Source organism: Coffea eugenioides, chromosome 5 (genome assembly GCF_003713205.1).
Source record: "Coffea eugenioides isolate CCC68of chromosome 5, Ceug_1.0, whole genome shotgun sequence".
NCBI lineage: Eukaryota > Viridiplantae > Streptophyta > Magnoliopsida > Gentianales > Rubiaceae > Coffea > Coffea eugenioides.
This window is the reverse complement of record NC_040039.1, coordinates 9,119,548-9,191,636: the sequence shown is the minus strand read 5'-3', so window position 1 is coordinate 9,191,636 and position 72,089 is coordinate 9,119,548. Positions and strand designations below refer to the sequence as shown.

The following is a 72,089-nucleotide window of genomic DNA, read 5'->3' as shown; positions in this document are numbered from 1 at the left end:
GTTCTTGGCTAATTTATTTAGGCAGTGTGAATATTTTCTAACATATACTATGTGAATTGGTCGACTATTAACCTTAGTTTTCCATATTTGGGAAATAAAGCAGGTTCTCTAAAATTTTTCTTTATTTATTTACTGTTTATTTTGGATACTATTTGAATGCTATTTGACTGTACTTCGCTAGAATCGTTGCCTAATAACCGGGAATCTTCATCAAAAGTGTCAATTTTTGCATCAAAAAGTGGCGATATCTATGAGTATGTGGTCCTAAATCAATGAAAAGTTGAGTAACCGGATTCCTTCATTTGGTAGATGTCGGAATTTGCCTCAAAAGGCTTGAATGGCTATGGACTAAGCCCTATTCCCTAAAAAAAAGAAAAAAAAAAAGAGTTGTGAAAGAAAAAAAATGGAATTGTACCCTACTGATCCATGGGTTTTATGTTGAGATTTTGGTTAATAGTTGACCCCGTTCACTGATAAATACTGCTTTAATATTCTAACTTCTTAGACAAGTTAACCGTGAATTGGACGAGTATTTGATTTTAGAAACTAACCGGAGAATATGCCTTTAGAACGTAGATACTAAGGCTTGACAAGAGTTAAGTGCATCTTGGCAATAGATGGTTTGAGTTGTTTGATTTTATTTGTTGAATTGTTGTTCTCATGCTTAAGAATAAGCATAGTCTAGGTGTGGGGGAAATTAATAAGGTGCAAAATTGTTATTTAATTTATGATTATTTTTTCCTTGATTTTAGCCAAATATTGTTTTAATTGATGGATTTTACTTATATTTGGTTAATGGTGCTAATTGTAGGAAGAAGAACAAAATGTGATAAAAAGGGGCAATTTTCCAGTTAATTTGATGGTGGCACGTTCGGGGCCTGTTTTCAAGTTTGATTCAAACTCTGGGCAGCTTTAGAGGAAGATTTGGATGACGTGAATTTTTATTATTAGTTTTATGGTTGAATCAGGAAACTTGGAATATTTTCTTTTGTGGTTTATTTTTCCTTTTAGGAGACTAGTTTTTATTTAGTAGTAGACTTCAATTAGGAAATAAGGAGAAAAAGAAGGACGGACCCTCGTGATTAGAAGTTTTGGTAGCAACAATTTCGCACGAGGGACTCATTAAAGTATCAGATGGCCGTCACTTGTTAAGGATTCTTCTTACTTTTAGTTAGTTTGACAGAAAAAAAAACTATATGCAATCAGATTCAATGGAGTCTTGCTGATTTTCTTCAATGATACGTAGCTAAAACCCTTTTTCTAGTCAAGGGTCAACTTGAAGCCACGGTTCCAAACATCTGTGAGATTGAATTAATTTTATTTATTTTTTGTTCATTGGTATTTGTACATTTTTTACTTTAATTTCTCATGATTATTTTGTTGTTTTGAATGTCAAGAGCTCGATATTCAAATTAACTTAATAATTTACTGTTAGTTTAATTGATTAAATCCGTAATTATTTGGTCGATTAGCATTGGTGACAACTAGCGTGATTGGTCCCATGTTAGGAAACGTATGATCTATTTTAAACAAACTCTCGTAGCATGTTTGTTGGTTAGGGTTGGATTTTCTAATTCTTAATGCGATTGTGGAATTAAATCCTACGGTCATACTTAGGATTGTTTCTTGATTATGGAAATAATCAATGGTCATACCTTGGCTATCGAAAAAATAAAGAAGAGTTGGTTGTCAGAGCTTGTTGATGATTATAACCAATCTATCAGTGAATATTTGAATTATTTTTGCATCAGTGATCAATTGTATGAATCGTGGCTGAGAAGTTGTACCTTTGGCTAGAGTTGCGTCTCCTGTTAATTTAATTGTCGCTTATTCTGTTGTTAATTTAATTTTTAGTTATTTCTGCAATTTGCTGATTTTTTATTTAGTACTCAAGATTCAGTGATTAATTAAGTACTTTTAAATTCACAAAAATCCCCTCTCATAATTTTAATCTAGAAAGGAATATATTTCTCCCAATCCTTGTGGATATGACTCTACTCACCACTATCTACAAAATTCTTGTTTTTCTTGAGTAGGCATTTATTATTGTATAGATTCGACACCTGTCAATCGAATAAATAGTGATAACCCTTACAACTACCCAAGAACTTCCTCTCCATTTAATAATCCACTACAAAGTAATGTTATGTAGTTAGAAGTTTTTTTATAGATCACTATCTTATCTCTCCCTTAATATCTCATTATCCCAAATAGCTTCCCTTACATTTATTATTTGTCTTTTGCTTTTTCGCTGTTTGAATAATTAATATCAATTTATGATTAGGAAAAACTAATGGGTATTACATTCTACCTCCACTTAAATAAAATTTCATGATCGAAACTCATGTACCTTGATAAAAAAGGCATGAATACTTATTTCACATGTCTTCCTCTAACTCCCATGTTGCTTCTTGTGGTGTATGATTCATCCACTGTGTAAAGCCCAAAGACAACCTAAAAGGAGGGTGAATTAGATTGATCACACAAACTAAGCAAATAAAACAAGTTTTCATCCAATAAAAGCACTCCAACTAATTGCACAAATTCACAATTATAAAACAAATGTAGAGCAATAAAGATTGCATAATTAAATAACAAAAATGAAAAGAAGAGATAGAAATTCAAACCAAAACCTCCAAGCTCCTTCCAAACTTGAAGTCAACTCCAATCAAATAGCCTTTTCAATTGATGCTGTTGCAAACCACCTTATATATAAGAAGGATCACTCTTTGTTCACCCTAAACACTCTTTAGTTGAGCCAAAGAGTTTTACAACTCTCTTAATTAACCCTTACTTTGCTACAATTGAATGCCAACTAATCAACCAACTAAGAGCTATTATACAAGTGAGGCTCACCTTCACAAGGTTTTAGTCCTCTTCTTGAGAAACCTCACAAATCCAACTTTCTTCATACCTGTACAACAGTCAAAATATTTTTCTATCCATAAATCACTCTAGAAAGTTTGTATTTTGTATAGGCAAAAGTCATATTTCTTCTCATACTTGGAGGTATGTATAAGTGGTGAAATTTGGTCCAAAAGCTTTACCAACGATCAAAAAACTAGTTGTTAAAGAACTAGCCATTGGAGTTGTCGGACATCCAATCCTATATGTCAGATGTCCGACCTATCAAATGTCCAGTTTAATTGCTCTATGTTCGATAGTAAACAGAATGTTCAAATTCCAATCCCCGTTCAAATTCCAATCCTTTTTGCATCGAACCACTGATAGGAGGGATCAGTGTTTGATTGAAGTATCTGATATGTATTCGCTTATTGTTGGACGTCTGATACTGTATTATTCATCCGATCCTTGCATACGATAAGCAATATTACTTTTTAATCCTTCTTGATTTGTTTTCCTCCTTTTTCATTTTGTAAGATACCTATTCTAAATCATCTCTCATTATTTTGTTTCATTATCATCAAAACCAAGGATTGATCAACCTAAGTCTTCGCACTATACCTTGACATAAGGTATCATTTTTCTTCTTAAAACATCATCCTTGCGATCTACGATTCTCAGTGGAACCTTCTCCACTGACAAATTCTCCTTTACTTCAATGGGTTGATCCTTTAGAATATAACTTGGATTCGACATGCATTTCCTCAATCGTGAGACATGGAAGGCGTTATGTACTTTTGACAATGCAGGTGGAAGGGCCAATCGATACGCTAGAGTTCCAACTCTTTTGATATACTTTCTCTCCTAGTTGAAATCTAATGGCCTACTTTTTAAATCTGCCCAACTCTTGTTTCAGTCTTGAACTACCTTCAACCTTTCTTGAATAACCTAGACCTTCTCAAGGATTTTCTCCACTAGATCCGGACCGGTGATAAGCTTATCACCTACTTCATCCCAATACAACAGGGATCTACACTTCCATATGTACAATGCCTCAAACGAGGCCATACCGATTCTACTATGATAACTATTGTTATATGAGAATTCCATCAACTTCACCAGCTTGTCCCAACTATTAGAAAAATCCAAAGCACAAGCTCGTAACATATCCTCTTATGTTTGAATGGTTCTCTCAAACTGCCCATCTATTTGGAGATGGAAAGCGGTGCTTAATCTCATATCAATTTCCATGCCCTATTGGTGAGTTGACCAAAATCTTGAGGTAAATCTTGAATCTCTATCCAATACTATACTTACCAGAATACCATGAAAACAAAAAAATTCCCTCTACATACAACTCCACTAACTTTTCCGTTGCCAATCCATTTGGCATTGGTAGAAAATGGGTAGATTTTGTTAATCGATCAACTATAACCAAGGTAGAATGATTAATTCGAATTGTTCAAGGTAAACTTATCACAAAATCCATGGTCACATGCTCCCACTTCCATTATGGAATTTCTGGAGGTTGTAACAAGTCGGTAGGTCTTTGATGCTTGGTTTTCACTTGCTGACACACCAAACATCTAGCCATATACTCAGCTATTTCTCGTTTCATCCCATTCTATCAATAGTCTCTCTTTAAGTTCCGGTAGAACTTAGTCTCACCAAGATAAATAGAGAACCTTGAATTGTGTGTCTCCTTCAATATTTCTCATTCTAGTTCTTCATCTCTTGGTACACACAACCTACTATTGTTCCACAAACTATGATCATCCTTCAATTCAAACCCGTCAAAGGATTAAACCTATGTTTTCATATTTGAACCGGGCATCGACACAGCCGAGCTCAGAGGTCAGGGGTCAATGGATTCAATCAGGCTCAATCGAGGGTCAAATCGGATAACATCATATATATATATGTATATATATAGTGTGTACCCATTCATTTTTTCTGCAAATCAAATCTACAAAATATAACCAAAAATCCAGAGATCCAAATTCATGTTCAATTGACTAAAAAATTGTTTATTCATCATAATCTTATTAGTACTTTGACAACATGATGTATTGCCTTTTAAGAGATAGTTGATCTGTAAGTCAAGTTGCTTGGATTAGGAATGCATTCTTCTTAGCCAGCTATTATATATTATCCATTTTAAATTATAAATCCAGAGAATAAGCAATGCTCCAATGCCATTATTTAACTCCTCCTACACAGCATATATCTATAGTGCTAATCCGTACATTACAACGATCTAAAACAAGATCATTAGTACCAAGTTCTAGACAAAAACAATCTCTTCCTAACCAATCTACGGACATTAAATACACCCAGTAAACCATTGGAGGAAGATGCTCAGCTTTTCAAATATCCAAATATATGAAAAACTCCAAAAGAATCCAAGCAACAAAAATAGACAAAGGGACGTTAAATCAACAAAAATTATACAGGTCAGGAAATTTCAATACTTTTCTCCCTCTAACTATGGTATTCTGCCAAGAATTACTGAAATTACTTAGTATTTTGTTTCTAACTACATTTTTTTGAATCTTATAGAAGCTAAGGAGTTGACAAACAAGGACTTGATTGGGAATTGAACATCACAAACATATTAAAAAATGAAGAGAAGTACCAGATTGAGATTTTGCGACCTCGCGTTGCTTGAGCCTTGATGTCCAAAGAATTTGGTGACGCCGCGATAGTGGAGATTAGAGGTAGAAGCACGAAAAATAGAGGAGCAGCGGTGATGGTGATTAGGGATTTGGTTTGCTTAGGATTAACTATTAAAAACAAAAGACGAAAATCTGGAGCTAGTGTTTCTGTGGGTTTGCAGTTTGTCTAATTTTTTGGTATCTTTCCCCTTCTTTAGTTTTACTCGGTCAAGATTAAGTCAAAGTTTTTCTAAAAAAATTTAGGTAGAAAAGAAAAAAATCAGGTTTAATTCAGTTCTCTAGGTTCACAGGTCAAACTCGAGTCTTGACCAGATTTGATTGAGTTTTTAACCTCTGGGGATTTGTGCTGACTTGGACCGGATGCCTAGCCGGTTTCTAGTTCGACCAATCGGTCCGGTCCGAGTCTGAAAACACTAGATTGAACTCTAATCTTTTCTTTAATTTTAGCAACTTTGGTATCCAAATTTTGTGCTTCCTCAATCCTATCTATTAAGGTTGATGTAAGCACTAAGGCAGCGAACACGTCAGCAGTGGACTTTACCATTTCTAATTCAAAATTTTCTATTTGTTCCTCCACCGAGAGCTCCCTGAAAGTATTAGACTTCTTACTAAGAGAATCTGCCACCTTATTTACTTTACCTAATTGGTAACTAATCATTAGATTATAATCTTTAATCAACTCCAATCACCTCTTTGTTTTATATTCAACTCTTTCTGTGTAAACAGATATTTGAGACTTTAATGATTGATGTAAACTTCACATTGTACGACATATTAAAAATGCCTTCATACTATCATGGCAAAAATTTTTGCAACTAACTCCAAGTCATGCATTGGATAATTCTGTTCATAGATTTCAATTGACAGGAAGTGATAAGAGTATATTTTACGTGTTTTTCGTGTGTTTTATTAGTTAGTTTTGGTGTGCTTTATTTAGTTTTATAACTAATTAACTAGGGTTTTGGTAAAAATATACATTTTTAAGTTTAAGTGGCAAAAATTGCATTTCTATGGATTTTAATGGTGAAAACTTCATGTTCATATGCTATCACTTCCTATTTTGCATTGAAACATACCTTAGATCGCTTTTTGAGGCATCATTATAAATTACAAATCTTTTAGTCCCTAATAGTAAGATAAGCACTGGGGCTGATACTAACTTCTCCTTTAACTTCTAAAAACCGACCTCGCATTTACTTGTATACTCAAATTTTGCCCTCTTTTTAGTCAACTTAGTAAAGGATGTAGTAATGGTAGAGAATCCTTCTACAAACTTTAGATAATAGCCAGGTAACCCTAAGAAACTTCTTACCTCCATTATATTAATGGGTCGTGACTAATTTACAGTTACCTCTATTTTCTTTGGATCAATGTACATACCTTTAGCTAGTATAACATGTTCTAAGAAAGCCACACTCTTCAACCAAAATTCACACATACAAAACATTGTATATAATTTTCCTTTCTTAGGATCTTTAAAAGTTCTCTAAGGTGCATGGCGTGGGTTTCTTCATTCAGGGAATACGCCAAAACATCATCAATGAATACTACCATAAAGCGGTCTAATTGTGGTTTGAACACCCTATTTATTAAATCCATAAAGGCCTCAAGGGCATTGGTTACCTCAAAGGGCATGACCAAAAACTCATAATGCCCATATCTTATGCTTAACAGCTTTAATCTTTAATTGATAGTATCCAAACCTCAAATTTATCTTAGATAATACCTTTGTTCCTGGATAAAAAAGGTAATCAATCTAGGAATGAGGTGTTTATTTTTTTATAGTAAATCGATTCAATTCTTTATAATCAATGCATAAGCTCAAACTACCATCCTTCTTAACAAAAAGCACTGCTGTGCCCCATGGAGAAACACCAGATCTAATGAATTTCTTATCTAATAATTCCTACAATTTCTCCTTGAGTTTTTTTAACTCAACAGGAGCTATTCTATTGGGAGCCTTAGATATCGGGCTACTTCTGGATCAATATTAATTTCAAACTCTGTCTCCCTGTCTAGAGGTAAGTCGGAAAGATCATCTGGAAACACATCAGGGAAGTCTTTCACTACAAGAATCTTTTTAATTGCTTTTTCTCTTTCTCGGCATCTACCACATAAGTTAAATATGCCTCGCATCCTTTTCTTAGTGCCCTATAACCCTACATCGCAAATATAAGTACCATCCTATGCATCTTTCTTATACTAGTGTTCCCTTGATATGAGAAACTTCCTTGGTGAGGGTTCACAAAAAGCACATTCTTCCCTCTACAATCAAAATGTGCATAGTACCTAGATAGCTAATCCATTCCTAGGATGACATCAAAATTACTCACATTTATTTGCACTAGGCTTGCTTCTAATTTCCCATCATTCAATTCCACAATATAGTTAGATATTTAATATGAGGTACTAATATCTTGTCACTTAGAGCAGCCACTTAGTAGGTGTTGTCCATCCATTCAGGGTGCATACATAGATGTTTAGCAAATTTTCTTGCAATAAATGAATGACTAGCACCACAATCAAATAACACATACGCTGACATAGAATTTACCAGAAGTGTATTTGTGACTACGTCGCTAGACGTCTTTACCTTAAAATTAGTCATGGCATGCACCCTCGCATTCACCTTAGCTTTGTTACTAACTAGATTGCTACCCTTATCTTCTCCTACCTTCTTGTATGGGTAATCTATAGCCTTATGTCCCTGCTGTCCAATTCAAAACACACCTCGATTCTAAGTTGACATTCTCCTAAATGCATCTTACCACAAGTCTTACACTGAGGAAAGATCTTTCTCGTAGTTGTTTTTGGAGATGGTCCATGACTCTTCTTCACTAAGCGGGATCATCTACCTGACTTTAGCATTACCGACACAATAAGTTTGCTTTTAGGTCTTGGCCTCTTATTCTTAGCCTCCTCTTCTAGTTATTACTCGCAACTTCCTCCTTCATGGCTGGTAGTTGAATCCATTAGCCATCATATGTAAACCGATCATCTCCTTCTTCCCATTTTTAGAAAATTTCTCTTCCATATGAAACCCTAAATTTCAAAACCTTAATCCCTAAATTCATCACCAACATCATCATCATCCTCGCAACTTCCTCCTTCATTGCTAGTGGTTGAAATCACTAGCCATTCTCCAAATTTTTTCCCCTGCACTTCTAGTCACATGATATATAACTTATGAAAGGTTAATTTCATTCCTTTTATCACTTCATTCCATCCAAGTCTTAATCATCCACATAATTTATCCAAAGATAACCTTGTTTTCCTAATCAGACATGAATCTCTCTAATCTTCATGCTAAAATAAATATATATTTTTATATACATGTATGTTAAAACCATCAAAATAATACTTGAAATTAACAAAACTTAAAAGAAGAGATTAAATATATGTTGGAAAACTTATTGGTTTAAGTATTTGAAGTTGACTTTCCCAATTAAATGCCCGCTTGATGAACACCAATGTCATTTTCTTCTTCTCTGATAACTTCAGGGAGTTTTTTTTTTCTAATGGGATAAGGAAAAGAAGAAGTAAAATAGCGTTCCCTCTTAATTGATCAAATAAATAGTGATAACACTTGTAACTACCTAACAACTTCCTCTCCAACTACTAACCCACTACAAAGTATGTGAACTAGTTGGAAGTTTTTTAGTGGATCACCATCTTATCTCTCCCTTAATATCTCATTACCCCAAATAACTTCCCTTATATTTACTATTTATCTTTTATTTATTTTTACTGTTATAAGGATTATTACCAATTAATGATTATGAAAAATTAATGGGTATTACAGGTATAGTCATATTTATAGGTTACACTCTAAAGTTTATTTTTTCTCACTAAATTTCCTAAGAGACAAAACTACCCCTCTATTATACACTTTATTTTTCTCGTTGTTCTTTCTTTTCTCAATTGATCTTAAATTGCAATTAAATTTTGATCACTATAATTCATGGTGGTTAAGTACCAGAAGAGAGAAATAGGTCTATTAGGAAATGTATTAAATTTTGATTACTTTTAAAAAAATGGTAAAGAGAATAATCTAATAAGCAAAAATCTATTAGATTGAAAAGAACTAAAAGGTGTTCAAATAATTATCATGTAAATATGATCATAAAAAATGAGTCAAATATTTTGAATTGTCTAATTATAAACATATAGGAATAAAAATATTCTTTTAATTTCTTAAATTCAAAAAATGGATGAAATTAGTTAGAATATAAATGATTGGTAATTTATTAATCATAGAGCAAAATATATTTTGTAATTAGTGGACTAATAATCAATTTTAAGGATGCATTTTATATAATTAGTAAATTACTAATTCACTATATTCTAATTGATTTTATCCATTTTCCAATCTAAGAAATTAAAGAAAAAATTGTATTCTATATCCTTATAATTTGACAATTGAAATAAATTATTCATTTTTTACGATCACTCCCATATGCAGATTATTCGGACATCTTTTTTTTCCTATAATAGATTTTTGTATATTAGATTATTTTCTTTAACATTTGTCAATAATCAATTATTAATGTATTTCCTAATAAACTACTTCTCTTGTTTGGTACTTTATCACTATGAAGTAGAGTAATCAAAATTTGATCACTATTTAAGATTAATTGAGAAAGAAAGAAGAAAAATGTTAAACACAAGCTTAGCATAACACACTTGTAATTTCGTCTCTTGTGGGGTTAAGTGAGAAACAATAAAGTTAGGCGGGATAAATTACAAATCTGACAATACCTGAGAAGCATTTTTTGTGATTAACCCTAAAAGAAATAGAAAATAATACAACTAGATAATTTGCCCAACCTTGTTTCTTCTGCTTCTAACGCATCAAATAAAGTGGATCCATTGTTGTGCACTATTTTCAAAAATTATTTTTCGATTTGATTGATTTTTGTGTCATACCTTGGGAGTTTCTGAACATACAATGCTATTAGGATTAGGTGTAATTTAAGGTATTTTAGATGCATGACATATAATCTAAATTTGAATTTAAAATCCAAATTTTGCATTTATGTCATGCATCAAACTGTGATAATATATACACTATTAGTGTATTTAAGATTAATTCAAAAAAAATTATTTTCTATATACTAATAGTGTATATACTTTCACTATTAGATGTATGACACATAATTTAAATTTGAATTTGAAACCAAAATTTTGTATATATATTATACATTCAATCATGATAGTGTATATAGTGCCAGTGTATATAAAATTAAATAAAAAAGGATTAATCGTCTATTTATTGATAGTATATACACTTTTACTATTAAATTCATAATACATAATCTAAATTTGAATTTAAAAATCAAAATTTGTACATGTGTTATATATCTAACTGTGATAATAAATGTATATAAGACCAACTCATTAAAAAAAAAAAACTAACGGGAGTGTTGCAACACACATAGTAAGCGGCATTCAATACCCCTGCTAGATCTTGCAACCAGTAAATACATTAATACATTTCAAATTGGTTATGCAAGTCTCATGCATAAACTTTTATTGAAATCATTTCTCACGAATACTTAAAACTAATTAGTTATTAGTTGACAAATTAGTGGCATAAAACACATGAACATTACATGATAGTCGTCATCATACCTGGATAAACATGTAGCACAAAAGAGACATTTAATCTTGATTTACGACTCATAAAACAAGCCCATGATTCAGATGGGTTCGAGTACTCAATCTACAGATCAAATCCCATTTAAGAGAACAGTCAGCGCATCATAATTAACACTTGACTTACTTGAAACATGGGGTTAGCTTAGAGAACAATCCCCGTCTACTAGCAAAGCATTTGTCGTCGTAATAAAGTCAAAAAACCATGCCGCTCATTCATTATACCATAATTTTGCAAACATAGAACACAAGCAAACATACCTCTTATTCAAATAAAAATATAGTTGTAAATAAATGGATTTTCATAAATTTATTTTCAAAAGTTTATAGAGAGCAGCAATTACCACTTACCTTAGTCTTGCTTGAATGAATAAAGCCAAGTTATGAACTTACGTCTCATTTGGTGTGTAGGAGTGTCATAAAAAGAAAAGGTCTTTTCAATTTGTCCATTCTATTCCAACATTTGGTATTGATCATTTAAATGGGAAAGCTCTTCTCCCATTAATGTTCATTTCAACTTTTTCTTGGAATTCCATTCCTCAAAAAAAAAACCTTGGGAAAGCTCTTTTTACCTTCATTCTAGAATGACAAATTAGCAGGATGTTGAGTTTATCCTTATATGACCATATCTTAATGTATTTATAAACTTAATTGATATTTGAATTAATTTTCATAACAAATAATTTTCTTGTGTTTAAAATAATTTTTTTCTTTTTTACCTGGACAAAAATGGTTTAAGATACTTAATTCTTTAACTTTGAAACAATTGTGCAAGAATTTTCTTATTAAAAAGTAAATTATAATTATTTGAGTTTATGTAATCAATTCACATTGCTAATTATGTTTGTTAGAAGATGCAAACCTCTAACATAAAAATCTAAATGTTAAAGCAAATCAAGTATTACAATTCTTAAAGTAAAAATTGTCAAAATTTCATGTAAATAGACATATACCAATGTAGAACAAATAAAACAAAAGGTGCTAAAATATATTATTTCCTATAACTAATCGAGGGAAAGAAGTCAAATTTGTATTTACTATGTTCCATTCCAACATCTTACCAACTGAATAAATATTCTATTCTGACTTGTCTACCAAACTGTGAAGTAATAAAAAATTTTCCCTTTCATTCTAGCTGGAGATATATTGAGTGATAAAGACTTTCCATTATGGGCATTCCTATGTATCAAACGAGAGGATAGGATAGCTCCAAACCTAGAGTAAACACTAGTAACTTGTTGATAGACATGATTTATTTGACATATCACAAAACTCGTCCTACATAACCCTACCAAACATGTCTAGATATTTTGTACAATCTTGTGACGCGCTTTTCAAATGGAAAATTTCTTATTCTGAATGGATTCTCAAATTGAAAAGTTACTAAGAAACTTTCGCATTAGGTAGGTTTTCGAAATATGGTGAGATGTCCTCCTTGTTGGGCACTTGCTTTCGGGCTTAATAAAAGATTAGTTTTGTTGTAAATGGGCTAATTTTACTTCACAAAGCTGTCGCATTTCTTGTACATGGGCTCAATCGCATACTTTGGGCTTCAATAAAACCTTTACAAAAGGTTTTGCTTTGTAATGTTCTGTTTAAATCTTAAACAGGTTCATCCATTTAATATGCAGAAAGAAATTCGGCTTTTTCAGAAATGTAGTATAAAACGCCAACGACTTCGTTATCAAACCATGGTCGTCCTTCATGTGCATTTTGTCTGAGAATTTGTTTTGTGTAACAATTCTTTTGTGTCCTGGAACTCAAATGAGAATATGAAAAGCACTTCTTTTGCTGCATCCTGGAAGCAAAAAGAGAGAAGCATGGCTATATCAAAAGCAGAAAAAAAGAACCATGCAACCACTCTATGACCGTACGTCATATGCCGAGTCCCACTTTTCAGACATTTCTGCTCTCTCCTCTCCATTAATTGCCAAATTTTCTTAAACTCACTCCCTTCTCCTCTAATTTTCTTTTTAAAAATCACATCAGATCAGAGATTCCGAAAGAATTGGATATGGGATAAATTTCTTTTGCTGGTATGGATAAGACGTGCAAGTACTGCTAGGGGGAAAAAATTATACTCTCTTCGTTTTGTTGAAAGTGTCATACTTTTCATTTTGCGATGTTCCAAAATATTTGCTATGTTAAAAATGTCAAAATATTTTTTAGTTTCTTTTTTCAATATAACCCTTCTTTCTAATCATATAAATATTACTATTTATATTTAAATTTTGAATTTTAGAGATAAAATTGAAAAGAGAAGTACAAACATTACAATCAAACTACTATTGTTAAAAAGCTGAATTTCTAAAACATGACTAAGTAATTGGGATGAAGGGAGCACGCAGTTGATACTAGTAAGGCAAATTTTCTTAAACTCTCTCACTTCTCCTCTAATTTTCTTTTTAAAAGCACATCAGATCAGAGATTCTGAAAGGATTGGATATGGGAGAGATTTCTTTTGCTGGGATGGATAAGACGTGCAAGTATTCACCCTTGTTTGGATCCTTGTTTTTTGGGCTGTTTTTGAAAAACTGTTTTTCACATTCCAAATGCTACAGTAAATGTATATTTCCAAAACAACTCCAAAAACACGATATCCAAACATTATATCAAAAACAACTACATATGTATATTTCAATTATGTATATTATATATATATATATTATATTAATATAAATTGAAATATACAAATTGAAAATTTTATATATTATATATTATATAAATATTTATATACAATAATATTATACATAATATATTATAATATACATAATATGTAATATTGTATACATAAATGTGTAAATATTTATACATAATATATTATGTACATTATATTATAATATACACATTATTAATGTATAATATTATTATGTACATTAATGTGTATAATAATGTCTAATAATGTTAGGTATAATATATAATATACATAATATGTAATAATGTAATAATGTATATTATGTATAATATATTATATTATGTATATTATATTATATATATACAATATTATGTATATTATACAAATTGAAAATTATATATTATATATTATATGAATATTTATATAATGAAATATACAATAAATATTACAAATTGAAATATTATATAAACACCATATTTATAATATTATAATATTTATAATTAATATTAATGTATATTATATATATATTAAATATTTATATATTTATTTTTACATATTATAAATATTTTATTTTACTTAAAAAATATTTTTACATATTTATAATATATTTATATGAATATTATATATTATATAAATTATATATAATATAATATATATTATACATTTATATAAATGTACATTTATACATAATATATATTAATGTATATTTATAATATACATTTATATTATGTATTATACATAATATAATACATTTGAATTAATATACATAATATTAATTTTACATTTATACATAATATTAATATATATTAATAAAATTATAATTTATACATTTATATAATATTCATTTGTAATTTATACATTTATAATAATATACACTTTTACATTTATAAATATATTTATAATATGTATTATATGTAATATAATACATTTATATATTTTTATATAAATACATAAATATATTTATTTATAAATATTTATAAATGTATATTTATATAAAAATATATAATTTAGAATTTATACATTTATGTAATATTCATTTATAATTTATAATTTATAAATTTACAATAATATACACTTATACATTTATAAATTTATTTATATTATGTATTATATATAATATAATAAATTTATAATATATTTTTATATTTTTATATAAATATATTTATTTATAAATATTTATAAATGTATTGTAAATCCATAAATGTATATTTATATAAAAATATAAAATTTATAATTTATAATTTATACATTTATAATAATATACACTTATACATTTATAAATATATTTATAATACATTTATATAATTTTTAGCGAATATATAAATATATTTATTTATAAATATTTATAAATGTATTATAAATGCATAAATGTATGTAAAAATAAAATTATAAAAATACCCAAAAATATGTTTTAAAAATACCTCTAAAAATAATCCAAAAAACATCTACAGTAAAAGTTTTTCATATAGTTTTTGAAAAATAACCTAAAAAACAATTAATCCAAACGGACTTGTATTTCAAAAACGAAATGCTACAGTGCTGTTTTTGAAAAACAACCCCAAAAACAGCTAATCCAAACGGAGCCATTGGGGAAAAAAGTTCTATGCAGTTAATACTAGCAGGGCTATCATGGAGGTCACTAATGAATTATGGAGTAGGAACTGGACATTCATCTTTCTGGTGGCTAATATCAAATCCTAGTAGTCGAGCCTCCATTAGATTAATCACTTACCTTAATTACTTCAATATCTGAAAACTCTCAAGCAGTCAAATCAAATGAAGTCAACTTGAACAAGCCAAACTAATCTAGCAAAATGGTTTTTTGGGTGTCAGCTTGGTCCGCTTAATTAATGCAAAGTTGACAATTTGAATAACCACCCTATTTGCAAATTAGCACTCTCTCCATCCTATTAAAAGTGTCATATTTTCTATTTTGAAATGTTTCAAAACATTTGTGCAGTTGAAAATGTCAAAACACCTTTTAGTTTCTCTTTTCAATATAATCCTTCTTTTTAATCATATGCATATTATTATTTAAATTTTAATTTTGAATTTGTGAGAATAAAATTGAAAAGAAAAACACAAACATCATAATTAAACTACTATTTTTTAAAAGTTAAATTCCGGAAACATATTAAATAATTGGGATGAAGAGAATATTCATCAAGTTCGTATCCGAGTGGAGCTCCATAGAAAGTTCTTTTGGGGGTGACATCACGAGGGTTACGTATAGATCTAGATCTGTTTATTTTTTAAAAAATTAAAATTAAATTGAGACGATATATAAAGAGAAGCATACAATGATTATGTTCATGTGATGGATAAACAAAAAAGAGCATATGTTAACAAGAAAAAACTGACGTGATGGATAAACAATAAAGAGCATATGTTAACAAGAAAAAACTGACGTGACATAAATTCATCTCCTGTGCATAGGCTGCTGAGCCCGTGCAAAGATAATACAAGTGTCTGCCTTTAAGCAAATTTTAAACACTGACATGGCATGAGTGTCTTCATTGTCTGGTTGAGTGAAGTATCTAACATAGCTTGTCCCAAAACTTCAAGGAAAATGACTTGGGAAATTATCTGGTTATCCTTATATGGACCCAGCACTGCAAATATGTTTTGGCCGTATTTCCATATCATTATTTGTGATTGATTGACGTCCCACGTGATTCATAATGAAACTTGTTCATCAATTAAATCCAAAAAAAAAAAAAAGCAAAGCTTAAAAATTCATCACAGCAATTTCTCTCTTTATAAGTAGCCTGTGGCTGCAAGACTTTGGGGTATGATTCGACTCTGAAGGCTATTGGAGATGGCTTCAACTTTAGCATTCATTGCACTCTTCTCACTGGCCCTGGTGAGAAGCTTAACTAATCAACCTTCTTCTCTTCCTTGATCCTCATAAAAACTTCAACCACTTCTACATTCTTGTGGATTGTAGATCGTTCCTCCTTGTTTGGATTTATATTTTATTCTCATTAGCCAGAACAAATCCAACGTTATATAGGGTGCAGACTGGTTTTTGAAAGGCCCTCCCAAGTTTGCTGGAATTTCTTTTTGATGAAATTCATTTTGTGAATAACCAATGCATTAAAAGGCATTTCCGGCCGAGTCCTGGATGAGGCTAGCTCCAAAAACCCATTCAATGGGCGTATGCATCGTAGAGTGGGTCGAATGAGGGGTGTTTAGGAGTTTTGGGCGTTTTATTTCTCTCTCTCTCTCTTTTTTTTTTTTTTTTAAAGTTTCAACTTTGATTTTGGTATTATTTATTCCTATCTTTGTTTCATGTCCTTACTCTTGTATATTGCCTAGTAACCCTGAAGAAAGATTCAAATTATTTTCTGTTTTAGGGAATTATTTGGGGAAAATAAAAAGTAGAAGCATTTATGACTTTGTTTCCTATTTTTTTTTTCCTTTCTATTGATGCTAAGATATAATTATTTTCAACTAAAATGACTTTAGATAGCTAATCTATAAGTTGTAGTTGTGCTTGTTGTCTTATAATTTTACTTGTTAGACTATATTTTTTATAGTATTAAATGTTAATAAATCACAATACCTCGAGGGTTTCGCCCCATTTAGATGAACATAAAACGCCTTACCTTACAGCTCTTGCTTTTTAAAACATTGGTGAATATCCCAATACCGTTTCGAGTCAATCCTAGATGGAGTACTCAGATTGTGAAGCCAGTTGATTAAAAGATTGGGCAAATCATACTTTACCTCGTTATGATGTATCTAATTTTCACATAATTTTCCTCTAATTTTAAAAACTATATTTAGATTAAAGTATTAAAGTAACAAAAATGATCATCTATAACGGATCCTATGAAAATATCAAAATTATCGTTATTAAAGACTAAAATGGCTTAAGTAATCAAAATATATAAATATAATATGCACGACACTTTAATTTCGTATAGTTTTATATTTTATCATATAACCCTTTTATGATTTAGTGTTTTATCATATAATCTTCTTATGATTTTCAATATATATACATAACTCCCTATAGTTAATAAATAAATTTTAACTTTATATAGGGGTATTTTTAATATTTTAACTGATTCTGTTATGAATTGCAAATTCCGTCACTTTGATACTTTAATCCAAATCATGGGGGGTTATATATAGTTTTAAAAATTATAGGGTTTTATGTAATAAAATACTAAATCACAGGGGGTAAAGTATAATTTGCCTTAAAAGATTAGATCAATTGAAACTAAAAAGTGATTAAGATACAAGAATCGAGATATGAGCTAATAATATCTAAATTTACTCGTAACTTTTGAACATTCTTGCAGTTTGCCGGCTTCACAGAAGCAAGAAAAGACCCTGGAGAGTACTGGCAAGGGGTTGCCGCTAGAAATGAACAGGCTTTGCTCGAAGCAATTGAGCAGCTTATCCATGTAGCTTCGGCCCTCTCCAACAAGAAGAAAATCACTAGTGATTGCGACACAATGAAGAAACATTCTGTAGCAGCAACAAACAAGAAGTCCTTCGTTAAAGACTTTGAACCAAGGCCCAACGTATCCGCCTACGGAGATGATGCTAAACTGAAGGAGGAAAAATCTTTCATGAAAGACTTTGAGCCAAGGCCTAATGTTTCTGCCTATGGGGATAACACTGACAAATCTTTCGTGAAGGATTTCGAGCCAAGACCTAATGTTTCTGCCTATGGGGATAATACTGACAAAGCTTTCGCGAAAGACTTTGAGCCAAGGCCTAATGTTTCTGTCTACGACAACTAAGTCAGAAGAACCAACTCCTTTGAAGAAGCGGCTATGATGTGCTAATACAACTGTGACTGGTGTTTTTTTTTTTTTTTTAAATCGAAAGTGACTGGTGTTGATAGTGAATAAATGTTGTCGGTTTTGTTGGCAAAATAAATAGCCGAGAAATTTCTATTTAGTACTAGGGGAATTGTCCCTCCAAAATGCCCTTACTCATGTCCCTCTTACTACAAATTTCATGTTATACGGTCTAAAGACGGCATTATCAATAAGCTCACATATCATTCCTAATCACATAACAAAGACATAATTAACATAAGTATAGCTTAATAACAGAATTGTCATTTATGTGACTATCAAGTAAATCTAGAAGCAACTATGTACCTTCTAATGCAGTCTTGTCCTAAACAAAGATAAGGTAGCATGCTGATTGCTTAATTCATATTTCTTGATAGTTATATAATATCATATATTAGGATCCATTAAGTTCTAATGACAGAATGAATCTTAATGGATCCTAAAATGTGATGCCAAAAGGACAGTAGTCTAGAAATTCAGTAGTGCATATCAGAGCTTCACGCTTTTTCTTCAGAGGGCTTATCTCAGTAGATTTAGGAGAGGCTGGATTCCTGTTTTCAGTGGAATCCTCCTCAATAGTCAATGGAGAGATTGGATGACCTGTTTTCTCAGCAAATGGTGCAATAGTTTTAGGGTCTGCAATTTCAAAAGCCAAGCTCCTATTCGCTGCAGCTTCTGATGAGGATTTTTTTTGTATAGTATCGAAGGACTTAGCAATTGTTTCATGGACATTTTTTGTTGTTAGGTTGAAGGACTCATCTTTGCTGGTAGGACTCAGAATCTCAAACCAAAATCCATGAGCCAAAGCACTTGTAAACAAATTACTTGGATAATGTTTCTAGCTTAAACAAAGACAACTACAGTGTCTATATTGCCTATAAATTTGTGAGCAAAAAAACCCCCAAAGAAGTAAAAGAACATGATTTCTATTGTATCTTAATAAAAGAATGATTTCTCATTTTGGAAGACAATGGAGTGCTCCATTAGTGCAACTGAATTGTTACGTTGGCAAATTACAAGCTTGAAGTTCTTATAAAAAGTGACAGAAATATTATCTCTCTCGTTATACCACCGCAAAATAAAAATTAGAGGAAAGACATAAGCAAGAATTGCACCCTTTGGCAGTTGAGAGAATGAGTTCAAGTTAAAAATTAACCTTTTAGAAAAAATTGTAGTTTGATCCTTCAAACCTTCTAATCCAAGATGAAGATGAAAATAATGCACATAAAATAGAAAAAAATCAGCAAGTTTATAATAGAAGACCCAAAAACAAACAAATTATACCCAGAACAAGCACATGGCAAATACTAACAGGAGTGGAGCAAACAAACTGTAAATGTGATAACACAAAATAAGCAAGACCAATAGTAAAATTACTAATTTTTACTATGAAAGGGAAGTGGGAGAATATACGATGGAGAAAAGGGAAAGGGGAATGCATACCAAAGTGGGCAAAGATGATACACCTTAATGAAGAACTAAATTTCAAAACTATATCTAAGGAAAGAAAGGTGTAACAAAGAATTAGAATTGAACCAAACCTACCTATCATGACCTGTAAAAAAAATAAGGCAACGATAATCAAAACAATTAGAAAGATAGACTCAAGGGCAACAAAAAATAATGGTGCTTTAAAGGAAGATCAATCTATGAGAACCAATCAGCTAAAAAAGTTTTCAATAATTGAAAGCATAGGCTTCTATCACTTCAGCAGGAAAATGGTGGAAGAATCTAAATTGGATTTTCATTGAGGCCATCTCTATTCAATCCGAGTGAGTCTCATCATTTTCAACTACAAATGACTGTCCAACCCCAATGAAGTGCTTAACCATTCCTAGTTAATGCTTTAATGACATGTTAAATAGTCAAGACAGCTTGAGAACATATGAATGTAAAATCTATTAGCAATCCAAAAATTACATAGGCATAGAATTAGAGAACTCTTACACTAAAGTCAATCATAAATGACATGCATAACATAATATATCTGTAAGTAAATGCCCGAAGTATCAAATTTTGTCAAACAATAGCAAGATTATCTATTTGAAATTTACTGAAAAGAAGTGACTAAAAATCAAAATCTTAAGCAAACATGAATTGTGTTTGATCGTAGTTCTTGTTTTAAGCCATCTTCATGATGGCATCTGACACTAACTGTAGGTTGGAAAATAAGTAATTGGATAATCAAACTCATAAATGGTAATGATTTTCAAAGTGTATCAAGAATAAAAAGTGTGTTCCTAAGTAGTTGAATAGGAAAAGCAAATTTACCAGGCGCATTGCATATCTAAGTGACCTAACATTGATTTTGTGTTGTATTATCAAACCAGCAAAACTATTTTGGTTGAAGAAGGAGAAATTAAATTAAAAACCAAACACCGAAAACAGTGCTCATCAACTCAATAGACGAACTTCATTAACATAGACCACAACTAAATTCATATTTTAGTATAGACAATCAAAATCCATAAGAACAAAAGCATGTAGAGCATCAAATAACAATTGATAAGTACTTCAAGCAAATGAAGTCACGGAGTTGGTATAAATAAAAGCTTGAAACCTAAAGGAAGAATAATCAAACAGGAAAAGGCATTAACTTGAATATTAAAAATCTAGAATGTTAAGCCAAATGCCATAATTCAAAAGTCAAAATATATAGTAAGTCATTAACTGTTTTCTCGGCAACTAAATTAAACATGAATAAAAGAGGATACCTTAATCAGGAAACTAGGTGCCAAAATTTGTGACCTACAACTTACATAATCACCAATAAACTACTCTATTAGTTTTATTACCTGGAATACTTATAGGAGGGTAGCACTTTCAAACTTTTTTAGGGATAGCAAGAACAAATTCAGGCCCAAAAAAAGCAAATTAGGTTTGATAATTGCTTAGAGAAAAGAAGTTAAGTCTAAACTTCAAGCCCTCTGTATCTTGAAGTTTCTCGAAGATGGGCAAATATTATATTTCGTATATTGCTATAGCCTTAAAGCATACCTTAGTAGAAAAAATAATAGTAACAATATAAAATTGAATAAAATAAAATGTTTGTTTAGGTGTTAAACAAAAAATTAAAGTCATGCATTAAAAGTTAGATGGATAGATATTCTATTTCTTACTCTGTTTAAACTGAGTGAGGAACCTTCATCTTGTGTCCTGGAAAATCATATATTGTCGCCATATATCATACAAATAACGAACCAAAAAAAATTTACAGCTATAACTAATCAAAATTTAAAAAAAAAATGCTGCAAACAAAAGTCACAAAGTAAAATAGTTATCCAACCCCACATGGAGGTAATTATTTTGGTGAGATTAATTGACATAAGATGGTAAATTAGATAGTAAATTAAGAGATATTTCTATGCCTATGGGTATGAATTATTTCTTTAATTTATTGTTTTAGATTACTAGTCTTATGATTGAGGAAAGTAAATTCTATGCATATTTGAATTGATATAAGGTTGATTCAAAATCAAGGTACAAACTTTATAGCATTTTTATGATTGTTAATTTAGTGTTTCATTCCAATGATTTTATGATTCTTATTAGCTTGATTTTTATATTCATTCTCCTTCTATTTTGGGTGCAAGTTTTGAATTAGATTTTATGAGAATAACCAAACCATTCTCATAATTTGGATATATTTGCTAATATAGAGGTTGAGTATAGGAATTAGGAGTAATCTAATGTTTTGCTCATCTCGTCTCATATTCACATAAAATAGGGTTCAAACTCTAATTATTTATAGTTAAATCTTGCATGAAAGCAATAAAGAAATTGTTGCTAGTTTTAACCAGCACCATCAGAAGGCTTTCTTTTGTGACACTTAACTATTGAAATGTATTTTAACTCATTTTGGAAAAGATAAGAATTTTGCTATATCATGAATTAAAGTCCTATTAAATTGAGATTGAATTATTTCTGTAACATTTCATTCTTGATTCTTTCATAAAGAATTTCTTAGCCATTCAAACCTTTATAATACACATAAAGATATATGGTTAATCACTTGTTTTAACCCTGTGTATTAAGAAATGATAAAGAGGATAAGAAATAAGAGAAACTTAACCTTCATAAAAGAAGAAATGCAAAGAAAGGTAATTTTGTTCTTATTAAGTCAAAACAACAATAAAGATTAATGTTAATTGTAAGAGAATGATATTTGATACTTTACCTTGAGAGAAAGTACCTCAAAAGAAAATCTCAATTGTTGAGTGTTATAAATTGTGATATATTTGGCAAATTGGCTAAAATCTAACAATTCATGTTATCAGTATAATAAGTTTTTGATTATATGGAAAGTGAACAAAAATTTCTTTGTAAAAACTAAAAATGTTCACATTAAGATAAGTGATGTATTATACCTCATTTCAAGAAAATTTGTTTTTCTAAAGCATTATTTTCTTATTACTTTAAAATTTCTATTTTCAAATTAATTACTATTGGGTATGATTATAAACCTGATTATCCAGTAGTAGATTTTGAAAATAGTAAAGTTATTAATTCTAAAATTTCCAGTACCATCCTTTGAATTGAGCAATATACTACATTTGATCATAATAGTTATCTTGGCACCAAATATGTTTATCACTAAGAGAAACTCCTTAAATTTTGGCATAGGAGATTGAGATATATCTCTATAAGAAAAATAAAAAATAGATAAATCATAAATCTTTAAAGATTTTAAATTTATTAACTATGATATTTTAACTAGACTGTATAAGTAAAGCATACTACTCAACCATTATAGATGATATAAGAGTTTTATTATAATACTAAAATTTTGTGAATTATTTTCTATCCTTGTATGATTGGTGAGAGATATTTATCTCATTGTTAGGTAACTATTCATCAAATATAAAGCTTCTTTTGCATTTTATAAAAGATCAATGTTTGATACCTTTGCAAGTGTTCAAACGAGAAAGAAAATTTGAAATTTGAGGGACAGAAAATAAAATGAAGGCACACTAAAAAAGAGGCTATCCTACACGTGCTCATCTTATAAATTTCCTTAATGAGGAAGCATTGCTAATAAGCAAAAGCAATGCTTAATTAGTTAAATCCAAATGATGTACCTCAAGGAAATAATGAGATATTTGTGGATATAACATATTGGCAATCTTTATATCTTGTGAGTAATGCTTTGGAACTGAAGTATATACTTAAACAATTTCCTCCAATGTTGTTAAAACACCACTTTGATTATAGTATGGATGGAAACCAAATTTAAGATATTATGTTCAGTTTTGTGAGGGTAATCAACTGACACATAAAGAAGCTGGACTAAAGAAACCAGGCTATCTTGCTAACTCCAAGAATTTTATATTCTTACATACTTCAAGAATTATTAGAACTGGAGATTTAAATTTCTTACGAACATGAAATAAGTGGGAGTGTTTAGACTCTAGAATGGAGTTTGAAAGAGTAGGGATTCATATTTGACTCCTTTGAATATGGAAAATTGATAGCTTTTCTTCAAAAAATTATTTATATTATTTTAGATAAGAAATCAATTGAAAAACTCCTTACCAAATAAACACATGAAAGCAAATCCACATTGAACCCACTAGTCAAGTTATCTTTGATACAATGGGAGGAAAAATGTTCTCTATAGGAAATTGAAGTTCTCTAGTTATTGTGTTGTATACCTACAAGAGTTTAAGAATGAACTGTCTACTGTTTTCATAAGTACAAAAGGAGAAATCTCCATAGTCAAGAATAATGTCACAAACTACCACAAAATTTCTACTAAATTTTGAGAGATTTTATCACTAGTAACTCACTATTAAAGCTACATTAGATAAATATGAAAATGAATGTTTTTAACATGACTCTTGATAATTAGGCATACACATGTGTTACCATAGTACACTTATAGAGACTGCAATTTAAATCACATTGCTGCTCCTCAATAGTATATTAATTTATTCTTCATTTGATTTTAAAAGAATTTTTCTAGTAAATTAATATACATCAAGGGTAGTGGGAGTAATAATATGAGAGTTTTTCACAATCATGATATTTGGGAAACGCTTCTATCATTGGTATCCACAAAATAGAATGTAAAGACAGTTAATTTATCTTAAGACATTCTGTTAGGTCCGAAGACAACCTAAGAGGGGGGGTGAATTAGGTTGATTAAAAAAACTAACCAGGTTATGGGCACTTTTTGTTCAATACGAAATTTACCCATTTTTTTTTTAAATGATCACAGAATCAATCAATCAATAAAGGAGTAATATCACTTGAGAGAAGTAGAAGAAATATGCAATTTAAGGATCACATGATGATAAATAAATAAAAAGAGAAGAATTGCAAACCAATTGACTACCAAGCTCCTCTTAAGCTCAAAGATCAATTCACAAAACAAGTTTCTTCAAATTGATGAAATACAATCAATCTTGTGTACAAAGGAAGACTCACTTCCTCCTTGTCCCAAACTTCATTCGGTCAAACAAGAAAATTTTACAATCCCTTAGGATAACCCTAACAAACCTACACTATTGAAGTATTCTCTTACAAATGAAAAGTTTACAAATGTTCCTTGGAGAGTATTTTCTTGTGACGCCCCCACTTCTCCCAAGGGCGAACCCAAGGGTATCCGCGGAACGCCTGCCTAGCTCTCGCCAGGACTCGAGACAAATCAATTCAAACTTAACAATATATAACAATTTATACCAGTCTAATAAGGAAAATTCGCTTCCAAAATCGAATATCCAAGTCTTGTACCACGTGTTCAAAATACATCCGTTATCCAATTCTTACGTCAGGATCCAAAAGATACATCAATTTCCAAATATATACAATAGCCAAAATGTCTAGCCAATTACAATTGAACCCTAATACAAAAGTACATCCAAAGGGTTCCAACGAGTTTCACTCCATCCATTCCTGTTAAGGAAAACAAATCTACGGGGTGAGCGAAACGCTCGTGAGGCCAAGAAAACACACATGCAAGCACGTTGTCCAAATAACAATCCCAATATTCAAGTAATTTACAGTTCGAGCGAGAAAAAAAAATAAACAGAAACAATTCAAGGATATAGGAGCTCTCAGGAGCTATTTTCCTCTTGCTTCGCCACGGCTCGATCCGATACCCCCTCGTGATGACACTCCGTTATCCTGGTGGGTATTTTATCCGTAGAAACTTCACTTATTACTTCCTCCGACCAACATTCCACCCTCTCGGATCCGAAACCAAACACGCACGAAAAAAAAAAGGCGATACTCGTCGAGTATGCCACACGAGATCTCAGGAGATCAAGTTTTGATTTTTGAACACGCACGAAAAGGGCGATACTCCACGAGTATGCCGAACAAGATCTCAAAAGATCAAGTTGTGTTTTGTTACTCTCTTGGTTTATCAAGCTTCTCGACCAAGCCCATGCCGGCTCGAGTTGCAAGATTGGTTAAGAGAATTGGGCGTCCCCATAAGTCGAGGAGGTTCACTCCACCCGACAACAAGACACGCACGACATACACGACATGCATGGCAACACGACACGCACACGAAAACGGGTATATTTTAATCGACGAGATTCACTCAATCGACTTTGAAAACCAAGTTAATACAAGTAAAGTGCAAGTAAAGGAGAGCGAGTGCGATAAAGTACACACTCGTCTCATCAAGTGATATTCACGTATATAAGCAGGTAAATCAAGTAAACACGACAAGTCATGCACTTGACACTCACCAATTCAAAAGTAATTGAGCGAGAAAATCCTTAGTTGTCCCCTCCGGGATTCTTTTCAAGACTCGCTTGAGCACCTGAAGCAATTAACAAGTATTTTTCACTCACAATCACGTATTAATCAAGAAAGGAGTTACGCTCATTTGGACTAGTCAATACCTCAAACCAAAAACCTTAGCCACTCAAAATAAAGGTTCAAAAGTGAGGTTTTATTAGCACAAGAAAAACTGATTTCCCTCATGAAATCAAGTTTAAGCGATCAATTATCATCAAGAAGGAGTAACAAGTTTTCAAATTTTCATTTTCTAAGAAATCAGCAAATTTCAGCTTTGCGCGTCAAATTTAGAAAAATCAGATCTTGCACTCAGTAGGTCCAAAATTATAAAACTTGGTACCGTTGGAAACCTCTTAGAAAGTACTACAAGTTCTTAGAAGACACTTTTCCATGAATCTAAGTGGAAGGTATTCAAAAATGGGCATGAAATTGCTGTTCCAGAACATTCAGAATTAAGCCGGGGTTGGTTTTTCGCTAACTTTGGAAATTCGGAAAAATTCACTCGTTGCAAACTAGCCCTTGAAATTTATAACTCAATTAGAGGTGTAAGTAAGGTTTAGGGCAGAACAAACGGATTGAAAATTGGAGTTTCGAGCACCGAGATACGGTAGCTCAAAGTTAGGAAAATTCAAGTCTGGTGAACAATTTCCAGATTTGAGTTTTCAAAATTGGAACCTTAGCTAAGAGTCAAAACGAACTTGGATTGGTATAAAATAATATGTTACTCCTATATGAAAGGCATCTCTCTATCAAATTTAAGGGAAAAATACCTTCGGAAAGATAGTTAATTAATCATCCAATGTTCAGGAAAATTTCTAAAGCAACCTGTCTTTTGACTTCATTTCCCAATTCAAATCGTTTAATCAAGAAAGCTATCCAACCATGGTTCATTTGTGAAATAAAGGTCTAAGATACATCCATGATACCGTTGGTAAGTGTTTAGCATCAAGAACTTCAATTAATAAAATCATTCCCAAGTTTTGCCCCAAATCAGTCCAAATACTACGTTTTTCCAAAACAGGGCAGTCCTCTTGTTTTAGTCACAACTCAATCAATTTAACTCGGAATGAGGCATGGTTTATGGCGTTAGAAAATACATTCACGGGAATAAAAGTTCACAGAAGGAAATGTTCTGAAATTCGGCAAGCAACCAGCTCAAAATTGAGCCTCAAGTTGCTGCCTCAACAAGCCATTCCAGCAAATCCGAGAGACAGGACAGCTAACTTAAAACGTTTGGTTCGGATCACTCACAAAGAATCAGAACGTGCATTTTATCTCAAATTAAAGCTAGGAATGTCTAGTTTCAAACGCCACTGACGGAACTTGATTTCGACACCCGAGGACAGAGTTATGGCCAAAATACTACCACTGGTCAGATCATACGCGAATCAGTTTTTCCAGATTGCTAGTTTCGAACAAAAATTTCATTTGCCCAACCAAACCTCATTATTTTTCAATGAAATTTTCCACACCTCTAATAAATCATATAGGCATCCAATTCAAGCCATTAGTTCATTAAAAACTGGCCTTAAAATGGCCGAATAAAACAGGGGTAGAATCGGAAGTTTTTGCTTCTTACACCCAATGAAGTTCCTACTAATTACCCACCACTAATGCATCATTATAATCACTAAACCAACAATATAATCACCATCAATCATCAAATCAACAACAACAACCCAAGTGTGGGAATTCCAAGAGTCCACAATCACATTTTTACACCATAATCAAGTAACTAAGTGCATGCATGAGTTAAATCTTGCCATATAATCTCTAAAAGATAAGAATCCATGGGTTGATCATTACCTACTCCTTTGGTTTGCAAGATCAGAATTTTCGGCCCTCTTAAAGTTCCAAGAAACCGTGAAAGCTCCCCTCTTCCTTAGCTAGATATAATCTCCAAGGGGTTTGCTAAGTGGTCTCCAAGTTTGGTGTGATTTGGATGAATTTTGGTGCATGAATTGAAGATGAAAAATGAAGAACAATGGAGAGCTCTTCTCCTTTCTTGTTGCACGGCCAAGTGAAGTGAGGAGAGAGAAGGTGTTGGTTCAATTGTGGCTTCCTAAGTAAGATTCATTGTGTGGTGCAAAACCCATCTCAAAGTCAACTTGAAATAGTGCAATTAGGATGCGTTTGGACTCGATTTTTCTCGCGCGTTTGGTTCGCTAGTGCACTAAACCTCCAATGCATATATATTCATGTAAATATTATTCACTCTTAATTGTCCCGAAATAAGGGTCTAAAGTCCCTCAAATGAAGTCGCGCGTGTGAAAACGCGTACCGTCAATTTTACCGCTATAACGCGAAACTTTCGAAAATTCTTATAACGATTACACTACTAACTATCACTTGAATATTTATTCATAAGATTACCTATTTTAGGACCATAGTACAAGTCTCCAATATTCCAAGCTTATTGTGCTACTACGCGGATAAAATCTCCAAGTACTATTCACTATTTTTACGAAACGCGCTCTAGGGAATTAATTTTCGAAACGAATCATTTTAAAAATATAACGAAGTTATATTACCATGTATTTAGGTCTAATAAGACTAGAAAATATTCCTTGGAAATAAAATCCAATTAAATAATTTATTAAGCCATAAATTAGGCATAAAATAATAGTTTTTACGAGTCCTCACATCCTCTCCCCCTTAAGAGAATTTCGTCCTCGAAATTCACACTTAGGATAACAGTCATACCCCTTAATAGTCACACTTATCAGGTCAAACAATAACTTACCTTCTGCAACCCATTTCACAATTTCTACTCACCCAATTAGTAGTCAAACTTTGATTCTATCTCATGAATCTAGGATTTTGTAAAAGTGTGCGTCGTACTATAGTCACTTAGAACCTTAATTAAACAATAGAAAGCAAAAATCATACCTTCAATGACCTTAACGGGATTGGAAACCTGTTGATAGCCTAATGCATAAACCCTAGCTGGTGCTTTAGATCGACTTCCTCCAGCACTAGACTGCTTTGCAGTTGACTTTTCAAGCCTTTGAGTACTACCTCCTTCATTCGGTATACTTGGACAGTTCGCGATCTGATGCTCAGTGCTGCCACAATACAAACACTTTCCCGTTTTCTTCCAGCACTCATTCTCTGTATGGTTAGGCTTGCGACAATAACCACAAATAACTTGAGGAGCCACAGGCTGACCACTTGGAGGAGTCTCCCTCGGTTGATCCCTTCCATTGTGGCCTCCTCTTGATTGAGTCTTTTTTTGTGTACCAGATGTCTCTATTCCTCCCGTTCCTTTTTCCTTTTTAAAAGGTGGGGCACCCTTATCTGCTTGTCCAAGAGGATGACTAGAAGTGCCCCTTTTCTTGGCATGAAAATCCTTAACTTGCAGCCTTGCACTTTCGACTCTCTGCGCCTTCTCTAGGGCTTCAGTGAAAGTAGAGATTTGGGCCGCTGCTAACCCCTCTTGAATCTCCACGTTAAGTCCTTGTACAAATCGCCTTATCCTTCTCCTCTCAGTGGCTACCAATTCTGGGGCGTATCTAGAAAGTCTAGTAAATTTTCCTTCATACTCAGCCACACTAGACGCCCCCTGCTTCACTTTTATGAATTCGTCCTCCCGTTTCTCTTGAACTAAGGGCGGGAGAAACTTCTCATTAAATTCTCCTAAAAGATTTTCCCAAGTCCAAGGGGTTTGTGCTCTTTCCCATTTTCCCCTTATCATATCCCACCAAGCACGTGCTGCACCCTCAAACTGAAAGACAGCAAAAGTTACTCGTCTCTCCTCCGCATAATCTAGGGCTGCGAAAATATTAGTCATTCTTTCTAGCCAATTCTCCGCTACCTCAGGATCAGGCTCACCAATGAACTTAGGCGGGTTGAACTTTAAGAATCTCTCTAAGGCTCTATCTTCCCCTCTATCCTGGCCCCCAGGTTGGTTAACTGGCACTGGTTCCTGTCTCTCAGCTAATCGTTCTAGGATGTCAGTCATCCTATTAATGGCAGTAGCCATTTGGTTAACCTCCATATTTTCTTGTCCTTGGGTCGGTCTAGTGGCCGATCCTTGTTCATCCCCTTGAGGTTGGGTTTGTCCAGTCCCTCGCCCACGGCCTCGACCACGGCCTCGACCCCTTCTTAGCCCTTCTATAACCTAAGTATGCCTAGTGCAAGAAATAAATCAATTACGCGAGAAAATACTTGAAACAAGAACCAATTGCGAAAACATTGAAAATAATAATAATTTACATTCATTAACATGTCAAAATCCATACAATTAGCAAGTCAGGGGAAAATCACAAAAATATAGTACACAGGTGCCACAAAAGTACTTTTACTCACAGAAGACTAAAGTCAAACAAGTGCCCCAAAAGTAGGCCATACAGTCATGCAAAATACAATGGCCTCAACACTTAGCATCACCCCTAACAATTCTAACTATATCAGTCAAAAGGGTCTAGTTTTTTTTTTCTCGTTCATTTCCCATAATGGAGATCTCAAGTCCAATACAAGAATCCTCCGGGCTCTGACCTTTGCCATCAGAATTTATCTCAAATCCACTTATGATTTTTATTCACACTATAATATACGAGACTATATCTCTTTCGAAGTCACAAGTATTCTCTCAGAAAAAGTATTTAGTACTCAAGTACAAGAATCCAGAACTAAGAGAATTTACAACTCAGGCCGTACGCTCCCAAGTGCAAATTAACAAAGTTTAAGATCCCTACCTGACGTACATATCTATCTACCTCAAATAGCATGATAAAGGTTTTACACTTACCACTTTCATAGTTCACAACTTACGCACAAGAAGAGTACTTAGTCTTTTATACATATTCACATAATTGGGACCATATCACGTCTTGGCCCAAACTCACTCCGTGCAGAGGCCACGCGAAGTTACTCTTTTTTTTTTTCCTACAAGTAGTCACTTAACTTTCAAACCAGTCCCACAGTCCGGTATCCTAAACTTTTAAGCCTAGAATACACTACAAAGATCTAAAGCCTAAGCTCTGATACCAACTGTGACGCCCCCACTTCTCCCAAGGGCGAACCTGACAAGGGTTTATTTTACGTATTTTTAGTGTGTTTTATTAGTTAATTTTGGTTTGATTATTTAGTTTTATAACTAAAATAACTAAGGTTTTGGTAAAAATCTACATTTTATGTTAAAGTGGCTAAATATTGCATTTTATGGATTTTTATGGGAAAAACTTCATATTTTGTAGGTTTAATGATTCAATCATCAAATGAAGTGCATTGAGAAGATATTTGGATGATTGAAGATGGATTAAAGTGAGGAAAATAAAATATGAAGTGTAAAAGGAAGAAATGCAATTTGAGGACAAAAATCAAGAAAAGTCAGCTTTGACAACTCAGACATATTTTCGTATTTTGACTATATCAGGAGCTACAATGATCGGATCAAGGTGATCTTGGTACCATTTTGAAGCTAAGAGATATATCTACATTTGGTATGAAGACATCAAAGTCCAATTCATCCGTTTTCATAGTCCAAAAGTTGAAATACCGAAATTCAACTCAGCTGTCCAAAGTGGAAAACAGAGTTCCGACCAGTGTTTAGTATTTTGATCATATCTCAGTCTACAAAGCTCCGATTTGGATGATTCTTGAAGCATTGGAAAGCTAACTCAAAGATCTACAACGTTGGTGTTTTGCACAAAAGCCAGTTCGGCCTGCATCATGGAGAAAATCGCAGTTGAAGTAAGGACAAAGTGAAAACGCGAGTGCACAAAACGCGAGTTGTAGACGCGTTTTGTAAAGGCGCGTTTTCTGGCCGAAATTCTGCAATTTGCTCAGTCAATTCTCTTGTGTTCATACCACTTTCCAGCTATAAGTTGCAAGAGAATTCGGTGCACATGCTTCAGAAGACAAAAGGGCAGACAAGGTGGCTTATTTTCAAGTCAAAAACATTTGTTATTGACTATCCTAACAAAGTTGAGATTTGGGAATCAAAATGTGGAATTTGACTTGGAAAAATGGAGCTCTTAAGCAGTTTATATGCAGAGACATTTTGGGTGGTCTGAGGAGGTAGGAATCATACGGGAGAAGCTTGAAGAGTGCAGAAATGTAGTTCTTCCATTTCCTTAGTGTAGGATAGTGTAGTAAGTGTAGTTCATCCATTCTTGTATACTATCTAGATTAGGATGAAAATGGAGATGAAGAAAGAGAAGTTGAAGCTCAAGTGACATGGGTTATCTCTTCTCCAACTCTTTATCTTTTGTATTGGATTCTTAAATATAGTTAATATACAAGTTCTGGAATTTATGTTATTTATGTGTCTTTAAAGTTTATACCTTGGGTTTAGTTGAACTTTCTATGATTGTTAGTGTTTATTATTTGGTTATTTGATTGCTATGATTTGAGCAAGTTATTTAGTATTTTAGCTCTTTAAATCATGATTAATCTGGTACCATTAATTGTGATTATCTAAGGTGTTATTTCTACAATGAAAATTGAGATTTAACATTAGTTCAAGAAGTGCTAAACATAGGGAGTACACTCACGAAAGTAGAGGTGCATCTATGTGGTTTTTAGTGATTCATTTTATGTAATTTCACTGAAGAAATGAACTTGTAGCTAATTTCATAACCATGAGAATAGGTATGGATTAGTTATAAGTATAATTGATTCACTACGAAAGTAGGATTCAAATGCATAAGGAAATTACACCATAATTAGCCTAGATTTAGTACTCAATGATCCAAATATAACACTTGCATGAGTAGTTAGGGATACCACAACCTAAGGAGCTTTTATTTGTTAATTTCTTGTATAAGTGCAGTAGGTTAAATTTCTTATCATTAATTGATAGTCTAAATAATAAAGAAACTTTAGTAATACCGGTAATTGTTCACTCTTCCCTGTGGGATCGACCCGATATATACCCTAAACTACTAGTTGATCTGTATACTTGCAGTGAACGGGTGTAATTCGGTATTTTTTAGCTTGCACGTATGTAAAATACCCGTCAGAACCCAAGGGTATCCGCGGAACGCCTGCCTAGCTCTCGCCAGGACTCGAGACAAATCAATTCAAACTTAACAATATATAACAATTTATACCAGTCTAATAAGGAACATTCGCTTCCAAAATCGAATATCCAAGTCTTGTACCACGTGTTCAAAATACATCCGTTATCCAATTCTTACGTCAGGATCCAAAAGATACATCAATTTCCAAATATATACAATAGCCAAAATGTCTAGCCAATTACAATTGAACCCTAATACAAAAGTACATCCAAAGGGTTCCAACGAGTTTCACTCCATCCATTCCTGTTAAGGAAAACAAATCTACGGGGTGAGCGAAACGCTCGTGAGGCCAAGAAAACACACATGCAAGCACGTTGTCCAAATAACAATCCCAATATTCAAGTAATTTACAGTTCGAGCGAGAAAAAAAAATAAACAGAAACAATTCAAGGATATAGGAGCTCTCAGGAGCTATTTTCCTCTTGCTTCGCCACGGCTCGATCCGATACCCCCTCGTGATGACACTCCGTTATCCTGGTGGGTATTTTATCCGTAGAAACTTCACTTATTACTTCCTCCGACCAACATTCCACCCTCTCGGATCCGAAACCAAACACGCACGAAAAAAAAAAGGCGATACTCGTCGAGTATGCCACACGAGATCTCAGGAGATCAAGTTTTGATTTTTGAACACGCACGAAAAGGGCGATACTCCACGAGTATGCCGAACAAGATCTCAAAAGATCAAGTTGTGTTTTGTTACTCTCTTGGTTTATCAAGCTTCTCGACCAAGCCCATGCCGGCTCGAATTGCAAGATTGGTTAAGAGAATTGGGCGTCCCCATAAGTCGAGGAGGTTCACTCCACCCGACAACAAGACACGCACGACATACACGACATGCATGGCAATACGACACGCACACGAAAACGGGTATATTTTAATCGACGAGATTCACTCAATCGACTTTGAAAACCAAGTTAATACAAGTAAAGTGCAAGTAAAGGAGAGCGAGTGCGATAAAGTACACACTCGTCTCATCAAGTGATATTCACGTATATAAGCAGGTAAATCAAGTAAACACGACAAGTCATGCACTTGACACTCACCAATTCAAAAGTAATTGAGCGAGAAAATCCTTAGTTGTCCCCTCCGGGATTCTTTTCAAGACTCGCTTGAGCACCTGAAGCAATTAACAAGTATTTTTCACTCACAATCACGTATTAATCAAGAAAGGAGTTACGCTCATTTGGACTAGTCAATACCTCAAACCAAAAACCTTAGCCACTCAAAATAAAGGTTCAAAAGTGAGGTTTTATTAGCACAAGAAAAACTGATTTCCCTCATGAAATCAAGTTTAAGCGATCAATTATCATCAAGAAGGAGTAACAAGTTTTCAAATTTTCATTTTCTAAGAAATCAGCAAATTTCAGCTTTGCGCGTCAAATTTAGAAAAATCAGATCTTGCACTCAGTAGGTCCAAAATTATAAAACTTGGTACCGTTGGAAACCTCTTAGAAAGTACTACAAGTTCTTAGAAGACACTTTTCCATGAATCTAAGTGGAAGGTATTAAAAAATGGGCATGAAATTGCTGTTCCAGAACATTCAGAATTAAGCCGGGGTTGGTTTTTCGCTAACTTTGGAAATTCGGAAAAATTCACTCGTTGCAAACTAGCCCTTGAAATTTATAACTCAATTAGAGGTGTAAGTAAGGTTTAGGGCAGAACAAACGGATTGAAAATTGGAGTTTCGAGCACCGAGATACGGTAGCTCAAAGTTAGGAAAATTCAAGTCTGGTGAACAATTTCCAGATTTGAGTTTTCAAAATTGGAACCTTAGCTAAGAGTCAAAACGAACTTGGATGTAATATGTTACTCCTATATGAAAGGCATCTCTCTATCAAATTTAAGGGAAAAATACCTTCGGAAAGATAGTTAATTAATCATCCAATGTTCAGGAAAATTTCTAAAGCAACCTGTCTTTTGACTTCATTTCCCAATTCAAATCGTTTAATCAAGAAAGCTATCCAACCATGGTTCATTTGTGAAATAAAGGTCTAAGATACATCCATGATACCGTTGGTAAGTGTTTAGCATCAAGAACTTCAATTAATAAAATCATTCCCAAGTTTTGCCCCAAATCAGTCCAAATACTACGTTTTTCCAAAACAGGGCAGTCCTCTTGTTTTAGTCACAACTCAATCAATTTAACTCGGAATGAGGCATGGTTTATGGCGTTAGAAAATACATTCACGGGAATAAAAGTTCACAGAAGGAAATGTTCTGAAATTCGGCAAGCAACCAGCTCAAAATTGAGCCTCAAGTTGCTGCCTCAACAAGCCATTCCAGCAAATCCGAGAGACAGGACAGCTAACTTAAAACGTTTGGTTCGGATCACTCACAAAGAATCAGAACGTGCATTTTATCTCAAATTAAAGCTAGGAATGTCTAGTTTCAAACGCCACTGACGGAACTTGATTTCGACACCCGAGGACAGAGTTATGGCCAAAATACTACCACTGGTCAGATCATACGCGAATCAGTTTTTCCAGATTGCTAGTTTCGAACAAAAATTTCATTTGCCCAACCAAACCTCATTATTTTTCAATGAAATTTTCCACACCTCTAATAAATCATATAGGCATCCAATTCAAGCCATTAGTTCATTAAAAACTGGCCTTAAAATGGCCGAATAAAACAGGGGTAGAATCGGAAGTTTTTGCTTCTTACACCCAATGAAGTTCCTACTAATTACCCACCACTAATGCATCATTATAATCACTAAACCAACAATATAATCACCATCAATCATCAAATCAACAACAACAACCCAAGTGTGGGAATTCCAAGAGTCCACAATCACATTTTTACACCATAATCAAGTAACTAAGTGCATGCATGAGTTAAATCTTGCCATATAATCTCTAAAAGATAAGAATCCATGGGTTGATCATTACCTACTCCTTTGGTTTGCAAGATCAGAATTTTCGGCCCTCTTAAAGTTCCAAGAAACCGTGAAAGCTCCCCTCTTCCTTAGCTAGATATAATCTCCAAGGGGTTTGCTAAGTGGTCTCCAAGTTTGGTGTGATTTGGATGAATTTTGGTGCATGAATTGAAGATGAAAAATGAAGAACAATGGAGAGCTCTTCTCCTTTCTTGTTGCACGGCCAAGTGAAGTGAGGAGAGAGAAGGTGTTGGTTCAATTGTGGCTTCCTAAGTAAGATTCATTGTGTGGTGCAAAACCCATCTCAAAGTCAACTTGAAATAGTGCAATTAGGATGCGTTTGGACTCGATTTTTCTCGCGCGTTTGGTTCGCTAGTGCACTAAACCTCCAATGCATATATATTCATGTAAATATTATTCACTCTTAATTGTCCCGAAATAAGGGTCTAAAGTCCCTCAAATGAAGTCGCGCGTGTGAAAACGCGTACCGTCAATTTTACCGCTATAACGCGAAACTTTCGAAAATTCTTATAACGATTACACTACTAACTATCACTTGAATATTTATTCATAAGATTACCTATTTTAGGACCATAGTACAAGTCTCCAATATTCCAAGCTTATTGTGCTACTACGCGGATAAAATCTCCAAGTACTATTCACTATTTTTACGAAACGCGCTCTAGGGAATTAATTTTCGAAACGAATCATTTTAAAAATATAACGAAGTTATATTACCATGTATTTAGGTCTAATAAGACTAGAAAATATTCCTTGGAAATAAAATCCAATTAAATAATTTATTAAGCCATAAATTAGGCATAAAATAATAGTTTTTTGCGAGTCCTCACATCCTCTCCCCCTTAAGAGAATTTCGTCCTCGAAATTCACACTTAGGATAACAGTCATACCCCTTAATAGTCACACTTATCAGGTCAAACAATAACTTACCTTCTGCAACCCATTTCACAATTTCTACTCACCCAATTAGTAGTCAAACTTTGATTCTATCTCATGAATCTAGGATTTTGTAAAAGTGTGCGTCGTACTATAGTCACTTAGAACCTTAATTAAACAATAGAAAGCAAAAATTATACCTTCAATGACCTTAACGGTATTGGAAACCTGTTGATAGCCTAATGCATAAACCCTAACTGGTGTTTTAGATCGACTTCCTCCAGCACTAGACTGCTTTGCAGTTGACTTTTCAAGCCTTTGAGTACTACCTCCTTCATTCGGTATACTTGGACAGTTCGCGATCTGATGCTCAGTGCTGCCACAATACAAACACTTTCCCGATTTCTTCCAGCACTCATTCTCTGTATGGTTAGGCTTGCGACAATAACCACAAATAACTTGAGGAGCCACAGGCTGACCACTTGGAGGAGTCTCCCTCGGTTGATCCCTTCCATTGTGGCCTCCTCTTGATTGAGTCTTTTTTTGTGTACCAGATGTCTCTATTCCTCCCGTTCCTTTTTCCTTTTTAGAAGGTGGGGCACCCTTATCTGCTTGTCCAAGAGGATGACTAGAAGTGCCCCTTTTCTTGGCATGAAAATCCTTAACTTGCAGCCTTGCACTTTCGACTCTCTGCGCCTTCTCTAGGGCTTCAGTGAAAGTAGAGATTTGGGCCGCTGCTAACCCCTCTTGAATCTCCACGTTAAGTCCTTGTACAAATCGCCTTATCCTTCTCCTCTCAGTGGCTACCAATTCTGGGGCGTATCTAGAAAGTCTAGTAAATTTTCCTTCATACTCAGCCACACTAGACGCCCCCTGCTTCACTTTTATGAATTCGTCCTCCCGTTTCTCTTGAACTAAGGGCGGGAGAAACTTCTCATTAAATTCTCCTAAAAGATTTTCCCAAGTCCAAGGGGTTTGTGCTCTTTCCCATTTTCCCCTTATCATATCCCACCAAGCACGTGCTGCACCCTCAAACTGAAAGACAGCAAAAGTTACTCGTCTCTCCTCCGCATAATCTAGGGCTGCGAAAATATTAGTCATTCTTTCTAGCCAATTCTCCGCTACCTCAGGATCAGGCTCACCAATGAACTTAGGCGGGTTGAACTTTAAGAATCTCTCTAAGGCTCTATCTTCCCCTCTATCCTGGCCCCCAGGTTGGTTAACTGGCACTGGTTCCTGTCTCTCAGCTAATCGTTCTAGGATGTCAGTCATCCTATTAATGGCAGTAGCCATTTGGTTAACCTCCATATTTTCTTGTCCTTGGGTCGGTCTAGTGGCCGATCCTTGTTCATCCCCTTGAGGTTGGGTTTGTCCAGTCCCTCGCCCACGGCCTCGACCACGGCCTCGACCCCTTCCATAACCTAAGTATGCCTAGTGCAAGAAATAAATCAATTACGCGAGAAAATACTTGAAACAAGAACCAATTGCGAAAACATTGAAAATAATAATAATTTACATTCATTAACATGTCAAAATCCATACAATTAGCAAGTCAGGGGAAAATCACAAAAATATAGTACACAGGTGCCACAAAAGTACTTTTACTCACAGAAGACTAAAGTCAAACAAGTGCCCCAAAAGTAGGCCATACAGTCATGCAAAATACAATGGCCTCAACACTTAGCATCACCCCTAACAATTCTAACTATATCAGTCAAAAGGGTCTAGTTTTTTTTTTCTCGTTCATTTCCCATAATGGAGATCTCAAGTCCAATACAAGAATCCTCCGGGCTCTGACCTTTGCCATCAGAATTTATCTCAAATCCACTTATGATTTTTATTCACACTATAATATACGAGACTATATCTCTTTCGAAGTCACAAGTATTCTCTCAGAAAAAGTATTTAGTACTCAAGTACAAGAATCCAGAACTAAGAGAATTTACAACTCAGGCCGTACGCTCCCAAGTGCAAATTAACAAAGTTTAAGATCCCTACCTGACGTACATATCTATCTACCTCAAATAGCATGATAAAGGTTTTACACTTACCACTTTCATAGTTCACAACTTACGCACAAGAAGAGTACTTAGTCTTTTATACATATTCACATAATTGGGACCATATCACATCTTGGCCCAAACTCACTCCGTGCAGAAGCCACGCGAAGTTACTCTGATTTTTTTTTTTTTTTCCTACAAGTAGTCACTTAACTTTCAAACCAGTCCCACAGTCCGGTATCCTAAACTTTTAAGCCTAGAATACACTACAAAGATCTAAAGCCTAAGCTCTGATACCAACTGTGACGCCCCCACTTCTCCCAAGGGCGAACCCAAGGGTATCCGCGGAACGCCTGCCTAGCTCTCGCCAGGACTCGAGACAAATCAATTCAAACTTAACAATATATAACAATTTATACCAGTCTAATAAGGAACATTCGCTTCCAAAATCGAATATCCAATACCACGTGTTCAAAATACATCCGTTATCTAATTCTTACGTCAGGATCCAAAAGATACATCAATTTCCAAATATATCCAATAGCCAAAATGTCTAGCCAATTACAATTGAACCCTAATACAAAAGTACATCCAAAGGGTTCCAACGAGTTTCACTCCATCCATTCCTGTTAAGGAAAACAAATCTACGGGGTGAGCGAAACGCTCGTGAGGCCAAGAAAACACACATGCAAGCACGTTGTCCAAATAACAATCCCAATATTCAAGTAATTTACAGTTCGAGCGAGAAAAAAAAATAAACAGAAACAATTCAAGGATATAGGAGCTCTCAGGAGCTATTTTCCTCTTGCTTCGCCACGGCTCGATCCGATACCCCCTCGTGATGACACTCCGTTATCCTGGTGGGTATTTTATCCGTAGAAACTTCACTTATTACTTCCTCCGACCAACATTCCACCCTCTCGGATCCGAAACCAAACACGCACGAAAAAAAAAAGGCGATACTCGTCGAGTATGCCACACGAGATCTCAGGAGATCAAGTTTTGATTTTTGAACACGCACGAAAAGGGCGATACTCCACGAGTATGCCGAACAAGATCTCAAAAGATCAAGTTGTGTTTTGTTACTCTCTTGGTTTATCAAGCTTCTCGACCAAGCCCATGCCGGCTCGAGTTGCAAGATTGGTTAAGAGAATTGGGCGTCCCCATAAGTCGAGGAGGTTCACTCCACCCGACAACAAGACACGCACGACATACACGACATGCATGGCAACACGACACGCACACGAAAACGGGTATATTTTAATCGACGAGATTCACTCAATCGACTTTGAAAACCAAGTTAATACAAGTAAAGTGCAAGTAAAGGAGAGCGAGTGCGATAAAGTACACACTCGTCTCATCAAGTGATATTCACGTATATAAGCAGGTAAATCAAGTAAACACGACAAGTCATGCACTTGACACTCACCAATTCAAAAGTAATTGAGCGAGAAAATCCTTAGTTGTCCCCTCCGGGATTCTTTTCAAGACTCGCTTGAGCACCTGAAGCAATTAACAAGTATTTTTCACTCACAATCACGTATTAATCAAGAAAGGAGTTACGCTCATTTGGACTAGTCAATACCTCAAACCAAAAACCTTAGCCACTCAAAATAAAGGTTCAAAAGTGAGGTTTTATTAGCACAAGAAAAACTGATTTCCCTCATGAAATCAAGTTTAAGCGATCAATTATCATCAAGAAGGAGTAACAAGTTTTCAAATTTTCATTTTCTAAGAAATCAGCAAATTTCAGCTTTGCGCGTCAAATTTAGAAAAATCAGATCTTGCACTCAGTAGGTCCAAAATTATAAAACTTGGTACCGTTGGAAACCTCTTAGAAAGTACTACAAGTTCTTAGAAGACACTTTTCCATGAATCTAAGTGGAAGGTATTAAAAAATGGGCATGAAATTGCTGTTCCAGAACATTCAGAATTAAGCCGGGGTTGGTTTTTCGCTAACTTTGGAAATTCGGAAAAATTCACTCGTTGCAAACTAGCCCTTGAAATTTATAACTCAATTAGAGGTGTAAGTAAGGTTTAGGGCAGAACAAACGGATTGAAAATTGGAGTTTCGAGCACCGAGATACGGTAGCTCAAAGTTAGGAAAATTCAAGTCTGGTGAACAATTTCCAGATTTGAGTTTTCAAAATTGGAACCTTAGCTAAGAGTCAAAACGAACTTGGATGTAATATGTTACTCCTATATGAAAGGCATCTCTCTATCAAATTTAAGGGAAAAATACCTTCGGAAAGATAGTTAATTAATCATCCAATGTTCAGGAAAATTTCTAAAGCAACCTGTCTTTTGACTTCATTTCCCAATTCAAATCGTTTAATCAAGAAAGCTATCCAACCATGGTTCATTTGTGAAATAAAGGTCTAAGATACATCCATGATACCGTTGGTAAGTGTTTAGCATCAAGAACTTCAATTAATAAAATCATTCCCAAGTTTTGCCCCAAATCAGTCCAAATACTACGTTTTTCCAAAACAGGGCAGTCCTCTTGTTTTAGTCACAACTCAATCAATTTAACTCGGAATGAGGCATGGTTTATGGCGTTAGAAAATACATTCACGGGAATAAAAGTTCACAGAAGGAAATGTTCTGAAATTCGGCAAGCAACCAGCTCAAAATTGAGCCTCAAGTTGCTGCCTCAACAAGCCATTCCAGCAAATCCGAGAGACAGGACAGCTAACTTAAAACGTTTGGTTCGGATCACTCACAAAGAATCAGAACGTGCATTTTATCTCAAATTAAAGCTAGGAATGTCTAGTTTCAAACGCCACTGACGGAACTTGATTTCGACACCCGAGGACAGAGTTATGGCCAAAATACTACCACTGGTCAGATCATACGCGAATCAGTTTTTCCAGATTGCTAGTTTCGAACAAAAATTTCATTTGCCCAACCAAACCTCATTATTTTTCAATGAAATTTTCCACACCTCTAATACATCATATAGGCATCCAATTCAAGCCATTAGTTCATTAAAAACTGGTCTTAAAATGGCCGAATAAAACAGGGGTAGAATCGGAAGTTTTTGCTTCTTACACCCAATGAAGTTCCTACTAATTACCCACCACTAATGCATCATTATAATCACTAAACCAACAATATAATCACCATCAATCATCAAATCAACAACAACAACCCAAGTGTGGGAATTCCAAGAGCCCACAATCACATTTTTACACCATAATCAAGTAACTAAGTGCATGCATGAGTTAAATCTTGCCATATAATCTCTAAAAGATAAGAATCCATGGGTTGATCATTACCTACTCCTTTGGTTTGCAAGATCAGAATTTTCGGCCCTCTTAAAGTTCCAAGAAACCGTGAAAGCTCCCCTCTTCCTTAGCTAGATATAATCTCCAAGGGGTTTGCTAAGTGGTCTCCAAGTTTGGTGTGATTTGGATGAATTTTGGTGCATGAATTGAAGATGAAAAATGAAGAACAATGGAGAGCTCTTCTCCTTTCTTGTTGCACGGCCAAGTGAAGTGAGGAGAGAGAAGGTGTTGGTTCAATTGTGGCTTCCTAAGTAAGATTCATTGTGTGGTGCAAAACCCATCTCAAAGTCAACTTGAAATAGTGCAATTAGGATGCGTTTGGACTCGATTTTTCTCGCGCGTTTGGTTCGCTAGTGCACTAAACCTCCAATGCATATATATTCATGTAAATATTATTCACTCTTAATTGTCCCGAAATAAGGGTCTAAAGTCCCTCAAATGAAGTCGCGCGTGTGAAAACGCGTACCGTCAATTTTACCGCTATAACGCGAAACTTTCGAAAATTCTTATAACGATTACACTACTAACTATCACTTGAATATTTATTCATAAGATTACCTATTTTAGGACCATAGTACAAGTCTCCAATATTCCAAGCTTATTGTGCTACTACGCGGATAAAATCTCCAAGTACTATTCACTATTTTTACGAAACGCGCTCTAGGGAATTAATTTTCGAAACGAATCATTTTAAAAATATAACGAAGTTATATTACCATGTATTTAGGTCTAATAAGACTAGAAAATATTCCTTGGAAATAAAATCCAATTAAATAATTTATTAAGCCATAAATTAGGCATAAAATAATAGTTTTTTTTTTTTTTGCGAGTCCTCACATCCTCTCCCCCTTAAGAGAATTTCGTCCTCGAAATTCACACTTAGGATAACAGTCATACCCCTTAATAGTCACACTTATCAGGTCAAACAATAACTTACCTTCTGCAACCCATTTCACAATTTCTACTCACCCAATTAGTAGTCAAACTTTGATTCTATCTCATGAATCTAGGATTTTGTAAAAGTGTGCGTCGTACTATAGTCACTTAGAACCTTAATTAAACAATAGAAAGCAAAAATCATACCTTCAATGACCTTAACGGGATTGGAAACCTGTTGATAGCCTAATGCATAAACCCTAGCTGGTGCTTTAGATCGACTTCCTCCAGCACTAGACTGCTTTGCAGTTGACTTTTCAAGCCTTTGAGTACTACCTCCTTCATTCGGTATACTTGGACAGTTCGCGATCTGATGCTCAGTGCTGCCACAATACAAACACTTTCCCGATTTCTTCCAGCACTCATTCTCTGTATGGTTAGGCTTGCGACAATAACCACAAATAACTTGAGGAGCCACAGGCTGACCACTTGGAGGAGTCTCCCTCGGTTGATCCCTTCCATTGTGGCCTCCTCTTGATTGAGTCTTTTTTTGTGTACCAGATGTCTCTATTCCTCCCGTTCCTTTTTCCTTTTTAAAAGGTGGGGCACCCTTATCTGCTTGTCCAAGAGGATGACTAGAAGTGCCCCTTTTCTTGGCATGAAAATCCTTAACTTGCAGCCTTGCACTTTCGACTCTCTGCGCCTTCTCTAGGGCTTCAGTGAAAGTAGAGATTTGGGCCGCTGCTAACCCCTCTTGAATCTCCACGTTAAGTCCTTGTACAAATCGCCTTATCCTTCTCCTCTCAGTGGCTACCAATTCTGGGGCGTATCTAGAAAGTCTAGTAAATTTTCCTTCATACTCAGCCACACTAGACGCCCCCTGCTTCACTTTTATGAATTCGTCCTCCCGTTTCTCTTGAACTAAGGGCGGGAGAAACTTCTCATTAAATTCTCCTAAAAGATTTTCCCAAGTCCAAGGGGTTTGTGCTCTTTCCCATTTTTCCCTTATCATATCCCACCAAGCACGTGCTGCACCCTCAAACTGAAAGACAGCAAAAGTTACTCGTCTCTCCTCCGCATAATCTAGGGCTGCGAAAATATTAGTCATTCTTTCTAGCCAATTCTCCGCTACCTCAGGATCAGGCTCACCAATGAACTTAGGCGGGTTGAACTTTAAGAATCTCTCTAAGGCTCTATCTTCCCCTCTATCCTGGCCCCCAGGTTGGTTAACTGGCACTGGTTCCTGTCTCTCAGCTAATCGTTCTAGGATGTCAGTCATCCTATTAATGGCAGTAGCCATTTGGTTAACCTCCATATTTTCTTGTCCTTGGGTCGGTCTAGTGGCCGATCCTTGTTCATCCCCTTGAGGTTGGGTTTGTCCAGTCCCTCGCCCACGGCCTCGACCACGCCTCGACCACGGCCTCGACCCCTTCCATAACCTAAGTATGCCTAGTGCAAGAAATAAATCAATTACGCGAGAAAATACTTGAAACAAGAACCAATTGCGAAAACATTGAAAATAATAATAATTTACATTCATTAACATGTCAAAATCCATACAATTAGCAAGTCAGGGGAAAATCACAAAAATATAGTACACAGGTGCCACAAAAGTACTTTTACTCACAGAAGACTAAAGTCAAACAAGTGCCCCAAAAGTAGGCCATACAGTCATGCAAAATACAATGGCCTCAACACTTAGCATCACCCCTAACAATTCTAACTATATCAGTCAAAAGGGTCTAGTTTTTTTTTTCTCGTTCATTTCCCATAATGGAGATCTCAAGTCCAATACAAGAATCCTCCGGGCTCTGACCTTTGCCATCAGAATTTATCTCAAATCCACTTATGATTTTTATTCACACTATAATATACGAGACTATATCTCTTTCGAAGTCACAAGTATTCTCTCAGAAAAAGTATTTAGTACTCAAGTACAAGAATCCAGAACTAAGAGAATTTACAACTCAGGCCGTACGCTCCCAAGTGCAAATTAACAAAGTTTAAGATCCCTACCTGACGTACATATCTATCTACCTCAAATAGCATGATAAAGGTTTTACACTTACCACTTTCATAGTTCACAACTTACGCACAAGAAGAGTACTTAGTCTTTTATACATATTCACATAATTGGGACCATATCACATCTTGGCCCAAACTCACTCCGTGCAGAGGCCACGCGAAGTTACTCTGATTTTTTTTTTTTCCTACAAGTAGTCACTTAACTTTCAAACCAGTCCCACAGTCCGGTATCCTAAACTTTTAAGCCTAGAATACACTACAAAGATCTAAAGCCTAAGCTCTGATACCAACTGTGACGCCCCCACTTCTCCCAAGGGCGAACCCAAGGGTATCCGCGGAACGCCTGCCTAGCTCTCGCCAGGACTCGAGACAAATCAATTCAAACTTAACAATATATAACAATTTATACCAGTCTAATAAGGAACATTCGCTTCCAAAATCGAATATCCAATACCACGTGTTCAAAATACATCCGTTATCTAATTCTTACGTCAGGATCCAAAAGATACATCAATTTCCAAATATATCCAATAGCCAAAATGTCTAGCCAATTACAATTGAACCCTAATACAAAAGTACATCCAAAGGGTTCCAACGAGTTTCACTCCATCCATTCCTGTTAAGGAAACCAAATCTACGGGGTGAGCGAAACGCTCGTGAGGCCAAGAAAACACACATGCAAGCACGTTGTCCAAATAACAATCCCAATATTCAAGTAATTTACAGTTCGAGCGAGAAAAAAAAATAAACAGAAACAATTCAAGGATATAGGAGCTCTCAGGAGCTATTTTCCTCTTGCTTCGCCACGGCTCGATCCGATACCCCCTCGTGATGACACTCCGTTATCCTGGTGGGTATTTTATCCGTAGAAACTTCACTTATTACTTCCTCCGACCAACATTCCACCCTCTCGGATCCGAAACCAAACACGCACGAAAAAAAAAGGCGATACTCGTCGAGTATGCCACACGAGATCTCAGGAGATCAAGTTTTGATTTTTGAACACGCACGAAAAGGGCGATACTCCACGAGTATGCCGAACAAGATCTCAAAAGATCAAGTTGTGTTTTGTTACTCTCTTGGTTTATCAAGCTTCTCGACCAAGCCCATGCCGGCTCGAGTTGCAAGATTGGTTAAGAGAATTGGGCGTCCCCATAAGTCGAGGAGGTTCACTCCACCCGACAACAAGACACGCACGACATACACGACATGCATGGCAACACGACACGCACACGAAAACGGGTATATTTTAATCGACGAGATTCACTCAATCGACTTTGAAAACCAAGTTAATACAAGTAAAGTGCAAGTAAAGGAGAGCGAGTGCGATAAAGTACACACTCGTCTCATCAAGTGATATTCACGTATATAAGCAGGTAAATCAAGTAAACACGACAAGTCATGCACTTGACACTCACCAATTCAAAAGTAATTGAGCGAGAAAATCCTTAGTTGTCCCCTCCGGGATTCTTTTCAAGACTCGCTTGAGCACCTGAAGCAATTAACAAGTATTTTTCACTCACAATCACGTATTAATCAAGAAAGGAGTTACGCTCATTTGGACTAGTCAATACCTCAAACCAAAAACCTTAGCCACTCAAAATAAAGGTTCAAAAGTGAGGTTTTATTAGCACAAGAAAAACTGATTTCCCTCATGAAATCAAGTTTAAGCGATCAATTATCATCAAGAAGGAGTAACAAGTTTTCAAATTTTCATTTTCTAAGAAATCAGCAAATTTCAGCTTTGCGCGTCAAATTTAGAAAAATCAGATCTTGCACTCAGTAGGTCCAAAATTATAAAACTTGGTACCGTTGGAAACCTCTTAGAAAGTACTACAAGTTCTTAGAAGACACTTTTCCATGAATCTAAGTGGAAGGTATTCAAAAATGGGCATGAAATTGCTGTTCCAGAACATTCAGAATTAAGCCGGGGTTGGTTTTTCGCTAACTTTGGAAATTCGGAAAAATTCACTCGTTGCAAACTAGCCCTTGAAATTTATAACTCAATTAGAGGTGTAAGTAAGGTTTAGGGCAGAACAAACGGATTGAAAATTGGAGTTTCGAGCACCGAGATACGGTAGCTCAAAGTTAGGAAAATTCAAGTCTGGTGAACAATTTCCAGATTTGAGTTTTCAAAATTGGAACCTTAGCTAAGAGTCAAAACGAACTTGGATGTAATATGTTACTCCTATATGAAAGGCATCTCTCTATCAAATTTAAGGGAAAAATACCTTCGGAAAGATAGTTAATTAATCATCCAATGTTCAGGAAAATTTCTAAAGCAACCTGTCTTTTGACTTCATTTCCCAATTCAAATCGTTTAATCAAGAAAGCTATCCAACCATGGTTCATTTGTGAAATAAAGGTCTAAGATACATCCATGATACCGTTGGTAAGTGTTTAGCATCAAGAACTTCAATTAATAAAATCATTCCCAAGTTTTGCCCCAAATCAGTCCAAATACTACGTTTTTCCAAAACAGGGCAGTCCTCTTGTTTTAGTCACAACTCAATCAATTTAACTCGGAATGAGGCATGGTTTATGGCGTTAGAAAATACATTCACGGGAATAAAAGTTCACAGAAGGAAATGTTCTGAAATTCGGCAAGCAACCAGCTCAAAATTGAGCCTCAAGTTGCTGCCTCAACAAGCCATTCCAGCAAATCCGAGAGACAGGACAGCTAACTTAAAACGTTTGGTTCGGATCACTCACAAAGAATCAGAACGTGCATTTTATCTCAAATTAAAGCTAGGAATGTCTAGTTTCAAACGCCACTGACGGAACTTGATTTCGACACCCGAGGACAGAGTTATGGCCAAAATACTACCACTGGTCAGATCATACGCGAATCAGTTTTTCCAGATTGCTAGTTTCGAACAAAAATTTCATTTGCCCAACCAAACCTCATTATTTTTCAATGAAATTTTCCACACCTCTAATACATCATATAGGCATCCAATTCAAGCCATTAGTTCATTAAAAACTGGCCTTAAAATGGCCGAATAAAACAGGGGTAGAATCGGAAGTTTTTGCTTCTTACACCCAATGAAGTTCCTACTAATTACCCACCACTAATGCATCATTATAATCACTAAACCAACAATATAATCACCATCAATCATCAAATCAACAACAACAACCCAAGTGTGGGAATTCCAAGAGTCCACAATCACATTTTTACACCATAATCAAGTAACTAAGTGCATGCATGAGTTAAATCTTGCCATATAATCTCTAAAAGATAAGAATCCATGGGTTGATCATTACCTACTCCTTTGGTTTGCAAGATCAGAATTTTCGGCCCTCTTAAAGTTCCAAGAAACCGTGAAAGCTCCCCTCTTCCTTAGCTAGATATAATCTCCAAGGGGTTTGCTAAGTGGTCTCCAAGTTTGGTGTGATTTGGATGAATTTTGGTGCATGAATTGAAGATGAAAAATGAAGAACAATGGAGAGCTCTTCTCCTTTCTTGTTGCACGGCCAAGTGAAGTGAGGAGAGAGAAGGTGTTGGTTCAATTGTGGCTTCCTAAGTAAGATTCATTGTGTGGTGCAAAACCCATCTCAAAGTCAACTTGAAATAGTGCAATTAGGATGCGTTTGGACTCGATTTTTCTCGCGCGTTTGGTTCGCTAGTGCACTAAACCTCCAATGCATATATATTCATGTAAATATTATTCACTCTTAATTGTCCCGAAATAAGGGTCTAAAGTCCCTCAAATGAAGTCGCGCGTGTGAAAACGCGTACCGTCAATTTTACCGCTATAACGCGAAACTTTCGAAAATTCTTATAACGATTACACTACTAACTATCACTTGAATATTTATTCATAAGATTACCTATTTTAGGACCATAGTACAAGTCTCCAATATTCCAAGCTTATTGTGCTACTACGCGGATAAAATCTCCAAGTACTATTCACTATTTTTACGAAACGCGCTCTAGGGAATTAATTTTCGAAACGAATCATTTTAAAAATATAACGAAGTTATATTACCATGTATTTAGGTCTAATAAGACTAGAAAATATTCCTTGGAAATAAAATCCAATTAAATAATTTATTAAGCCATAAATTAGGCATAAAATAATATTTTTTTTTTTTTTTTTTTTTTGCGAGTCCTCACATTTCTCACTAAAACTACTCTTGATATTTTGTATTCTCAGTGTGCAAAAAAAGTATTTTGAAGTTTCTGACCATGCACTATTTATAGGAGACCAAGAAAATGCTTCATTAAAGCTTCTAATGGATAGAAGGTAATTGAAGAGTCGACTAACTGTTGGGAGTATCGGACTTCCGATACTTCCGATACTTGCATCCGAAAGTGGATAGAGAGTTTAAAAAATCATTTACATTCTTTCGGACGTTCGGTGATGATGTTCTTCGTCCGATATGATCGTCCGGTACCTGCCAGTCTATCGGACGTCCGGTATTGTAATTGTGAGCGTCCGACAGCTTTCGACTTCCTTTTTCTTCTTTTAATTGCTTTCTGAATCAAATTTTTTCAGAGCTAAAAAGTTCTCTCATTGAAAAAATATTAGTTTGAATTATCCAATTATTTTTGTAAATATCAAAAAACCGAGATCAAGATCATCATTCTCCCCCTTTTTGATGATAACAAAACAATGGATGATATTTTAAAAAAAAATTGAGCAAAAACTCCCCCTTCCATATAGCATCCATAACCAATTCAAAATCATTAAATAATTTTTTCCCCTTTTTGTCATCATAAAATCAGAAAGTAATTGCCATCAAAAGTAACATTATCAGCTAACATCAAAATCAATCAATGGCAACTATCACCTGCCAATATCAATAGAAAAATAATATCAAAGGATATCAATGAACATCAATGATACCAACGTTCATATCAACCAAAATCCATTAATGGTAACATTCAAAAAAGTCAAAGGAAATACAGTACGGAACATAAAAAACGTCAAAAAAATTGTAAAAGAAAAACTGAAAATGCATCCTAATATGAAGTACAAATGACCCTAGAGTATCTAAAATGTGATGTAGACAATCCGGGCCTTCTTCTTGCAAAACAAAACAGAGAGGGATCCAATTCGTCTTCTGTCTCTTCATCATCTGCTTCACTTTCTTCAGTAGCTGGAGTCTTGTCTTTTTCTGAAATTGGGGGATCATGAGGGGTAGGCTGAGAGCTCGAGGCATCTACTTCAACAGTGGGAGGAATGGACTCAGTTTGTGGCTCCTTTTCATATGCAAGTTCTTTCTCTTGTGGGACAAGAAGCATAAGCAAATTTCTTTTATCCAAGAATGCAGCCTATTACTCAGGTGTCATGGTCATCATTAGACCATTTTCAAGAAGAAGAATATGATTCTTGAGATTCTTAAGTAGCCCAATGACTTTGTTAGTGGATGAAGTGGGTTGAAAAGAGGATTTACGAGGATGAATGAAAAAGGGTAACAGAGGTTGTTTTGGAAGGTCTAGGAGTAACAAAGGTTTCATGACGACTTTTGGTTCGAGATTCCAAGATAGCTTCCTTATAACACTAGTGACCATAAAAAAATCTGATATTTTTTCTCTCAAAATATGCTTTGGTGAAAACAGAAGGGGAAGTTTCATTTGGAGATACTCCAATGAAAGGAATTTTGAAATGAGTAAAAATTGGAGTTAAAAACTTCTCATAAGAAAGTTTCCTATGGCTGTCAGTACTAAGTTTGAGCAGAAATTTACATATGACGAAATCAAAGTCAATTCAAATTTTCTCAACGAAACAATAAAACAAGTAAAGTTTCATTTTGTTCGCATCAGTCCTGTGACCATCAGTAGGAACCAACAGATTGAAAATGATTGTAAAAATGATTAGATTTTGAGAACTAAGATCCTCCAACTTGGCCTCAGCAGGTGTGTTAAAGCAAGTATGAAAGTAAGTCATCAGTTTTTCGGTGTGAAAATAATGATAAGCAGTTGAAAATTCTTCATATGAGAAAAAATTTGTAATTTTACTACGATAGCCTTCTTCAATTTTTGTTCTCAAAACAAGATTGACAATATCAGGAGTAAGAAGAATGTCCACTCCATTAACACGAGAAATGAGTTCAGTATAAGAGCTACTCTTCCTAAAATTGGCAAAAAAACTGATGTAATATCTCAAGGTAGTAGGTGTTTGGTAGGGACAGAATATGAGACCATTTTTTAAAATCAAAAAGCTTAAGAACAGGGTTTAAATCAAGCTCACGGAATTTAGAGGGAATGATGGTTCTTTAAGTGATGAAACCTTTTTGTGAAATCCATTCAAATTTATCTCTAGCATCATTATCGATGAATCTGGACAATGTAGTAGACTGTGGTTCGGTTTGATCAGTCCGTTTCCTTTTATCACTGGAAATGCTTTTTCAGACCGACGAACAGATTTTCTTGTTGATGATACCTCAACTCTTCATATCTGAGTGAGGTTGTGGGTCCGGTACTGGAAGACCCGCCTCTGAATCGCACCATAGTGAAATGCCGAGTGATTTTCTTGTAGAATGTGATGAGAATGTGGATGAAATGGACTAATTGTGCTATCTAGACGAAGATGAATGCTCGAATTTGTCAAAGTGAGTGAGTTTTTTAAAACTAGATTTTCTGATGAAATTTGGGATCGGATGAATGTTTGATAGTTAGAAGAAAGTTTAGATGCTAATCTGTTTGCAAAGAGGTTGTGAGATTGTTTGTGGAATCAATTTTTAAAAATTTTTCTTGAGAAGAAACAAATTTGAACTTTTGAAGTTTGAGGGAAAACAAAGGGTCCGTCCGAGAGAGAGAAAGTATATCTGAACCAAATGAAGGGAAAAGCCCTTAATAATATGTCTTTTTTGAGTGTCGGTGTCCACACTACCGTCCGATGTAAAACTTTTTCTGGAAAATAGCTTAGAACACTATTGGACGTCCTTTCATCAACTATCGGACGTCCGACAAATCTTGACTGAAAAAAATATTTAGATAGTCTTTTCCAAAACGTTCAATTTTATCCTTAAAATATAAATTGATCCAAAGATAAAGCTTTTGTAAGAATATCAGCAATTTTGGTCTTTCGAACAAACATATTTTACACAAATTTCACAATTTTCGACAAGATCACGAATGAAATGATACTTTATGTTTATGTGCTTTGTCCTAGAGTGTTGAATGAAATTCTTTGTCAAATTTATGGCACTCATGTTATTACAATACATAGGCACACGGTCATACACTAGTCCAAAGTCATTCAAGGTATGTTTCATCCATAACAATTGAGTACTATATGCACCGGCGACTACATATTCCGCTTCTGCCGTATATAAAGAGATAGCATTTTGTTTCTTACTAAATCATGATATCAAGCAATTACCAAGAAAATGACATGTACCACTAGTACTTTTTCTATCTATCCTACATCTAAATCATTTAGAATACATTTAAGAAATTTAAGGAAATCTTGAATTATGGTCTTTGGTATCCTAAATGTCATAAATTTGTCTTATATGATTTAGATGTATCCTAAATGATTTGGTATCCTAAATGACATGTACCACTCAGAATCCAAGGAAGAAATTTAACTCTCCCATCATACTCATCTCAAACTCATTTTGTATAATAATGAAAAAATCCTTACATAAACACTCATTAGTAGCACCAAAAATAGTATCATCCACATGTATTTGCACAATTAGAAGATTATTGGAGTTTTGTTTAGTGAAAAGAGTAGTATTCACAATACCCCTTTTAAAACCATTCTCAACCAAAAAATCACTTAAACGTTCATACCAAATTCTTGGAACTTGCTTTAACCCATACAAAACTTTTGAAAGTTAAAATACATGATTTGGATATGTCTCATTTTCAAAACGGGAGGTTGGTCAACATAAATCTCTTGATCAATAAATCCATTTAAGAAAGTACTTTTAACATCCATTTGGAATAATTTAAAGTCCTTAAAACATGCAAATGCGAGAAACATTCTAATTGATTCTAGTGTAGATACGAGAGCAATGTTTTATCAAAATCTATTCTCTCTTCTTGAGCATATCCCTTAGCCACTAGTCTAGCCTTATTTCTCAGAACTTCACCTTTATCATTCAATTTAATTCTAAAGACTTTGTACCAATAATAGTATGACTTTGAGGCCCTTTAACTAGTGTCCAAATTTTATTTTTTCAAATTGATTTAGTTCCTCTTGCATGGCCAAAATTCAATTTTCATTTTTTAAAGTATCATTAACATTCTTAGACTCAAAATGAGTGACTAAAGCAAAATTATCCACTAATTGTTTAGATGAGGAGCGAGTTCTTACCTTTTCGGATGGATCACCAATAATGAGTTTTTTGGGATGATTTTGAACAAACTTCCAACCTTTTGGAAGATCTTTAGGTATACTAACACCCTTGTCATTTTCTTCTAACGCTTGATTTTCTTGAAAATCATCTTCCTTTGATTTCTCTTCTAATGGAGTATTTTCTTCATCTTGAATCGTGAATTTGTTAAATCCTTCTTGAACACCTAAATCATCATTTTCACAACAACTCTTGAAAATATCATCATTAGTTTCATCAAATGTGACATGTATGGCTTCTTCTATAACAAGAGTCCTTCTATTATAGATCCTATATCCTCTTTTATTTCCACAATAACCCAAAAAAATATCTTCATCGATTTTCTTATCAAATTTTTTAAGATACTCTTTGATATTTAAAAAGGCAAAAAATCATGATGGTCCTCATAATTTTAACTTTGTGCATTTTAAGTCCTCCAACTAATAAGTGCGTAAATATAGTTCTCCAATTAATAAAAATATGCAGTTGTAATCCTTCCGTCCCATTTGACCGTTAAGATAGACGGAAAACACGTCACGGACTGCTCACATGACATTTACTGGGGTAATCTCGTCAGCAAAATAGAGGGACTTTCCTCAAATCTCCTTCTTCTCCTTCTGCACTCTAATCGGGAAAGAAGCTTTGAGGATTGGTAGCAGCAGATTGAGAGGCCCTCAATTGAGTTGAAAATGAGAAGATTCAACACTCCAACTCTGATAGTACTAACTACATTCCTACTAATAATACGCGGCCTCTTATATCATCATCTCCTGAGTCTTCCTTTCCTTTGTATCATCTCTTGTTTTTATGTTTTTTTAACTTTTTTTGGTAGCACAGAGTCCAGAGACCGATTACCATCATCAAAACACACCACAAAGCATCCATTTAGCGGGCATGGTCCGTTGCAGATTCATTTCCTCTTTTGTGCTAGTTTCCTTGCTGCTTTTGTGACACCCCTACTTCTCCCAAGAGCTAACCCAAGGGTGTCCGCGGAACGCCTGCCCAACTCTCGCCAGGACTGGAGAAAAATTGATTCAAACTTAACAATATGTAACAATTTATACTAGTCTAATAAGAAAAAGTCGCTTCCAAAATCGAATATCCAAGTCTTGCACCACGAGTTCAAAATACATCAGTTACCAAATTCTTACATCAGGATCCAAAAGATACATCAATTCCCAAATATATACAACAGCCAAAATGTCTAGTCGATTACATTTGAAACCCTAATACAAAAGTATATCCAAAGGGTTCCATCGAGTTTCACTCTATCCATTCCTCTTAAGGAAAACAAATCTACGGGGTGAGCAATTGCTCGTGCGGCCAAGAAAATACACATGCAAGCACGTTGTCCAAGTAACAATCCCAATATTCAAGTAGAACAATAATATTCAAGTAAATTACAATTCGAGCGAGAAAAGTAAACAAGAACAATTCAAGGATATAGGAGCTCTCAGGAGCTATTTCCCACTTGCTTCGCCACGGCTCGATCCGATACCTCCTCGTGATGACACTCCCTCATCCGGGTAGGTATTATATCCGTAGAAACTTCACTTATTACTTCCTCCGACCAATATTCCACCCTCTCGGATCCGTAACCAAACACGCACGAAAAAGGCGATACTCATCGAGTATGCCGAACGAGATCTCAAGAGATCAAGTTTTGATTTTTTTAGAACACGCGTGAAAAGGGCGATACTCCACGAGTATGCCGAACAAGATCTCAAAAGATCAAGTTGTGTTTTGTTATTCTCTTGGTTTATCAAGCTTCTCGACCAAGCCCATGCCGGCTCGAGTTGCAATATAGGCTAAGAGAATTGGGCATCCCCATAAGTCGAGGAGATTCACTCCACCCGACAACACGACACGCACGACACGCACAATAACATGATATACATACGAAAACGAATACATTTTAGTCGACGAGATTCACTCAAATCGACTTTGAAAACCAAGTTATTGCAAGTAAAGTTTGAGTAAAGGAGAGCGAAAGCAATAAAGTACACCCTCGTCTCATCAAGTGATATTCACGTATAAAAGCAAGTAAATCAAGGAAACACGACAAGTCATGCACTTGACACTCACCAATTCAAAAGTAATTGAGCGAGTAAAGTCTTTAGTTGTCCCCTCCGGGATTCTCTTCAAGACTTGCAATTAATAAGCATTTCACTCATAATCACGCATTAATCAAGAAAGAAATTACACTCATCTAGACTAGTCAATACTTCAAACCAAGAACCTTAGCCACTCAAAATAAAGGTTCAAAAGTGAGGTTTTATTAATACAAGGAAAACTAATTTCCTTCATGAAATCGAGTTTAAAGCGACCAATTATCATCAAGAAAGAATAACGAGTTCTCAAAATTTCATTTTCTAAGAAATCGGCAAATTTCAGTTTTGCGCGTCAAACTTAGAAAAATCAGATCTTGCACTCAGTAGGTCCAAAATTGGAAAAATTGGTACCATTGGAAATTAATTTCGAACTATTAAAAGTTCCTAGAAGACACTTTTCCATGATTCAAATTGGAAGACATTCGAATTTTGGTTTCAAGTTGCTATTTTGGAATACCAAGACAGATTTGGGTTGATTTTCGGTAAAGTTTGGAAATTTGGTATAATTCACACAATGCGAACTAGCCTCTGAAATTCAGAACTTAATTAGAGTTACATTTAGAGTTTACAACACAACAAGAAGAACAAGAATCGGGATTTTGAGCACCAAGATATGGCGGCTCAAAATTGCTGAAAAATAAGACCGTTGGGCCAATTTTCCAGATTTAAATCGCTAACTTTGGAACGTTGGTTGAACATCGAAATGGACTCGGAATGGCACCAAGTTTGGTAGTATCATCCTACCATATAAGATCTATTCCTCTACCAAATTTCATAGGAAAATTCATTCGGAAAGTTGGTTAACAAAACCATCAAAGTTTTCCAAGTCTCCAAGGCCAAGTTGCCTTGCACCTCTAGTTTTCTTTTTCTCAAACCTTTGACCAATAAAATGCCTAAAACATGTCTCATTTATGATAACCAGGTCTAATAAGGATCCAAAATATGTTTGGTAGGTGATTTACACCAAGAATTTTGAATGGAAAGTCTCAAATCAAGATTGGTTACAAATCTGTCCAACATGAGGGTTTTCTCCCACAAAGTCAGTTTGAAATCTGGTCATAAATCACTCAATTCAACTCAAAATTGAGTGTGGTTGGTGGCGTTGAAAACTAGATTCTTAAAGCTACAATTTCTTAGAAGAAAATTTTTCCAAAATCTGTCCACGGCTAGCTCATATTTTGGCACCAATTCACTGCTCAAAACAGAGCTTCCAGTGTAGACGTGAAACAGGACAGTCATGTTCAAACTATTGGTATGGACGACTCAGGTGGAACTAGAATGTACATTTTATACCGTTAGAAATCTGGGAATGTCTAGTTTCCATTGCCGCAAACGGCACTCGATTTCGACATCGGGGTAAAAAGTTATACCCAAAACAAAACACTGCCAGAGCAGTTACGGGAAAAATTTTCAATTTTGCTGATTTCCGAAAACACAACATTTGGCCAACCAAATCACGTTATTTTTTGATGAAACTTTGTACAAAACCCACACAACATATATATATCATAAACAAGTCATTAGAACCACGAAAAATCACCCTATGGGTCACGGACAACACAGGGGCAGAAATGGAAAATTTTCATCCTCACTCCCCTTTGAACTTTCATCCATAATATCACTCATTTCCACTAATTTAAGCACTAAACCAACATTAATATCATCAAAACACAACAAATCAGTCCATCCAATCATAGTGGGAGTTCATAGAGCCTACACACCAAATTTCTAACAATTTAAAGCTACCCATGAGAATCCAAGAGCTCATGAGTGTAATATAACTTCTACAAACTAAGATTTTTGAGGTTGATCGTTCATTACCTCTTTGATGAGCAAGACAGAAATTTTCACCCTCTTGAAGCTCAACAAAACCATGGAAAGAAAGCTCTCTTCCTAGCTAATGTTGTTCACCAAGTGTTTAGCAAGTTGTACGTAAAATTTGAGGTGATTTGAGCAAGAATTGTGAGGTGAAATGAAGAGAATTGTTGGTCTTTTTCTTCCATGGAGTGCACGGCTGCTAAGAGGAAGAAAGGAAGAGTTACAGCGCCACTTGAGGTGATGAAGAGAAGGGCTTTGATCTGGTGTGATGCTTCCATGAGAAGCTTAATAATGTGTGGTCTAAAATGTTCCAAAAGTCAACTAAGGATAGTGCGCGTACGCGCGCGTTTCGTGCTCGATTCCTCTCGAGTTTGTTTCACTTGTGTACTAAACCTCTAATGCACTTATATTCATACTGTTATTATTCACTCTTAATGGTCTAATAATAAAGGTCTAAAGTCTCTCAATTAATCGCGCGCGTAAAAACGCGTACTTCCGATTTTTGCACGATAAATTGAACCTTCCGAGAAATTCTTATAACGATAATATAACTAACTAACATTTGAACACTTAATTATAAAAATACCTATTTTAAGACTAATGTACATGTCTCTAATTTTTCAAGCTCACTGCCTGCCCAAAACGGTTATTGTTTCCAAACGCGCAATCGCTATTCTCACTTAACGAGTTTCCAAAAATTAAATTTTGAAACAAGTCACTTTAAAAATATAATTAAGTTATAGACCCATGTAATTAGGTCTAAATAGGTTAGAAAATAATATTCGGGGCAAACAGGCAATTAAATAATTAAATGAGCTAGAATTAGGAGTTTAAAATAGATAAATTTTTGTGAGTCTTCACAGCTTTTACCAACGCTTGCGAGCCGATCATTCCCCACAAAACTAGATGCCAAGCCTTCGCTAGGATACCGTGAAGCATTGGTGTATAGGAATGGAGACCAGTGTCAAATCTCAGCTCCGAGAGACTCGGGGGAAATGGGTGTTTGTCGTCCTTTCCTCGTTCACGTGGCCATGACGCTTGATTCTGTCTACTTTAAAGGTTTCGTGGCAGCAGTTAACTTGATACTCAAGCATGCTTCTTGCCCGGAAAACATTTTCTTTCACTTCATCACAGATCCAGCTTCCAGTGCCGCCGTCTCTTCACCTACGCCTGACGAATTCGCTAGAATCCTAAGATCCATCTAAGTAAGTCTACTTTGTACCAAGAGATCTTGGTTTGTTGGAGAATAAAATGAGCTACTGAGACTTGGGATAACCTTCAACTTTGTTGAAAAATTTTGCAGAACTTTGTACGGTTTAAGTGCACGTATCATATACTAACTAGGGATTGAAGTAGATGCTCTTCCTCCTAATTCTCCACTCCATCGTTCCTCTGGGCAGACATCAACACCTCACCGATCTTCTTCCCTGCTGCAATCTCTTGACCGAAGGAGTATTCTAGGGTTTTGCAGAGGCTGGTGAAGAAGAAGTTCAAAGTGCATCCAACGTTTGAAGTTTTTGAGGGGCTTTCTTGCTCTTTGTACTGTACTGCCGAGATTACCCTCAATAATTATCATATGAGTTGTCAGTGATGTGTTTCTTATCCATTTTAACAGTCAAATTGGACGGAAGGACTACGACTGTACATTTTTATTAATTGAAGGACTATATTTACGCACTTATTAGTTGGAGGACTAAAAACGCGCAAAATTGAAAGTTTGAGGATCATTGCAGTTTTTTGCCCTATTTAAAATAAAGTATTTGCAACCAAAAATTTTGAAATATCAAACAATTGACTTTTTATCAACAATAACTCATAAGAAGTTTTGTTTAAAATTGGTCTCAAAAGAACTCTATTTATTACATAGCATGTCGTATTTACGGCGTCGGTCCAAAAATATTTTGGCAAGTTGCATTCACTTAACACAGTTCTTGCGGTTTCTTGAAGTGTTTTATTCTTTCTTTCAACAACACCATTTTGTTGAGGGGTTCTTGCAATTGAAAATTCATATGTAATTCCATTGTGATCACAAAATTTTGAAAAGTCACAAAATTTAAATTCCGCACCATTGTCACTTCTAATTTTAACAATATTCAAACCAAGCAGATTTTGAACTTTTGCAAATAGGAAAACAAAATTTTTGAAAGCATCATCTTTATGAGTAAGAAAAATCACCCAAGTGTATCTGGAGTAATCATCAACAATTATTAGGCAAGATTTCTTACCATCAAAGCTCGCAATTTGTGTAGGACCAAACAAATCAAGATGTAAAAGTTTCAATGGTTTTGAAGTAGAAACACAATTTTTGAGTTTAAAAGAGACTTTGGTTTGTTTTCCAAATTGACAAGCATCACAAATTTTATCTTTTTCAAACTTAATTTTTTGCAAACCTCTAACAAGATCCATTTTAAAAATTTCTTTTAACAAATTCATATTGAAATGACAAAACTTTTTATGCCACAACCAAGAATTTTCATTTGAGACAAATAAGACATTGAAAGTTAGAGGAATTAATATTTTCAAGAATCACAACATAGATGTCATTGGATCTTTTTCGTTTGAAAATGATGTTAAAGTTTGAATCAAGAACTAAACACTCATGCTTCTTGAACAAAATAAACAAATTTCTATCACATAATTGACTAATACTTAACAAGTTATAACTCAAATTATCAACTAAAAGAATATTATGAACGAAAGTCTCACCATTCTTACCAACATCTCCTACTCCAATTGTTTTAACTTTCATATCATCTCCAAATATCGCTTTGCCACTTGATTTTGGTTTGAGATTAATGAATTATGATGGATCACCTGTCATGCGTGTTGAATATCCACTATCTATGAACCACTTTGATTCCTTAATGATGTTCACCAAATTCACCTACACAAGAGTTCAAGAAATAATATTTCGTACCCTTTAATTTTTGGATCCTTGAGAGTTAGCATCATGTCTAACTATCCACATGCATTTTATACTTCTTCTCATGTTCTTTCTCACATAACAATTACTTTTCATGTGACGTTTTTGACAACAAAAACTACACATAACTAAAGAGTTATTTACATGAAAAGGTTTAATAGATCTTACTTCTCTTCTCTTATGAATAGTAAATTCATTTTCACCAAAATTTAACTTCTTTTCATGAGTGCCAAGATGAGGTTTTGATCTATTTCCTTGAAAATAATTTTATTTTTTATGTTGAAAAAACTCATTTAGATTGTCTATTCTTCTTTTCAAATTACCTTGATCCTCTTTGAACATTTCACAAAGTTTTATTTTTTTATCAATCTCATTTTGTAGATCAATCTCACCCTTTTTCAAGTAATCATTTTCAGTTTTCAGATTTTTGTTTTATTGAAAAAGACGTACATTGTCCTGAAAAAGAAAACTAATTTTGTGTTTTAATTCCTTATTTCTAACATAAAATTCTTTCAAACTATCATGTAATTTTTCAATGAAGGATTCAAGATCATCATTAGTTTTATCATCACTTTCAAGTTGAGCGTTACAAGTTGTTACCTCATTATTTCCAATGGTCATAAAAGTCATTTGAACAGATTGTTCTTCCTCTTCAATTTCACTATCGGAGTTGCACTCATTCCATTTGATTTGGAAGTTGTTGAATCTTAGTTTTCTTTCAGCTTTCCCTTCTTTTTTCTTCTTCATTGGATACTCACTCATGTAGTATCCAAGTTAGCCGCATTCATAGCATTTGTCGCCTTACTTTTTGTTGGCCTCTTGCTCTCGTTTATTTCTTACATTGCTGAATTGATTGGAATTCGAATTACTAGATTCTCCTTTTCTGAATCGACTTTTATTGAGAATTCTCTTGAAACTTTTTGTGATGAGAGCTAGGTCATTGTCATCAACATCCATATCTTCACCATCCAATGAAACCGAGTCATCTTCATCTTGAGATGCTTTTAGAGCAATGCCCCTTTTTACTTTTGCATCTTTTTCTTCTTGTACCTTGGTCTTAATTTTCAACTCATAAGATATTAGAGAGTTTATAAGAGATTCAATAGGCATTGAATTCAAATCTTTCGCCTCTTCAATAGCAGTCACTTTACTCTCCCAATCTTTAAACAAAACATTCAAGATTTTCTATTTTTCTCTCCTAAGGAGTATTCCTTTTCCAGAACCTCTAAATCTTTAGTAAGATCATTAAATTTACAATACATTTTATCAATATCTTTATGAGGTTCCATCTTAAATGACTCATATTTAGTAACCAAGATATATGTATTTTGTTCTCTAACATTTTCACTACCTTCATGAATTTCTCTCAATTTGTCCCAAATCTCTTTAGCCGTCTTACAGTCTTTGACCCTAATAGATTCATTTGAGACTAAAGTACTAAATAACACATTCATAATTTTTGCATTTAAGATGAGATGAGCTCTATTCTCTGCAGTCAATTCATTTCTTATTTTCGGTCTAGATCTATGAGTATTTTCATCTTCTATTGACGCACCATATGGACCTTCATTAACAATAAACCACAATTCAATATCAATCAATTGCAAGAAGATAATTATTCTCTCTTTCCAACTCACATAATTTGACCCATTAAATATTGGAGGTCTAGTTACAGATTGTCCTTAAAAAATATGGCATTGTTGATTGTTATCTTTGCTCCTAAGCCGGTCGAACTTAAAGATTAGTGACAAACCAAACTCTGATACCAATTGTTAGACTCAAAGACAACCTAAGAGTGAGGTGAATTAGGTTGATTAGAAAAACTCATCAGGTTATGGACACTTTTTGTTCAATGCAAAATTTATCCTCTTTTCTAAAAGATCACACAATGAATCAATCAATAAAGGAACAATATCACTTGAAAGAAGTAAAAAAGATATGCAATTTAAGGATCACAAGATGATAAATAAATACAAAGAAAAGAATTGCAAACCAATTAACTACCAAACTCCTCTTAAGCTCGAAGATCAATTCACAAAACAATATTCTTCAAATTAATGAAATACAACCAATCTTGTATACAAAGGAAGACTCACTTCCTCCTCACCCCAAATTTCACTTGGTCAAACTAGGAAGTTTTACAATCTCTCAAGATAACCCTCACAAAACTACACTATTAAAGTATTCTCTCACAAATAAAAAACTTACAAAGAATCTTACACCACAAAGAGTACAAATGTTCCTTGGAGAGTATTTTCTCACTAAAACTACTCTTGATCTTTTGTATTCTCAATGTGCAAAAAAAAATATTTTGAAGTTTCTGACCATGCACTGTTTATGGGAGACCAAGAAAGTGCTTCATTAAAGCTTCCAATGGAAAGAAGGTAACTAAAGAGTCGACTAATCGTTGGGAGTATCGGACATCCGATACTTCCGATGCTTGCGTGCGAAAGCAGACAGAGAGTTTCAAAAATCATTTCAATTCTTTCGGACGTCCGGTGATAATGTTCTTCGTCTGATATGATCGTCCAGTACCTGCCCTATCTATCGGATGTCCGGTATTGTCATTGTGAGCATCCGATAGCTTTCGATTTCCTTTTTCTTCTTTCAATTGCTTTTTGAATCAAATTTCTTCAGAGGTGAAAAACTTTCTCATTCAAAAAATATTAGTTTGAATTATCCAATTGTTTTGTAAATATCAAAAAATCGGGATCAAGATCATCACATTCATGTAAGAGTTCTTAGACAATACAAGAACAAGTATTGTTTTCAAGTAATAATAGTGAACAACTACAAAGTATTTATATCATGTATTGAAATGAATATAAATTCACTAACGATACTATGACGTTATATCACATGCATTTACTGCTTGACCTAAAGTTTGTTGATATTGTATTTTGGCCACTATAGATATTCAATTTGACTATACACTTTCATTATATATACCTGAAAGAGTGGGAGTCAAGATAGGCACGTCAACATAAGGTGTTCAATAGTTGAATACAATATTTAGAAAGCAAAAGGTAACTATTGAGCATATAGTAAGGAGTTATTATTGATTAAACAACTAAAGGTTGCCGGCTAAGTTGTTAATGATCAAATAACTCATATGGAACTCACTAGTTGATTGTATTTTGCAATTATTTTCAAACTATTGTTGTTGTCTAGACACTCAAGATACTTATGTTTATATGATTTTGTGCACATTGTTGTTTATGTATAAAGTAAGGATCATTTGATCCATAAACTTGGACCTTGAATAAGTTATATGAAGTTATTCATAAAGTTTTTTCAAAGTACTTGATTAGGAAGTATAATATATTGTCATACATAGAAGGAAGTGTTCATGATAAGAACATTACCACCATGATTTATGTATTATTATTTTCTAATTAAGCAACTGTTACAAAACTCTTGAATTTGGTGAGTGATAAACAAGACTTATGGCCATTTTAAGTAGCTAGTCACTCATAAGCTATCTGATTATTCCATGTGGGACAAGTGGTAACTTTTATCAAAGCTTACAGAAGTATTAATGGCGAATTAATGATCACACGACTAAAAAAATAATAAAAATAATGACATACCTAAAAGTATAGCTCTATGAACTATAATTCCATGGACTTATTATATAAGCAAATGAATGCATTTATAGATCGATGTCTGTACTTGCTCATCTAGGGATGTCTAGAAGAATAAGGACTGAAATTTACATCAGGCACAGGACACACTTGAAAATTCTAACTTGTGAATTTACGAAAGAAAGAAATTTGAGAGGAGAAAACAACTAGGAGCCTTTTCAATGAAAAAGTTAAATAAATGGATGTCCAGAAATTAGACGGGATTCACCAAATCAAGAGTGGAACATATGCATGATAGAATTTAGAAGAAACTTCAAACCAAACTATATATTCTCAGCTGTTAAGTTTACACGTGAAAAATCGATGAAGAAATTCTCCAGCCTTCTTGATATGCTATCGAGCATATTCTCGAATTTTTCACACCAAATCCTCAGCAATCCCTGTTGATTATAACCAATTTCATCTGCTAAAGAAGGATGGTTGATGAGTTTTATAGGGATGGAAATATTCTTCATGGCTTCATTATTTGTTCCCACTAGTAAAGGAACATGATCTCTCCGAACAGAACCTTTCACTTTCCTTCATTGCTGCTTCTTAATCTTTGATATGTTGGAGATGAACTCTTATGTCTTCCTTTCATTTTGCTTGTCCTAAGTTAACTGGACGTGCTTCAAAACTGTTTTTAACTATTTATAGCATAAATCTCTTGAATCCTCAGTGAACAGAAATAATTGAGTGGACAAGCAAGGGGTTTGAAATTCTGGCACTTATTGGAAAAATGTTGCTGTCTATATTGACAGAGGATGCAGTGTGTGGCTATCTGTCAAATGTCTCTGTAATGCATATTGGAGAGTAATACTTGCAAAATGACTATTCCATAGGGAAGTGGGCAAGGAGAATTAAAAATCAGTAGATAATGGTTATGAGACAGGATGATCTTGATTTGAGAACACTGTTAGCCGTGTCATAGATGTAAGTTACAGATGCAATTTGGCCTAAGAATGTAATTTTTTTATCCTCTTTAATTGGATGGTGAGAATAGGAGGAGGAGGAGGAGGAGAAGAGAAGCTGTATTGAATCAGTTACGGACAATACTCACTTAAAATCAGTTTAGATATCTTCTGGTAAACAATAATGTAACATTTTAAAAAGTTATGTGGTCATGATGACATCAAACTATTGGATTTTGGTCTAATGGTCAGAAAAATTCTCTTAGAACTCTCCAATATATTAAGTTGGGGATTTAAATCCCATCTGGTGCATCTCTTAGAGCTCTTCCATAAGAGTTCTCCTATATACTAGGTCAAAAATTCAGATCCTATCTGGTGTGTTAAGACGTGTTAAGGAGAAATATAGTACATTTTTTATCAAAAAAGTTCAAAAAGTGCAGTAATACACTTGTCCAATTAGGCTCAAGATCATCAAACTTTTTAAAGTTTTATTTCATCCATTTAACTATTTTTTTGTACCAGATAATTCACTGAATTCTTTAAAATGTTTCATATTCATCATATTTTTGTTAAATTTTGCTGTTATGAAAGACAAAAGCCAGACTCACGTAAAAGTAGGGATGGCAACGGGGCGGGGTTGGGGCGGGGACCCCTCCCCCCCCCCCCGCCCCGTTGCCTATTAGTTCCCCCCGTCCCCCGCCCTGTCCCCCGCCTCCTGCTCCCCCCGCCCCGCCCCGCCTTGCCCCGCTTCCCCCGCGGGGTTAATAAAATTTTATTATATAATTTTATTATAATTAAATTTTAATAAATAATCAAGTACTAAAATATCAACACATCACCAAATTATTATTCATTGTAATTTTACAATTGAAACTCATAAAAACAATCAAACAGAAGTTATTTGAATACAATCCAATATGATAAAATAAATATAATTAAAATAATCAAGTTTTCACTTTTAGTACAAATGCAATCACTAATTCATTATTGTGTTTGTGCTTTTTTTTGAGAAAAAAATGTTATTCTATTAAGTGTAATTAGAAATTTAGTATAAATGTATTAGTAAATTTAGTATAACTAATTAATAAATTTTATTAGTAGACATGTATAATTATTCATATAATTGATAATATCAATTATATTACATAAACTAATATACATTATATAATACATCTAACTAATAATATCATTATCATAAGTTTATAACTAATTAACTTACATATTATATATAATTATATATATATTTATTTATATATGTATATATATATATTTTTTTTTTGCGGGTGGCGGGGCGGGGGATGGGGCGGGGGTATACTCCCCCGCCCCCGCCCCATCCCCCGCCCCGAGAGCCCCCCGCGGGCACCCGCCCCCATTGCCATCCCTACATGAAAGGCATACCTATTACGATGGACAATATCGTTATTCTGCACCCCAGGTAAATTCACGATCTACCCCAAATCGAATCAGTTAGAATTGTGGGACAGCAAAAGGACTAGACGTTCCCGCACGCTATAGGCTCCTGTGGTTCATCCTCCCGCAATTAATCTAAGCTAATTCGATTTGGGAAAATAGACTTTGGAATGCGAAATGACAAAACTATCCTTTAGAATGGCGTGCCACTCATGTGGATCTAGTTTTTGTCTGCTTTAATAGCAAAATTTAACAAAATGGTTACAATGGAATACTTTAAATGGTTCGCTGTACTATTGGTAAAAAAAAGTCACTGAGTGGTTGAAAAACTTATAAAAATTTGATGACCTCTAGCACACTTTACCTTAAAAAGATTTAACAAAAAAGTGAAGTAGGTGATATACGATCATAAAAAAGAGGGTACTTTACTCTCTGTATCTACTTGTAAATCATGTAATATTTTCAAGGGTTATCTGGTTGTAGTGATGAAAAATGATTATGAACAAAAAAATGTGATATTAAGTGATGTATAATAATATAAGAAAACAATATATCACACAGTTTTTACCAATGAGGCAGTAAGACAAAAATGGTGGTAGAAAATATATGTTACCCACGAATTAGGGGTTTAGGGTTAAAATTCCCATTCTCCAATTTTTTTTTTTAAATTTCGCCTCTCTTCTATTAGAAAAAAAATTTTAAAACACAGGTGAGACGGTAGATCGAATTTACCAAAATTGCCTTCCTGTGAGTGTTGTGAGCTTTTAATGCTCGATTACTTGGCTTGTTCCAATACTTGACACTTTCTAAAGAATAATCAACTTCACATCCTTTTAACATTTTTTACGTCCATAACATATATTTTGCCTTTTATGCATGCTTTTCATTTGGTCTAAAGAGCATTAGAAGGATGTGTAAACCGCCAAACAACTTATGCGTTTATATTTTTTTTTTTCCACAAACGTTAACAGTTATATATATTTGATAAACCCTTGATAAATACAAGAATTAATTACAAAAAGGGGCAACTACCCTCATTTGCTTCCTCACTAAATCCATCAGCCAAACTGGGAAATCTTGTTCCCATTCAATATCATTCACTAGCTGAATAGCAAACTGAGCTAGAGCACGGCTAATTTCATTTTCTGTTCTAGATATACACACAAACCTACAGCTTACAAAATGTGAAGTCAAATCCTGCACATCTTCCAGAATAGTTGCAATGGTACTATCATACTCATGGCCACTATGTATCTGGTCAATAACTGATTTGCTATCCGAATGGATTGTAATTTTAGTCCATCCTACCTGTTTAGCCATCAGCATTGCATTCCTAATTACTAACGCTTCTTCTTTACTTGGTTCCCCCTTATATTGATTGACTATTGCCTTTGCTTTCATGATCATTCCGTTCCACTTTCTTGCAACAATGCCTTGACCCGTCCTGATCATCCTTGATGATATCGCCGCATCCGTGAATAAGCAAACGTCATCATCCCCTGCTGTTTGGCCTCGCATTTGATGCTCCTTGATGTTTGCCGTTGCAGTCTGCTCCTTTTCTTCCTCCCTTGCATGCTCATATTTTAACCATTCCACTTGCGCCTTGGAGACAATGTTGGGTGAATTCTGGATTTCATTGTCAAAAACTCTTTTGTTTCGTGCTTTCCAGATTTGCCAAAACAGATTAATGGTGAGGTTCACTCGGTCAGGTCCACATTCCTTTGAAGTAGCTTTATTGGCTTCCTCCCACCATAGCCAGAGATTGTGTTGTTTGTCTACTAGTCCATCCCAGCTAACCGGTGCCAATTTCCAAACCTCCATCGCATTCACACAAAAAAAGAGTAAGTGTTCTATGGTTTCTATGCCTTCTCCGCAGCAGCTGCATCTTCCCTCACCTTGTCCAATCCTTTTGAAAATTACTTCATTGGTTGGTAAACAATTTTGCAAGCATTTCCACATGAAATGTTTCAGCTTGGCCTTTACCTTTTGGTGCCACAGATTCTTCCACACCGTACGTTTTCTAACTTCCCAACTTGACTCAGCATTGTATGTTTGGTTTCGACTGATCTGATTTTCCTCCTTCCTTGCCCTTGCATATCCTGTTTTCACCGTATATGCTCCGGTCTTTGAAAATTTCCATATCAGTCTGTCCATTCTCCTTCCAATGCTGGTGGGAATACGTTCAATGAGCTCAGCCTGTGTGTTTCCAAACCATGTCTGCAAAAGTTCTCTTTTCCATCTCCCTTCTTCAATCAGCTCACTCACCCACGTTTGCATCCCTCAGGTTTTTCAGCCTCCACCTTACCATCTTCAGACCCTATTACCCATCTATCCTTCCATATACTTACCGTTCTTCCATCACCTATCCTTTTCCATAGTCCAGCCAACAACAAATTTTTTGCACTATGAATGCTTTTCCAGCTCCATGATGCTGAGCCAGGAGGGCCTTTGTTCATCCAATTGGGATCCTTCATATATTTTGCCTTCATTACCTTGCTTACTAACAAAATCAGAGCAGTTAGAAATCTCCAAATTTGTTTTGCAAGTAAGGCAGTATTAAAGGCTTCCAGGTCTCTGAATCCAATTCCACCTCTACCCTTCACCTCTGAGAGTTTTTTCCAGCTTGCCCAATGAATACTTGCCTCTCTCTCCCCTTTGCCCCACCAAAACTTTGCAATTTTCCCAGAGATTTCTCTACATAATCCCTTTGGGAGCCTGAAACATGCCATTACATATGTTGGCATGGTCATTGTCACTGCCTTTATCAGCACTTCCTTTCCTCCTTCACTCAGTAGCCTTTGTTTCCATCCCTGTAGTTTGCTACTGATTTTGTTCTTTACAAAGCCAAACACTTGTGCCTTTGATCTTCCAATAGCCATTGGTAGTCCCAAATATGTCCCATTCACTGCTTCCTTCATATTATCCTGGCCTTCGCTTATTTCTTGCTCCATCCTTTCTTTGGTGTTTTTACTGAAGAACAATGCTGATTTTTCATAATTCACAACCTGGCCAGATGCATTACCATACTTTGTCAAAATGCTTTTCACCTTTAGAGCTTCCCGTCTGGTTGCTTTACAGCACAAAAGAGAATCATCTGCAAAAAATAGATGAGAGATAACCGGACTGTCCCTACAAATTTTCACACCCGTTAGCTCCTTTCCTTGCACAGCTTTATGAATAAGGCTAGAAAGACCTTCAGCACATATGATGAAAAGATAGGGTGATAAGGGGTCCCCTTGCCTAATGCCTCTAGTAGGTGTGACATTTCCAACCTTCTGGCCATTTAAATTGAAGGAATAAGTCACTGTGGATAGACAAGCCATAATCCATTTGACAAATATTGGACAAAAACCCATTTTCAACATTAATCTCCCCACAAAAATCCATTCTACCCTATCATAGGCTTTCAACATGTCTAACTTAATAGCCATGTAGCCTGTAGACCCTTTTCTCTTATTTTTTAGAAAATGCAAAATTTCATGGGCTACCACTACATTATCCAGAATTTGTCTCCCTGGGATGAATGCAGATTATGAGTTGCTAATGCAGTGCTGGAGAACATGCTTCAAACGGTTTGCAATAATTTTTGAGATAATCTTATAAAGCACATTGCACAAGCTAATTGGCCTATAATGTAAAACGGATGTTGGAGAATCGATCTTTGGGATTATAAAAACTTATGCGTTTATATATATACTAGTTTTTTTTGCCCCCAGTTTGTGCTAATCAAAATTAATGATGGCGAGTAATTTAGTGTAAAACACTTGCATACTTAATAATTATGATGTGAGAGAATCCTTTTCTTGGTTTATTAAGTCATACTCAATACACCAGGGTGGCTGATATATGAATTGATATCACCTATTATCCTCGTCATGCTCGATTCACATATGTTAAATGCACTTGTAGCCATAATACATACACCTTGATATCTACCACAGTCATGCTTAGCACTCGGACTGGCACGTTGCTCACGTCTCTTTCTAATCCTTTCTTCATAAGCCTCTTCTAAGCTTGCATATTTTCATCGGTGACCCATTTAGAAAAGCTCAACTATACATATGTAAAAAGGTTTCAATAAGAATGCATAACCAACTAAATTATTAGCACAAACACAATTAATAAATAAATAAATAATAACGTTTGTACCTCCAATATGCTATCAAGAATTAATAACATATTCATTAACATCCTTCAGTGAACCATTGCGCTGATTTGAACGCTTTGACTCATTAGGCCTTTCTTTACAAGGACAAAATCATGAAAAGACAAAATAAAGCAAAGAGCTCACCTTGCAAAATTAGGAAATGGAAGCTTTCAATTGGAAGAAGAAGTTGGCCCCGAGACAATGGTCCACACAAATGGAGGCAAAAGTTCATGTAAAGAACACAAATCAAAGCATGCACCACATAAATATGAACACAGAGCAGAAATTGGCCGCTACGGAACATTTATAACTAAGTGACCAGCCCTATTCAATATCATCATCATCCTAATTCCCAAGTCATACCCTTTGCTAAAAACTCTTTAAGTCATGCATTTTCTAACTATGATTGTATTGCTTTTGACTCTAAAGACAGTAAATGTTCCAACTTGTCTAAGGCTACAAAAATATGTTAATGATGGTAAACTTGACTTAAAACAAATAAGTTCCCTCCAATATGAGTTCTCTCTATCTTGGTTCTAAACGTGGTAAACTTGGTTTAAAACAAATAAGCTCTCTCTATCTGCAATCCTTAGAACACTAGTATAAGTATGCAACATTTTATCTTAATTTAATTCAGAAAGCAGAATCTGGCTTTAAGGCATTTTACAAATAGGTTTTGGGCACTAATTAGGATGGAGAAAATTACTGTAAAGAGTAAACAGAGCAGGAATTAGCTGTTATGGAACATTTATAACCAAGAGGTGACAATCGCAACTGTATTTGATTGAATTCAACTTTTCATCCATTCACAATATCCATCATTTTCCATCGTTAATGATTCTAGAGAATGAAATGTCTGAAATGAGAATGAGTTCTTCAATCGTTTAAGTTGCTCCTGAGATAAGAGTGTGTTCTGTGTTTGTTTCATGGATACCCAATTAATTGGAGAACAAGATCAGATAACCCAAAAAATGAAGAAACTTCACCGTGCTTTTCGGATGACGAAATTTTGCCACCACAATAGTGGTGGCGAACCCTGCTCAGCAAACAATAGCTCATCCCTATTCCTCGAACAAGACCCTGCCTCTCATTTTTTTCTCTTTTTTTTTTGTTAATTTGGTTTGAAGAGACAAAATATGCAAGGGAAAAAGAAATCACGCAAAAGTGGGGAAATCCAATTGTTTTCAATTCAAGAGTTAGCTACTTGCGTGAAATTTCATAAGTGACTTGGGACAAAAACTGCCTTCCTTTCCTGGAAAAAAAAAAAGAGAACCAAAAATTATACATTTAACCCATCAATCATACTTAACGCTCTTCTGAAGTGGCCTGAATTTAACATCAAAGAATCGTTGGAACTAATTTCACTACCATGGCATATTTCAACAGTCTAAGCTTGCTCAGACTCAAAAAAAAAAAAGTATAGCTAATTGTAAAAAAAAAATACATCATCTTTTCTTAGCTTTACATTGCATAAATTCAGGGCT

At 34.7% G+C, this 72,089-nt stretch overlaps 2 protein-coding genes across 2 annotated transcripts; one reads left to right on the top strand and one right to left on the bottom strand.

Annotated features, from left to right (window-relative positions):
- The first annotated feature begins 16,627 nt into the window (after positions 1–16,627).
- On the top strand, positions 16,628–18,566 carry LOC113771145 (organ-specific protein S2-like). Its single transcript, XM_027315761.1, has 2 exons — positions 16,628–16,672; positions 18,120–18,566. The coding sequence occupies exons 1-2, from the start codon at positions 16,628–16,630 to the stop codon at positions 18,564–18,566; spliced, it is 492 nt and encodes a 163-aa protein (XP_027171562.1).
- A 499-nt stretch (positions 18,567–19,065) lies between these two features.
- LOC113771144 lies at positions 19,066–69,889 on the bottom strand. Its single transcript, XM_027315760.1, has 4 exons — positions 68,807–69,889; positions 67,491–68,654; positions 50,416–50,648; positions 19,066–19,390 (listed from the first exon to the last, which is right to left on the bottom strand). The coding sequence occupies exons 1-4, from the start codon at positions 69,887–69,889 to the stop codon at positions 19,066–19,068; spliced, it is 2,805 nt and encodes a 934-aa protein (XP_027171561.1).
- Positions 69,890–72,089: the final 2,200 nt, after the last annotated feature.

Coding starts and splice junctions, on each gene's coding strand:
- LOC113771145 (XM_027315761.1), top strand. CDS start 16,628: ATGGCTTCAACTTTAGCATTCATTGCACTCTTCTCACTGGCCCTG. Junction 16,673..18,119: donor CACTCTTCTCACTGGCCCTG/GTGAGAAGCTTA, acceptor ACATTCTTGCAG/TTTGCCGGCTTCACAGAAGC.
- LOC113771144 (XM_027315760.1), bottom strand. CDS start 69,889: ATGGCTATTAAGTTAGACATGTTGAAAGCCTATGATAGGGTAGAATGG. Junction 68,655..68,806: donor GGATAGGTGATGGAAGAACG/GTAAGTATATGG, acceptor GGAAACACACAG/GCTGAGCTCATTGAACGTAT. Junction 50,649..67,490: donor TAGTGAGGAAGCAAATGAGG/GTAGTTGCCCCT, acceptor CCTGAGTAATAG/GCTGCATTCTTGGATAAAAG.